General features: G+C 43.5%; 1 protein-coding gene across 1 annotated transcript; it reads left to right on the forward strand.

Moving 5' to 3' along the window:
• Positions 1-18,570: 18,570 nt before the first annotated feature.
• LOC137360168 (scavenger receptor cysteine-rich type 1 protein M130-like) lies at positions 18,571-55,936 on the forward strand. The gene is made up of 18 exons (XM_068025717.1): positions 18,571-18,684; positions 19,369-19,553; positions 20,209-20,237; positions 21,290-21,604; positions 27,739-28,053; positions 35,672-35,986; positions 38,678-38,984; positions 43,720-43,753; positions 44,176-44,260; positions 44,540-44,608; positions 46,311-46,352; positions 46,749-46,859; positions 47,481-47,638; positions 48,778-48,952; positions 52,628-52,738; positions 54,469-54,600; positions 54,949-55,105; positions 55,373-55,936. The coding sequence occupies exons 1-18, from the start codon at positions 18,571-18,573 to the stop codon at positions 55,374-55,376; spliced, it is 2,658 nt and encodes an 885-aa protein (XP_067881818.1). The 3' UTR covers positions 55,377-55,936.
• The last annotated feature ends 16,153 nt before the right edge of the window (positions 55,937-72,089 follow it).

The raw sequence follows: 72,089 nt of genomic DNA on the forward strand, positions 1-72,089 counted from the left end.
CAAGGCACATGTCAGGAGTATGATGGATTACTCTCCACTTGCCTGGATGGGTGCTGTACCAACAACACACAAGAAGCTCGACACCTTCCAGGAAAGCAGCCCGTTTGATTGGCACCCCATTCATAACCTTCAACATTCACTCCCTTCACAACCAACACACAGTGGATGCACAAGAACAAGGTACACTGCGGCAACACACCAAGTACATACCAAAGCCGCCACCCTTACTACCTAGAAGAACAAGGGCAGAAGATGTACTTGAACACCAGCACCTTAAAATTCCCCTCCAAGCCACTCACCATCCGAACTTAAAACAATACCGTCGTTCCTTCATTGTCGCTGGATTAAAACTCTGGCACACAATTCCTTACTGCACTGTGGGTGTACCTACACCCCATGGCCTGCAGCAGTTAAAGAAGGTAACTCACACCATCTCAAATACAATCAAGGATGGTCAATAAATGCTGGTCTAACCAAGGATGCCCACTCCCCATAAATGAATAGTAATTTTAAAAATCTCTCCTGCCCTCTGTTCTATCACACATATTAATTTTATCTCTTCTTGCCGCCTTCTTTCCACTTTGAAAAAAAACTATTACATTTTTAACCTTTTCCACTTCTAACAAAAGGTCACAGACCGGAACTGCTAACTCTGTCTCCACAGATGCTGTCAGATCTGCTGAGCATTTCCAGCACTTTCTTATTTAAGGTCAGTGTTTATTGGGCTGCCTGAGTGTTACATTATTAACAGGGATCCCAGAAAATGACATTGTTGGCACAGAGATCCTCACATTTCTGCTTTCATACTGCATTCTCTTAAGTATTTGAGAAATTCTGAGGAGATCTTGCATGTGTAACATAATTTATATAGTTTCTTTGCTGAGTATCAGTGCTGACTGCAATTTCCTTGGTTAGTGTGACCATTTTCAGCATGTTAATGTGTAAGTGCCACTGTATGCAGGATTGATCAGCTCCTCACAGATACAAGAGATTGACCCAAATATCTTCAATCTCCATCATTCTGTGCGTTTGCTTCAGGTTTCTCTGACAGCCGGTTGCTGTCAACATCCATGTCTCATTCTGAAATTGTCAGTCTGTGATCTCTGTAAAACACACCTCAGGGGGACAAGTCTATCAGATTGGGAAAGACTGGAGACAGCTGCAGAAACCAAAGAGTGTGTGGCAGTGTGATGGGGCGCATTACCTGGTTTCAAATCATTTCTGTCTGGATTGATAATACAGTTTGTGGAATTCTTTTATTCAATGTCCATTTCGGGAGAGTCTTTGTTTCATTCTTTGTGCAATCCAGGGAATTAATCATTTGAAGGTTTTCTACCTGTTATAACTTTACAGTGGCAGCTCAGCTGTGTTCATTTATTGATCTGTTTTCGTTCTTCAGACTCTTTTCATTACCCAGATCTACTTTCACTCCCAGAGAAATCAGGCTGGCATTAAATTTTATTTATTGGGGTGCAGTGGACAGTTTATTTTGAAGCAACTTTCAATCTTCAGATCCCCTCTTTGAATTGAATCACAGCAAATTAACTACTGACATTGACACAGGCTGCATTTCCAGTGATCGGATCACAGAGAGTTAACGCTTTACATTAAAACAGGCTCAATCCTCCTGATTGTATTTGATTATTAACAGTAGTCCTGCTTCATTAACCTATACAGGAAACGGCCTTAACATCTCATGGCGTCTTCTATTTTAAATTAAAACCACAGCGAGAATTGATGCGTTGGTGTATCTGACTTTACTGATTGAATTGGACTCAGAGTGATTTATCATGGCCTGTTGATATTGTGTGTTATTCATTCGGAAATTGTACACAGATTAAAGCAATTATGTACTCTTTGTGATAAGAGATACTTTTATTTGCAGACACTCAGCTGTCAAATATTTCCAGTGAATTAATGATATTGCCCAGACATCCCCCGATACATTGTCCTTCTGGATTTTAGCAACGTAAGTTCAAATTCCAAGCTGAAACATCCTGCTGCAGTATTGATATTACAGAGCAGCAGGCAAGAAAAACAGAAGCACTGAAATCACCACAACGCCAGGTGCTTCCTCTCAGTAGAACTGAAAAACACACAGTGACTGTTCTGAGGCTCTGCAGACTGTGAGCTGCTTTTCACATATTTCGGTATTGGAAAGCCTTTCTTGACTCCAAGTGATCACCTTCCAGAAAACAGACTCCTTTTTTGAGGGAACACATCACATCCCTCCCTGTCTCGTTCAACGATGGTGAAAATTCACAACTTATGATGACCAGTCAGTGTCTCTGTGTGATCTGGGTTTTTCACAGTCTTAATGAGTGAACACATTTCCTCAAATATTTGGCAGGTTTCCCGATAAAGCTGCACAGTCCTTATATGGAGTGCAGCAGTTTTGAGAGGAATGGCTCAGATACACTCTGCTGTTCTGCAGTGGGCAAATACAGCAAGAGTGATTGTTGTATTGCTGGTAATAGTGGTAATAGTAATCGAGGTGACTGCCCTCGGTATCAAGGCAATATTGGACCAAGAGTGTGCCTAAGGAGATTACTTTCCTGATCCTATCATATTCTCTTTTCTCAGCCTCTCCAAAGTTATTGATCTATTGTGTGTATGTTTTTACATTCAATTGCAACCTCACCCCATTTCCCCATGATATCATCTTCCTTAAAAAGTCAAAATACTGAGGATGCTGAAAATCTAAAATATGAACAGAAGATGTTGGAAATACTTAGTCGGCATTTTGAGAAAGGGACCGAGACTTAACCTTCCCCGCTGGAGAATTTTCTTCAGAACTGGAAAATGTTGTGCTGCAACAGTGTTTCAGTGAGCACAGAGGCTGGGAAAAGGGGAATGGAGGAAGTAGATAAAGAGAGAAACTGTGATGGGGTGGAAGGCATCAGTGATTAAATGAAGAGCTGAATCATTCCCAGAACCTGCTGTCAAAAATAAATGGGGGCAGTAGTTCCCACGTGATTTTATTTTTGAAGTTGATGCTGAGTCAGGAAAATTGAAACAGTGTAGGAGGCTGAGTACAGAGGGGCCAGCTGGGAGTGGGACAGGGAATTATAATGGCAAGTGAACGGAAGCTAAGGGACTTAATGACTGCTCAGCAAAGCCATTGCAGAATGTATGCTTCATCTCCACGGTTTCGAGGACAATTGTTAAGAATTAATACATTGATGAAATAAAGTAAAGTACAAGTAAATCACTGTTTGTGGGCCTGACGGTTGAAAGAGAGGAGGTGAAAGGGCAGGTAATGCATCTCCAACACCTGCATGGGAAGGTGACATTGGAAGAGTAGTGGGTATTTCGAGTGATGGAAGAGTGGGTCAAGCTGTACCTTCAGAATGCTGAAAATGGAGAGGAGGATGCCTGGTGGTAGCATTGTGGTGAAGTTGGCAGAAGTGATGGAGGATATTTCATTGAATGTGGAATTGGTGGAGTGAAAGTTGAGGGTAAGGGCAACTTCATTGTGGTTAAAGAAGGATGGAAGGAATGATAGTGTAACTGGAATGGAAAGGTTCAAAGGCCCTTTCAGCCACGGTGGCAAGGAGCTAAAACACATTCTTTCAGTGCAGCAGCTTTTTCGGGAGCAGCGTGTGAGCGAGTGAGCAGCTGGGAAAGTCCGTTTGAAAGTAAATTTAATTTCCTTTTGTTTTTCGGTGGAGGCCAGGGGGCTGCTGGGTAAGTAAAACACTATATATTTGGGCGGTTTAAAATAACTTTTCTTTCAGTGCAGCAGCTTTTTCGGGAGCAGCGTGTGAGCGAGTGAGCAGCTGGGAAAGTCCGTTTGAAAGTAAATTTAATTTCCTTTTGTTTTTCGGCGGAGGCCAGGGGGCTGCTGGGTAAGTAAAACACTATATATTTGGGCGGTTTAAAATAACTTTCCTTTCAGTGCAGCAGCTTTTTCGGGAGCAGCGTGTGAGCGAGTGAGCAGCTGGGAAAGTCCGTTTGAAAGTAAATTTAATTTCCTTTTGTTTTTCGGCGGAGGCCAGGGGGCTTCTGGGTAAGTAAAACACTATATATTTGGGCGGTTTAAAATAACTTTCCTTTCAGTGCAGCAGCTTTTTCGGGAGCAGCGTGTGAGCGAGTGAGCAGCTGGGAAAGTCCGTTTGAAAGTAAATTTAATTTCCTTTTGTTTTTCGGCGGAGGCCAGGGGGCTGCTGGGTAAGTAAAACACTATATATTTGGGCGGTTTAAAATAACTTTCCTTTCAGTGCAGCAGCTTTTTCGGGAGCAGCGTGTGAGCGAGTGAGCAGCTGGGAAAGTCCGTTTGAAAGTAAATTTAATTTCCTTTTGTTTTTCGGCGGAGGCCAGGGGGCTGCTGGGTAAGTAAAACACTATATATTTGGGCGGTTTAAAATAACTTTCCTTTCAGTGCAGCAGCTTTTTCGGGAGCAGCGTGTGAGCGAGTGAGCAGCTGGGAAAGTCCGTTTGAAAGTAAATTTAATTTCCTTTTGTTTTTCGGCGGAGGCCAGGGGGCTTCTGGGTAAGTAAAACACTATATATTTGGGCGGTTTAAAATAACTTTCCTTTCAGTGCAGCAGCTTTTTCGGGAGCAGCGTGTGAGCGAGTGAGCAGCTGGGAAAGTCCGTTTGAAAGTAAATTTAATTTCCTTTTGTTTTTCGGCGGAGGCCAGGGGGCTGCTGGGTAAGTAAAACACTATATATTTGGGCGGTTTAAAATAACTTTCCTTTCAGTGCAGCAGCTTTTTCGGGAGCAGCGTGTGAGCGAGTGAGCAGCTGGGAAAGTCCGTTTGAAAGTAAATTTAATTTCCTTTTGTTTTTCGGCGGAGGCCAGGGGGCTGCTGGGTAAGTAAAACACTATATATTTGGGCGGTTTAAAATAACTTTCCTTTCAGTGCAGCAGCTTTTTCGGGAGCAGCGTGTGAGCGAGTGAGCAGCTGGGAAAGTCCGTTTGAAAGTAAATTTAATTTCCTTTTGTTTTTCGGCGGAGGCCAGGGGGCTGCTGGGTAAGTAAAACACTATATATTTGGGCGGTTTCTGAACCCGAGACACCACACTTGTAGTGTCTCCCACCCGCCCTCCTCCTCTAACCAAAAAAAAGGACTCGGTGGGGTGTTTATAAGGTAAGGCTTTTTCGATTTCTCTGGTTTTATAGTGATTGGTAAAAACTTTTTGTTCCTTTTTCATTTAACTAAGTTTAAACTTAAGATTAAAAATGGCAGGAGATCTCAGACCCGTATCATGCTCCTCTTGCTCAATGTGGGAGCTCAGGGACATGGCTGATGACCCTGACTCCTTCACGTGCAGGAAGTGTGTCCAGCTGCAGCTCTTGTTAGACCGCATGACGGCTCTCGAGCTGCGGATTGACTCACTTTGGAGCATGCGCGATGCTGAGGAGGTCGTGGATAGCACGTTTAGTGAATTGGTCACACCGCAGATTAGGATTGCTGAGGGAGAAAGGGAATGGGTGACCAAAAGGCAGAGAAAGAGCAGGAAGGCAGCGCAGGAGTCCCCTGCGGTCATCTCCCTCCAAAACAAGTATACCGTTTTGGATACTGTTGAGGGAGATGGCTCACCAGGGGAAGGCAGCAGTAGCCAGGTCCATGGCACCGTGGCTGGCTCTGCTGCTCAGAAGGGCGGGAAAAAGAGTGGAAGGGCTATAGTCGTAGGGGATTCGATTGTAAGGGGAGTAGATAGGCGGTTCTGTGGTCGAAAACGAGGCTCCCGAATGGTATGTTGCCTCCCAGGTGCACGGGTCAGGGACGTCTCAGATCGGCTGCAGAACATTCTAAAGGGGGAGGGTGAACAGCCAGTTGTCATTGTGCACATAGGCACTAATGATATAGGTAAAAAACGGGATGAGGTCCTACATTCAGAGTTTAGGGAGTTAGGAGCCAAGTTAAAAAGTAGGACCTCAAAGGTAGTAATCTCAGGATTACTACCAGTGCCACGTGATAGTCAGAGCAAAAATGAAAGAATAGTCAGGATGAATGCGTGGCTTGAGAGATGGTGCAGGAAGGAGGGGTTCAGATTTTTGGGACATTGGGACCGGTTCTGGGGGAGGTGGGAGTATTACAAATTGGACGGTCTACACCTGGGCCGGACTGGAACCAATGTCCTTGGAGGTGCTTTTGCTAACGCTGTTGGGGAGGGTTTAAACTAATGTGGCAGGGGGATGGGAACCAATTGAGGTCAGTTGACAGTAAGGAGGTAGTAACAAAAGCCTGTAAGGAACTAGATAATGAAGTCAGTGTGACTAAGGGCAAGAGCAGGCAGGGAGCAGATGATGAATATAAAGGGACTGGTGGTCTGAGGTGCATTTGTTTTAATGCAAGAAGTGTAGTAGGTAAGGCAGATGAACTTAGGGCTTGGATTAGTACCTGGGAGTATGATGTTATTGCTATTACTGAGACTTGGTTGAGGGAAGGGCATGATTGGCAACTAAATATCCCAGGATATCGATGCTTCAGGCGGGATAGAGGGGGAGGTAAAAGGGGTGGAGGAGTTGCATTACTGGTCAAAGAGGATATCACAGCTGTGCTGAAGGAGGGCACTATGGAGGACTCGAGCAGTGAGGCAATATGGACAGAACTCAGAAATAGGAAGGGTGCGGTAACAATGTTGGGGCTGTACTACAGGCCTCCCAACAGCGAGCGTGAGATAGAGGTACAAATATGTAAACAGATTATGGAAAGATGTAGGAGCAACAGGGTGGTGGTGATAGGAGATTTTAATTTTCCCAACATTGACTGGGATTCGCTTCGTGTTAGAGGTCCAGATGGAGCAGAATTTGTAAGGAGCATCCAGGAGGGTTTTCTAGAGCAGTATGTAAATAGTCCAACTCGGGAAGGGGCCATACTGGACCTGGTGTTGGGGAATGAGCCCGGCCAGGTTGTTGAAGTTTCAGTCGGGGACTACTTTGGGAATAGTGATCACAATTCCGTAAGCTTTAAAATACTCATGGACAAAGACGAGAGTGGTCCAAAAGGGAGAGTGCTAAATTGGGGGAAGGCCAACTACACCAAAATTCGGCAGGAGCTGGGAAATGTAGATTGGGAGCAGCTGTTTGAAGGTAAATCCACATGTGATATGTGGGAGGCTTTTAAAGAGAGGTTGATTAGCGTGCAGGAGAGACATGTTCCTGTGAAAATGAGGGATAGAAATGGCAAGATTAGGGAACCATGGATGACAGGTGAAATTGTGAGACTAGCTAAGAGGAAAAAGGAAGCATACATAAGGTCTAGGCAGCTGATGAAAGACGAAGCTTTGAAAGAATATCGGGAATGTAGGACCAATCTGAAACGAGGAATTAAGAGGGCTAAAAGGGGTCATGAAATATCTTTAGCAAACAGGGTTAAGGAAAATCCCAAAGCCTTTTATTCATATATAAGGAGCAAGAGGGTAACTAGAGAAAGGATTGGCCCACTAAAGGACAAAGGAGGAATGTTATGCTTGGACTCAGAGAAAATGGGTGAGATTCTAAACGAGTACTTTGCATCGGTATTCACCGAGGAGAGGGACATGACGGATGTTGAGGTTAGGAACAGATGTTTGATTACTCTAGGTCAAGTCGACATAAGGAGGGAGGAAGTGTTGGGTATTCTAAAGGGCATTAAGGTGGACAAGTCCCCAGGTCCGGATGGGATCTATCCCAGGTTACTGAGGGAAGCGAGAGAGGAAATAGCTGGGGCCTTAACAGATATCTTTGCAGCATCCTTAAACACGGGTGAGGTCCCGGAGGACTGGAGAATTGCTAATGTTGTCCCCTTGTTTAAGAAGGGTGGCAGGGATAATCCAGGTAATTATAGACCGGTGAGCCTGACGTCAGTGGTAGGGAAGCTGCTGGAGAAGATACTGAGGGATAGGATCTATTCCCATTTGGAAGAAAATGGGCTCATCAGTGATAGGCAACATGGTTTTGTGCAGGGAAGGTCATGTCTTACCAACTTAATAGAATTCTTTGAGGAAGTGACAAAGTTGATTGATGAGGGAAGGGCTGTCGATGTCATATACATGGACTTCAGTAAGGCGTTTGATAAGGTTCCCCATGGCAGGCTGATGGAGAAAGTGAAGGCGCTTGGGGTCCAAGGTGTACTAGCTAGATGGATAAAGATCTGGCTGGGCAACAGGAGACAGAGAGTAGCAGTAGAAGGGAGTTTCTCAAAATGGAGACGTGTGACCAGTGGTGTTCCACAGGGATCCGTGCTGGGACCACTGTTGTTTGTGATATACATTAATGATTTGGAGGAAAGTATAGGTGGACTGATTAGCAAATTTGCAGACGACACTAAGATTGGTGGAGTAGCAGATAGTGAAGGGGACTGTCAGAGAATACAGCAGAATATAGATAGATTGGAGAGTTGGGCAGAGAAATGGCAGATGGAGTTCAATCAGGGCAAATGCGAGGTGATGCATTTTGGAAGATCCAATTCAAGAGTGAACTATACAGTAAATGGAAAAGTCCTGGGGAAAATTGATGTCCAGAGAGATTTGGGTGTTCAGGTCCACTGTTCCCTGAAGGTGGCAACGCAGGTAAATAGAGTGGTCAAGAAGGCATACGGCATGCTTTCCTTCATCGGACGGGGCATTGAGTACAAGAGTTGGCAGGTCATGTTACAGTTGTATAAGACTTTGTTTCGGCCACATTTGGAATACTGCGTACAGTTCTGGTCGCCACATTATCAAAAGGATGTGGATGCTTTGCAGAGGGTGCAGAGGAGGTTCACCAGGATGTTGCCTGGTATGGAGGGCGCTAGCTATGAAGAGAGGTTGAGCAGATTAGGATTATTTTCATTAGAAAGACGGAGGTTGAGGGGGGACCTGATTGAGGTGTACAAAATCATGAGAGGTATAGACAGGGTGGATAGCAAGAGGCTTTTTCCCAGAGTGGGGGTTTCAATTACTAGAGGACACGAGTTCAAAGTGAAAGGGGAAAAGTTTAGGGGGGATATGCGTGGAAAGTTCTTTACGCAGAGGGTGGTGGGCACCTGGAACGCATTGCCAGCGGAGGTGGTAGCTGCGGGCACGATGGAGTCTTTTAAGATGTATCTAGATAGATACATGAATGGGCAGGAAGAAAAGAGATACAGAACCTTAGAAAATAGGCGACATGTTTAGAGAGAGGATCTGGATCGGCGCAGGCTTGGAGGGCCGAAGGGCCTGTTCCTGTGCTGTAATTATCTTTGTTCTTTGTTTGTTCTTTATTTCTAAATGGAGAAGAATAATTCTGTTTGCTTTATAATGCCCGATACATTTCATGTAAGATGTCCTTCTGATACAGGCCTGGGCTGTTATTTGGTCAGTCACATTCGCACCACACACATGCCAGTCAATTACCTTGTTCAACAGGACAGATTCCAACCACCTCTTCTCGAAATAAAACGACGTTACCATCGTCGAATACCACAACATGATCATCCTGGGGTTTACAATTGACCAGACACTTGACAAGACCAGGTATTTAAATACTGTGGCTACAGGAGTAGGTCAAATGCTCGGACCACTACAGACAACAACTCATCTACTGGCTCCATATACACCATATACAAAGCACAAATCAGGAGCTTGTAGAATACTTCCCACTTGCCTGCAGAGTGCAGCTTCAACTATTTATAACAATTAGTTGCAGTTCCATGGAAAACATGCGGTGACTGCACTGCTCTCGGCCCGCTCACTAATATCAAGCTGCACCTTTCAGTCTCACCAGAAACAGATAGAATTCTGCTCATCGAATATCAATCCCAGTATTTATGAGGAATGAAGGACTATTTCATTGTTACATATAGTTACCACAATCGTTTATATTTTAAATAAACTGCTGTTCTAATGTGTGAACTGACATGTTGCCACTCCAGATCTATCCAAATGCAATTGTCCATCCAGCTGAGGCGTAGCTGGAATAGATCACTAGAGGGATGGGGACGGACTCGCATCAGGAATCGACTGTCTGGAGTGGTTATGGATCTCACATTCTCCTTTCTGCCTCGGAGAAGTCAATTTAAAATGTAAGCGTCGCTCCACGATGAACCATTACTGGGAAAGGCGTTAACTGGGATTAACTGCAGGCAATGGGAGTCAGAGGGAAAAATCTCCACTTGTGGGAATCATACCTCGCACAAAGGAAGAGGGTTGTGGGTGTTGGAGGTCAATCATCTCAGTCTCAAGGCATCTGTGCAGGGGTTCCTCAGGGTAGTGTCGTCGGACCAACCATCTTTAGCTGTTTCATCAATGACCTTCCCTCCATAAGGTCAGAAGTCGGTATGTTTGCAACAGAAAAACTATATACTGGGGGATTCGACACGTGAATCATCTATTCACTAATCCATTCAGAAAATGAGGTGTTAAATAGTTTAGTGTTTATTATACACCCCCAAAAGTGAGCACTAGATTATGGAGTTATTCTGTCAGGGAAGTTAAGAAAAACATAAAAATGGTTGCACCTTCAATTACAATAATATAGTCTGGGACAGACCATAGTAATGGAGAAGGTGTAAAACAAGACCTACAATTTCTTCTTTATGTCGTGCCCTTACATAGTTAAAATATCCAAGTCATATTATCAAACACAATCTGATAGCGAGCAGCATTGACAGATATGATGGCAGGTGACCAAATGCCTGGTCAAGGTGGTAAGTTTTAAGCAGCACCTTAAAGAAGGAAAAAGATATAGTGAGGCAGAGGTTTATGGAGGGAATTCCAGAATTTAGGATCTTGGTAGATGAAAACATGAACACCAGCGGTGGAGCGTTCAAATTTGGGAATGCTCAAGATTCCAGAATTCAAGGAGCACAAATATCTCATAGGGCTGAAAGAGATTACAGAGATAGGGTGGGAAGAGCTCATGGCGAGATTAGAAAATAAGCGTGAGAATTTCAATATTGTTCAGGTGAATAACCAGAAGCTAATGGGAGTGCAACGGTGATGGGTGAACGGGACCTGGAGTGAGTTGTGCGTTAGCCGCAGAGGTTTGGATGTCCTCAGGTTAACTGAGGATGCAAAGATGGAGGCTGGCCAGGACGAGCATTGGAATAGTCAAGTCAAGAGGTGAAGATGGGGAATTAAATGCTGCACTCTCTGGATGAAAAATGAATTGTCACTTAAGGGAAAAGAGAAAGAAGAAATTCATTACAAATCCCATTTCAAGAATATAATCTAAAACCAGATAGAAAGCATAGTGTACAGGGAGAATTGGAAAAGAATACAAGAAGGACAAAGGGAGAGCATAGAAAAGATTAGCAGCTACAAATCTTGTAAAACATGTAAAAGTAAAAGGCATAGTAAAAGGAACGGTGGGGCGGATTATGGAGAAACAAGTAAATATTCCTGTCGAGGCAGAGGGCATGACTGTGGTACTGAATAAGTAATTTGCAACTGCCTTCACAAAAGTAGAGGCTGAAATTAATGCCGCAATCGAGTGGAGGGAAGCAGAGATATTGCATAGGATAAAATAGATGGGAAGGCGTTGCTAAACAGTTTATCACTAAATGTCTGCAGCAGCCCCGTTCCAGATGGGAAGCATCCTAGGTGGATAAAGGAAGCTGGGTTAGAGATAAGATCAGCTCTGACCACAATATTTCAATCCTCCTTGTTTATCGCACTGGGGCCAGAGGACTTGAATTTGGTAACTGATAGACTCCTTTTCAAAACGAGAGGAGAGGGTGAGCCTTGTGACTACAAGCTGATCTATCTGACGATAGTGAAGGTTGAGAGATCGACTAGAGGCCCCCATCAAGGACAAAATTAATTCTCACTTGCAGAAGCATGGGGTAAGATGAGAAAACCATCTCGGATTTGTTGAAGGCCAATTGCGTACAACTAACCTGAATGAGTTGTTTTATCAAATAAGAGACTGAAGTGGGCCTTGTGTATGTGGGCATTCAATGTTGACGAAGTACCTCATAACAGACTTATTCAGACAATAGAAATGCATATTATTAAAGGGACGATGTCAGCTCGAGCAGTCGATTGGCGAAGAGATAGGAGGCAGAGAACAGTGGTGAATGGATGCTCTTCTGACAGCCGAGCGTGGCAGTTGCTCGGGGGTTGGTTTTCAGACTACTGTTTTTTCTTTCTACATGCAAATTACTTAGACTTGGGGTTAGAATGAATAATTTTGACATTTGTGGATGGTGAAAAACATGGCTCTGTAGTAAATCGTGAATATTATAATAGCATACTTCAGAGTAGACAGTCTGCTGAAATGGGCAAATCAACGGTAGATGCAACTTATTGTGGTCAAGTCAGAAGTGAAGTTCATTGGGAAAATATCATGTCAGTATAGTATAAATGGTACCATTTTCAGGGGATGCTGGAACAGAGGGACCCGGGAAATGCAAGTCCATACATCTTTGAGGATTGCAGGGCAAGTGGAGAAGCTGATTAAAAAAGTGTATGGGATACTTGATTTGAAAATGGGGTAATTGAATTCAAACATAAAGGGCATCAAACTAATCCTTTACTAATCAATTGTTATGACTCAGCTGGCGCCCTGTGTGCAATTCTGGGCATGAATATCTTGGATGAATTTCAAGGCCCTGGAAAGGGTACAGAGGAGGATTAGCAAGAAGTAACCACTGGTGAGGGAATTCATTTACATGGATAGAATGCAGGAGTTTGTTTTTTTCTTATTGGCGCAGAGAAAGTTCAGTGGGATAGAAACATAGAAAATAGGAGCAGCAGTAGCCCATTCGGCCCTTCGAAACTGCTGTACCATTCATTCTGATCATGGCTGATCATTCAACTCAGTAACCTGCTGTCGCTTTCACCCCATATCCTTTGATCCCTTTAGACCCAAGAGCTGTATCTAACTCCTTCTTGAAAACATGCAATGTTTTGGCCTCAACTGCTTTCTGTGGTCTCGAATTTCACAGGCTCACCACTCTCTGGGTGAAGATATTTCTCCCTATCTCGGTCCAGAAAGGTTTATCCTGTATCCTTAGACAATGACCCCTGATTCTGGACTCCCCCACCATCGGGACCATCCTTCCTGCATCTACCCTGTCAAGTCCTGATTGAATTTAGTAGGCTTCTATGACAACGCCCACCCCCCCGGCTCACTCTTCTGTACTCCAGAAAATATAGTCCTAACCGACTCAATCTCTCCTCATACGTCAATCCCGCCATTCCAGATCTAACAGAACTCAAAATAATGAGGAGTTATGATGGAGTAAGCATGTGGAAATTATTTCCTCTCATGAATACGTTTGTCATCAGAGATCATGGCCAGGATTTTACTGGCCCCCAGAGGCATGATTGGAAGCCAGGAGGGGTGGGGAGGGGACAAGGAGAAAAGCGGTGGCTGGCAGGGGATATGGCAGGATGGAGATCCCAACGCATCCCCCTCGTCCAGTGATCCTGGGGGCAGGATAGACCGACAACAGCCTTCTCGCCCAGTGGCACATTGACGATCTTAAGTGGCCTATTATGGGATAATTATGGGATCATTCCACCGCCGCTGGGATCTTACCAGCAGCGAGGTCCTCCACCACATGGAGAGGACACCTTGTAAAACGAAGCACTCACCCTGTGGCCGTGCGGGTGGGGTGGGGCGCTGCCTCATTCCTGGGTATTTTGTTGCCCACAGAGCACCTCCACCAGGAACCAGTTCATTCCCGGGACCTCCCTCCACCTGCACCACCAGAATACCGCCTTAATCTCTCACCGGGGCCTAACGGACTGTAACTGGTGACCCCGCTTCACCTACCTCTTCTCTGGGCTTCCAGCGCTGCGCCTGGGGGCCGAGGAGTTCGATAGAACCGGCAGAATAACTGGAGGGGGAATGAAGAGACATTATTTTACACAGAGGCTTGTTAAGATCTGGAAAGCACGACCTGAAATAGTGATGAAATCAGATTCCTGAGGAATTTTTAAAGACAATTCAACAAGTGTTTGCAGTGGAATAATTTGCAGGGTTACCAGAAAATGCTACATATGTGACAATAAATTAGACAGCTCTTTAAAAACGACTCTGACTAAAGTAGGCGAATGGCCTTTCCTGTGCATCTTTGATTCGATGATCTGGGCGCCAGATCAGTGATTCATTTACTTTTCACACTGTCACATGTCATTATCCCCGCAGGATAGGCTGGTAGTTGGAACCTGGGTTCATTTTATCCATTAATGGTCACATTTCATCTCATTGGTGTATTTTACCAGACTGTAATTCACGGTTCACACAAGTCAAAATCGATTGGGTATTTGGAAGGAAACATCGGTTTCTGTAGAAACTTCTGTCAAAGAATTAATTTCCACAACAGTCAGAGTTTCAGAAGTTGCTGGAAGGAGCTCTTAGTCTTTGAGAATAGCGTTCGGTTAATGTTCTGTTCACATCGCTGTACCCGGCACCAGAATGATGCTGCTGTCCTTCCTCACCCTGTCTCTACTGCAGCTTTTGAACTGTGAGTTACGGATTATTGAATGCATTATGTTATTTACTGATACACTGATTATTATTACAAGATATGTATTATTAATCTAATTATCATCTTTAATACAGAACCCATTCAGGAGATGTAGAAAGTAAATAATGCTTTATGCATTTTTATATTCTTGTGTAGAGTGCAATGAAATATCGGAACTTGTTTATTGCCTTCTACCTGCCGCTCGTACAGACAGAGCAGACTGGAGTTGAAAATCAAATGGGTCGATTTAAGCAGGGTCTGTTGGAAAAAGAGCCACTTCGCTGTTACAATAGAATCTGTCAGTATCTGGGATCAGTTTACAGAAAACGCATCTATTTTATTTACAGTTGTCATTCTTTGGGATGATATGAAATGGATACTGAAAGGTTTATACAATTTGTAGAAGTTTCATTTGACACACATTTGGGATTGATTGTTTCCATTTTAAGTTCTATCAACAACAAATAGGAATAAACCTCCATATATATAAAAATGACTTGCGTTTATGTAGCGCATTTCACGACGTCAGGACGTCCCAAAGAGCTTTGCTGTCAATTAAGTACTGTTCTGTAGTGTTGTCCATACTGTAATGTAGGAAACGTGGCAGGCAAGTTGCACAGAGCAAGCTCCGACAAACATCAATGTGATAATGGCCAGAATACCTTTAGTGTGTGTGTGTGATGTTGATTGAGGGATCAACATTCCTCAGAGCACTAGGGATAATTCCCCTGCCCTTTCTCCAAATACTGCATCTGAAAGAGCTGACGGGGCCTCAGTTTAACTTCTCCTCCGATGGAAAGCATCTTGGACAGTGCAGCACACCCTCAGTACTGCACTGGAGTGGCAGCCCACATTTTGTGCTCAAGTCTCTGGAATTAGACTTGCACCCACCATCTCCTGACTCAGAGGCGAGAGTGCTAACAATTGAGTTATTGCTGACAGTAATATTGTATTGGTGACAGTAAACAAGTTTGGAATATTCTACATCTCATTAACGGGTATTTTAAATTCCCAGTTGAATTTGTGTTGGGCACAAACACCAAGGCAGTTTGTTTTATTACCCGCCCCCCCCCCCCCCACTCCCCCCGCCGTCCCGCACTGCGTTTTTTACACTGACACAGCCAGCTGGAATTTAAATTCTAATCTGATTATTTAAAGCGAGACTGTTAGAAGTAGAGCGCCGTCTTTGTTTGAAGAGAATGAATATGAGTCTGTGTGTAAGTTATCTCACTGAGTGTCGAGCACCAGTCAAAACTGCTTCTACGGCTGACATGAACCGCCACACACATTTCTGTCACAGATATTTTTCAATACAAATGTTGTCTGCTCTTCTAGTGATACAGTTCATGAGACAAAATATTTTAAAATAGTTTGTTCAGTTTTGAAGTGTAATATTCAATCTATAATTCCTCTCAAATGTAGATGGAACCAAAATTTGTCAATTTGTTTTCATTGTTAGTATAATTATCAAGTGCACTCTGCAAAAAATGGTGTTACTGAAAGTTCCTGAATCGTTGGGGAATTTGCTCTGTCTTATTGATCAGTTAGTGATGATCTTCAAAATTAGTATCTTTTACATTAAATTCATTATTATATATCCTCCATTTGTATGTACAGTACCTAAAGATAGTTCAGTATTCCCAATCACATATTTTTACACAGTGTCATGTAGTGTGCAATGAGTTCCTGATAATGTTCTTTATTATTGCTCCAACGGCTCATGCTTGTTGCATATTTGTTGTTTTATTCCATTGATGATTCAGTCTGTTTCTCACTATTTACCGTGTGTGTTTGGTTACATTCATTAATCTCTGTCCATTGAAACTTTATTGGTTTACTGACAGGAAAACTTAGTCCGAGTGCTATCCAATACTTTATGTATTTAGCGAATTATACTTCCGTGAATATTAACTAATTGGAGAGTAAAATCCTGTTTTGTGGATTATTTAAAAAAAAATTATTCAAGCCACTGAAAAGATAAAAAAAATGAAGTGCACATGACTCCCTGTATCCTTTTCTCCAATCGCTAGTTGCTCCGAATGATTTTTAAAAAGCAGGCATGCTTTATGACAAATAAACAATGTTTCATTGCTGTCATATGAAGCGAATATTGAAATAGTTTATATCATTTGTGGAATTCGCATTGAATACGGATCTTGGGCTGTTGGCTTGATTTTACATTCTATCAATATTAAATACAGAACAATTATATATTCTTTCTCTATCAGAAATCATTGTTTTTATAATATCATACATCTGATTAACACGTCTTCTCAATTCCCTGGTGGGACATGTGCGAAACTTTGATTTAAATCCAAAATTGAAAACAAATAACGTGGCAATTTATTTTATGTGGTCCTCTGCGGCTATTGTACCGACACGACAGACTGGAGTTGAAATTCTCAGCAGATTATATAAACAAAGCAATCGAGCAGCAGAATGTGATCAGAGTGAGAATAGAAGGTCTCGGGGTTTGGGGTCTGGGGTCCATGGTAACACAGAGATTATAGAACAGCAGTCAAAGCTAAATCTACTGCTGACTGAACCCACAAGGGCATTTCTGTTCCAGGTATTTCACATTAGAAGTGCTGTCTGACACTATATGATACACTGAGTGGAACTGAAATAATTTAAATAAGTTTGTTCCACGTTAGAGTGTTGTACATGATCTATAAATATTGTATAATATATTAACTAGAGACAGAACCAATATTACTTGAATTAGCATCAGTTATTACTGTAATTGTGAAGTGCCTGTCCAAAAGATAATGTTAGTGAATATTCCAAAATCTGCGGAAGATTTTACATTTATTATTGTTTACTTAATGATGACCTTGAAACTTTCGAACTTTGTATTATAAATTCTCAACTTATTTCACATATTCGTATGTACAGTGTCAAATAATGATTAGTGTGACAAAGTCTCCTTCCACATGCTCCTTTTTTGTAAAGCATCGTGAATTGTTTAATGAGATATCATGAATAGTCTCCTTCCACCTGCTCGATATTTTTGCAGAGTTTTTCGGTCGATGATTCGATTCAGTTTCTCACTGTTTCCAGTGCGGGTTTGGTTACATTTGTTAATGTCTATCGACAACAAATGCAGGTTCACGACAGGGAAAGACTCCCTAAATGTTATTACATACTTCCGTGATGAATTTTCTTTTGGTTTTGTAAAAGGGATTGTGTTGTAAAATCCTGATCTTGAAAGTAATTTAAGAATATTTTCTGCAAGCCACAGAACAGAAGGAAAGTATGAAATGCATCTGACTCCCTGAATTTTTGTTTTTAGCAATCCGCACCAGATCAAAATCAATTTATAGGAAAGTGCATATTTATTTTAATTTGTCATTTATTGAGATCGTATAAAGTGAATATTGAAACAGTTTCCTTAATTTATAAATTTGTCATTAAATACATTTTGTCCTGTTTGATTTCAAATAGGGAAATGTTATCCATTTTTGTCGTTGACAGCAAAAATTGAACTAATATTTGTCATCTGATTAACATTTAATTGCATTTCCAGAGGAGATATGAGTTAAATTTAGTTTTAGTACCAAAATTGAATATAAACACCGTAAGAGTCGGTTTTATGTTGTTTCCTAAGACTCTAGTACAGACGCAGCAGACTGGAATTAAAGTTCTAATCAGGCGTTGAAAACGGAGACTCCTGGAAGTAAAAAGTAGTCAGTGTTGCAATCGAGTTTATGGGAGTCAGAACTGCAGAATACCGGGATCTCCATCCAGTCGACTCATCCCACATTGAGATTTCTGTCCACGGAATTTCTCAGTGAAGTGCCGTGTCATACAGAGAATTAGATTAAATATTGTGTACAGCATTTGGAATATTCAGAAAGGACAATAAATATTGTATACTATATTAATTGGAGGTGGAATCCAACATTGGTTCATTTGTACTGATTATCAATAGAGTTATCAATTACACCCTCCAGAAATGATGCTACTGGTTTCAGGGGGATTCGGTGTGTGAACAGTTTTATTTGGTCACCGACAATCTTCAAAACTATCACTTTTTATAATAAATCATGCTTTCTGTTTCATACATTTATGTGCACGGTGTTGTGTAATAATTAGTATTTCTCAATCTATTTCTACATGATTCATACATTTGATGTAGTTTTCAACATCCAGACGTGTTTCGGCATCTCTTTCCACATGTCCCATACTTTTTGTATCGTGCGATGCGGTGTTTAATGAAAGATCTGGAGTTTTTTCCCAATCTCTGGGGAAAGGTGGGAAAGTGGAGATGGGGCAATAGATCAGCCATGATCTTATTGAACGGCGGAGTCGTCTGGGTAGGAAGTATGGCCTAACCCTACTCCTATTAAATTCTATAATGTCCTTCCACAAGTCCCATACTCTGGTCAACTTGTGGAACAAATCCTGAATTCTTTTCCATATTTAAAATTAACAGACAGTGCCCAGAACAATTTGTCTCAGTTCTGTAAATGTTTGATGCGTGTTTGGTTATTTATAACAATGGTATCATTTCTTCAGGCACTAGCTCATGTGTTATGGAGATAGATTGTTAAAAATTACTGATAATGCTATTGACGCACAGAATCCGGATTGCTTTGCTTGTGGTTGTCAGCTGCAATAACTGTAGTTCTATCAATTCATTTGCTTCTGAAATCTAAAAGAGTTCGCTTAATTGCGAATGTTGTTCAAGTTGGACCTAAAAAAGATGGATATAATCATTTTGATTCTTGACCCACCGAGTAAACTGCCGTGAGAAATATGCACTTATAAACTCTCTGCATTGACTGTATTTTGTAACCCCTAAACCACCCCTATCCTTGGTTTTTTAACTCATTCAAGAGTTTCAATTCTGGGCTTTGAATATCCCACGTTTGTCCCGTTTCAGTTCACCTCCTTTGAATTTATTGTTATTTCTAGTTAATATTTCTCTATTACTCTTTGTGGTAACATGGTGCGATAGCAAGTTAACATAAGTATAACATGTATAAATAACTTAACAGTGTTGCACCAAACCCATTAGTCTAAATATCAGGAAGTTAACCGTGCGACCACTGAAATCTGAGGTGCTGGGAAGTGGGAGTCGCTGTAGGTCAGTAAGAGCAGGGGAAATGGGTGACCGGGAAAGTCCGCACCAGGATAACAGCAACAGCAGAAACTTTGAAAGTTACCAGTGGAAGATTATGCAGTAAATTAAAAGGCATTGAAATTTACCACAGGATGAGAAAATCTTTAATTGAATTTAAATGTTCCCATTCCTTCTCGAACTTTCGATCGTAATGCTGAATTCACTGAGAGTGCCATCACCAGTGGGTTTAAAGGCGGCTACGTCACCATCCTCTTCTCAGGACACCTACACACGGGTCAGAGCACCATCAGCACAAATTTACAGGGCGATGGGGAAAGGCAGTGGGACTAATTAGACAGCTCTGACAAAGAGACAGCATAGGCACCATGGGCCGAATGGCGTCCCTCTGTTCTGTTTCATTGTAAGATTCTAGAAGGGAGAGGACCATCACCACCGCCTTCTCAGAGCACCTTCACACTGGGAATACATGGAGCCCACCTACCATCACCACAAGGAGACAGTGTATCCGGGTGTCAGTGTGTGTATATGTGAAAACATTTCTGGATACATTTTGGCCCATTACCAATATTAATTTTTTGCAGAAATTGTATTTTTTGTGTTAAGAAATGAAATCACAGATCCCGGTATAATTTCTTCTGCAAAGCGAAAGGAATAATGACCCTGCAGTTAGTTGTATTTGTCTCTTTTCTTTCTGACATTGTCATTCCTTTCTTGTCCCAGTGAACTCTAATTGTTAACTTCTCATTTCAGGCAGACCTGGGAACAGTCAGGTTGACCCGTCAGGTAATCGCCCATTATTTTCACACGACCTGCTATCTCTTTGCTCTAATCCAACCCATTAAATATTAAGCTTGGACGACAATCTCTGTACTATTTTTGATCACGGATTAACCCGCTGCCCGGTTGCTAGCCAGAAAGGGAGTGTGTCCCTCATAATGTTAGCAAAGGTCTTTAATTCTAGCTGAGAGATGACTGCTGCCTTCATGTGGAGGGACAATAACTGAGGGTCTCTGAAGAGCAGAGTGTGAAGGATCCGCTCCACTCACACAGTTACCTATCTGAGAGATCACTGCTATCTTCATGTGGAGGGACAATAACTGAGGGTCTCTGAAGAGCAGAGTGTGAAGGGTCAGCTCCACAGACACTGTTACCTAGCTGAGAGATGAATGCTCTCTTCATGTCGAGGGGCACTAACTGAGGGTGTCTGAAGAGCAGAGTGTGAATTATCAGCTCCACTGACACTGTTACCGGTCCAAAGGTCCACCTCACCAATCTGCTCTGATCTCCAGATCACATCACCATCCAGCCCTGTCTTTATTGGCTATGGTGGGTGAGGGTGCAATTTCCTCTGCTCTTTCCAGGTGCTGGGATCTCACTGTGTTCGTCCATTCAGTACTGAGCACGTAAACATGTGATCATACCAACCACGCCCATCTCCCCACTTCTGCAGGTTAAATATATTATGAGCTTGTCCCTATTCAGATCCCATTGGAGCCTCTGTGTTGGTGGGAATATCTCGCTGCCGCCCGGTTCCCTGCTGGTTTGCACTGTTTATTAGTAATTCCCTTTCATTTTTCTTCATGTGTAATATTTACTCCGGGTTTTATTAGGGTCCAGGGTGCAGACCGATGTTCCTATCAATTCATGCCCAGTGAATAGGGAGGGTCCGTTCGCTGGGAACCTGTGGGTTTAACACACCATGACCGCTTGAAGATATTTCTGATATTTTACCTAGACGGTGAAGCTGAGACTGGTGAATGGGGAGGGTCCGTGCGCTGGGAACCTGTGGGTTTAACACACTATAACCTCTTGGTGATATTTCTGATATTTTACAGAGACAGTGAAGCTGAGACTGGTGAATGGGGGCAGTCGGTGCGCTGGGAGAGTGGAGATTCACTACAGGGGACAATGGGGGACTGTGTATGGATCGTACTGGGACCTGCCGGACGAAGCTGTTGTGTGTCGGGAGCTGGGCTGCGGGACCGCGGTCTCTGCACCGGGCTGGGCTCACTTTGGGGAAGGGACCGGACCCGTTGTGACGGCTGATGTAGCGTGCAGCGGAACCGAGGCCGCTCTGCGGGACTGTGAATCATATCAATGGGATCACTATTCCTTGTCGCACTCCGATGATGCCGGCGTCATCTGCTCAGGTAAAAATCTTTCTCAGTTTCTCATCTGCCGCCGCAGCTGATAGAATCTGTGAAGAAGCGAAAATAAAACAATCCGGGTCGGTCCGTACCTGGAAAATCAGATGATAATAATTCCAGTAATCTCTGGTTAAAATTATCATTAATATTAGGTTCACTGTTCAAACTTATATCATTAGTAATATATTTAGTAAACATTCTCCACCGGGAGCAGTAAATACCTGATACTCAGCACATTTGCAATACAGACAGAGCACTTTCCATTGAGATTTTCCCTAAAGCTGCAGTGAATGAGCTGAACAGCAGGAAATTTCGCAATCTTAATCCAACTATCCATTCATCAACCCAGCAGCCGCTACCGGGCATGTACTGTCAGCCCAGCTGTCCACCTGCAATGATCGCTTGGCCTCAGATCTGATATATTACACAGATTGTGAAGCTGAGACTGGGGAGCAGGGGAGGGAGGCAGATTTCTCAGCCTTGGGGAGCCAAAGTATCACAAAGAGGAAACGGCTCTCTCAGATCCCACCGCTGCGTGCGCATTGCCATTTACATTTTGGCAAATATTAAGAAAGTGAAATGCACAGAATATTAAACAAAAGAGCTAAGATAGTTCAGGAAGCAGTAGCAACGATTAAACTCAGCACCGTTGAACTATTGGAAGAAAAGCGAGTAGGGCGACACAGTGGTACAGTGGTTAGCACCGCGGCCTCAGAGCTCCAGCGACCCGGGTTGAATTCTGGGTACTGCCTGTGTGGAGTTTGCAAGTTCTCCCTGTGTCTGCGTGGGTTTTCTCCGGGTGCTCCGGTTTCCTCCCACAAGCCAAAAGACTTGCTGATTGATAGGTAAATTGGCCAGTATAAATTGTCACTAGTATAGGTAGGTGGTAGGGAAATATAGGGACAGGTGGGGATGTTTGGTAGGAATATGGGATTAGTGTAGGATTAGTATAAATGGGTGGTTGATGTTCGGCACAGACTCGGTGGGCAGAAGGGCCTGTTTCACTGCAGTATCTCTAATCAAATCTAATCTTTTCCTGTAATCCTGACCAGTTACTATAAGGAGGATAGTGATAGACTTCAAGAGGACAAAGAGAGGCTGGTGAAATGGGCGGATAGGTGGCAGATGCAATTTCATGCAGAGAAGTGTGAACTGATACATTCTGGTTGGAACACGGAGGAGAGGCGATATCACAGAATCACTGAACTGCTAAAGAGCGGAAGGGGGTTATTCGGCCCATCATGTCTGTATGGGCTCTTTGAAAGAGACATTCACTCAGTTCCATTCCCCTCTCTCCATAAGTCTGTACAATCTTCCTTTTCATAGAACTGTCTAATTCTCTTTTGAATGCTTCAACTGAACATGTCTCCGCCGCGTTCTCGGGTAAACATTCCAGATCTGAAACACTCGCTGCATGAAAAAGATTTTCCTCATGTCACTTTTACTTCTTTTACCAAATGCTTTGAATCGATGCCCTCTCCTTCTCGATCCTTTCACCAGTGGAAACAGTTCCCACCCTGTAAGTGGGATCTTTCTGAGCATTTTCCTCTTGTGATACCCACAATTACTGCGGACCCATTATTACGGCTCCACGAGGCTGAGAAACCTCCCTCCCTCCCCTGCTCCCCAGTCTCACCTTCACAATCTGTGTACTATATCAGATTTGAGGCCAAGCGATCATTGCAGATGGACAGCCGGGCTGACAGTACATGCCCGGTAGCGGCTGCTGGGTTGACGAATGGAGAGTTGGCTTGAGATTGTGACATTTCCATGGAGTAGATAGAGACCCTCATGATTTGGAATACCTCAATCAAATCAACTCTCCGCCTTCTCTTCTCCAAGGTAAACAGACATAACTTCTCCAATCTAGCTTCAAAACTGAAATTCCTCAATCCCTGGAACCATCCTCATGAAACGTCTCCATACGCTCTCCAATGCCCTCACATCTTTCCCCAAGTGCGGAGCCCAGATCTGAACCCAATACTCCAGCTGAGGCCGAACTAGTGTCTTATATAAGTTCAACAAAACTTCCTTACTCTTGTACTCCATGCACCTATTAATAAAGCCCAGGACACTGAACGCCTTATTAAACGCTCGCTCAACTTGCCACCTTCAATGACTTATGCACTATTCAACCAAGGCCCCTCTACTCCTGCAACCCCTTTCGAATTGAGCCCTTCATTTTATAATTTATCTCCATGTTCTTCCTACCAAAATGAATCACTTCATATTTCTCTGCATTGAACTTCATCCGCCACCTGCCTGCTCATTCCACTAACTTGTCAATGTCCTTTTGAAGATCCGCACTATCCTCCTCACAGTTCACAATGCTTCCAAAATTTGTGTCATCTGCAAACTTTGAAATTGTGTCCTGTACACTATATAGATTGGGAACCGAATATTGAAGGATACATGGCATTTAGGAAAGACAGGAAGCTAGGAATAGGTAGAGGGGTCGCTCTGTTAAATAATGATGGTATTAGCGCAATAGTGAGGGATGAACTAAGTTCAGCAGACCAGGATGTGGAAGCCGTTTAGGTAGAGATGAAAATTCATAAAGGCAAGAAGTCACTTGTCAAAAGTGGTGTACAGACCACTAACCTTAACCACACTGTGGGACGGAGTATAAAGGGATAAATAATGGAAGCTTGTCCGAAAGGTACACCGATAATTATGGGGGGATTTTCACCTACATATAGCTCGAAAAAGCAGATGGCCGAAGTCGCCGAGATAAGGCGTACATAGAGTATTTTCGGGATAATTTCTTGGAATAATACGCTGCGGTGCCAACCAGAGAGCAGGCAATCCTAGACCTGGTATTGTGCCACGAGACACCAATAATTAATGACCTCATAGTTAAGGCGCCCCTGGGATGCAGCGATCATGATATGATTGAATTTTACATTCAGTTTGAGGGAGATAAGAGTGGGTCCATGACTAGTACTTTAAATAATGGCAATTATGAGGGCATGAACGCAGAGCCAGCTAAAGTGAACTGGCAAATCAGGTTAAGGGATAATAGAGATGCAGTGGGAGATATTTAGGGGAATATTTCAGAATATACAGAGTAGATACAATTCAATGAGAAAGAAACATTCCAAGAGTGGGACCGCAATCTGTGGTTAAGTAAAACAGTTGAAGGTCGTATCAAACTTAAAGAAAAAGCCTATAATTGCACAAAAATGGGAGGCAGGTCAGATGATTGGACAGAATATATACAAAAAAGCAAATAACGACTAAAAGATTGATAAGGAAGGTAACATTAGAGTACCAGAGAAGGCTAGATAGAAATATAATGACAGATAGTAAGGGTTTATATAGATATTGTTCAAAAAAGAAAAGAGTTAACCAAGTGAGCGTTGATCCTGTAAAAAATAAGTCTGGGGAATTAATTATGGGTAATAAGGAGATGGCAGGTGAATTGAACAGATATTTTGCATCGGTCTTCAATATTGAGGGTAAAGGTAACATCCCAGTATTAGCTGTAAGTCAGGAAATGGAAGGGAGGAAAGAACTCAAAAAAGTTACAATCACCAGGGAAATGGTACTGAGCAAATTGTTGGAACTGCGAGCTGACAGGTCCCCGGGTCCTGATGGACTTCATCCTAAGGTGTTAAAAGAAGTAGCTAGTGAGATAGTTGAGGCGTTAATTTAAATTTTCCAACATTCCCTGGATTCGGGGTAGGTTCTTTTAGTTTGGAAAATAGCAAATTCAAAGCCTTTATTCAGAAAGGAAGGGATTATATAAAGCAGGAAACTACAGGCCAATTACTTTAACATTTGTCTTGGGAAAATGTTACAAACTATTATTAAAGATGTTATAGCAGGGCATTTAGATGAATTCAAGGTCATCGGGCAGAGTCAACATATTTTTGTGAAAGGGAAATCACGTTTAAGCAAGTGATTGGAGTTCTTTGAGGGAGTTGCAAGTGCTGTGGATAAAGGGAAAACGCTCGATATATTGTACTTAGATTTCCAGAAGGCATTGATAAGGTGCCATATCAAAGGTTATTGCAGAAAATAAAATCTCATGGTGTAGTGGGTGACATATTGGCATGGATAGAAGATTGGGTAGCTAACAGGAAGCAGAGAGTAGGCATAAATAGCTCATTGTCTGGTTTGCAAGATGTAACGAGTGGTGTGCCACAGGGATCTGTGCTGGGACATCACATTTTCACAATTTATATCAATGACTTGGAGGAAGGGACCGAAGGTATGGTTGCTTAATTTGCTAATGACACAAAGATAGGTAAGAATGTAACTTGTGAAGAGGACATAAGGAGTCTGCAAACGGATATAGATAGGTTATGTGAGTGGGCAAAGACCTGTCAAATGGAGTTTCATGTGGGAAAGTGTGAAATTGTCCATAGTGGCAGCAAGAATAGAAGAGAAGCATATTATCTAAATGGTGAGAGATTGCAGAGCTCTGAGATGCAGAGGGATCTGCGTGTCCCAGTGTATGAATCTCAAAATATTAGTATGCAGGTACAGCACGTAATTAAGAAAGCTAGTCGAATGTTATCATTTATCGTGAGTGGAATTGAATACAAAAGTAGGGAGGCTATGCTTCAGCTATACAGGTTATTGCTGAGACCACATCTGGAGTATTGTGTACAGTACTGGTCTCCTTATTTAAGGAATGATGTAAATGCCTTGGAGGCAGGACAGTGAAGGTTTACATGAGGAATAAGTTATTTACACAGCGAGTGGTTAGGATCTTCTGGAATGTTCTACCTGCGAGTCTGATGGAGACAGATTCAATTGTGGCTTTCAATATGGAATTGGACAAGCACCTGAAGAGAAAATCTTTGCATGTCTATGTAGAAAGGGCAGAAGCATAGGACTAGTGAGGTGCTCTTACAGATATCCAGCATGGACACAACGGGCTGAATGGCCTCCTTCTGTGTTGTAAACATTCTATGATTATATGCTGACTGCTGCAGCTTGTTAGTCGCAAACTGTCTGTCCAGTTTTTAAACTTAAAACTGTGAATGTGGTTGCAGGGTAATTAATTGCATACGAAGGGCTTTGAAGGGTGATCAAGACAGACTGTAGCAAACTGGCTACAAAACAGTCAACAAATTGTGGGTTAAAGGTAGTTATTCAGACTGACAAAAGTTGAGAAGTATTGTGTGACAATTCATGTCAATGGGTTAGCGCTGTACAAATGCGTTCTATTGTTTGGTCCATTCCGAAGATTACGGCACACAACATTAAGAAGCGGCTGAGCACGCAGCACAAAGCAAAAGTTAAAGGCCTGATAACACTCCAGCTGTAGTGCTGAAGATCAGTGCTCTAAAACTAGCGACAACTCTAGCCAAGCTGATCCAGTACAGTTACAGCAGTTACAGCACTAGGATTCAACTGATATGGTGTGAAGTTGCTCAGTTGCACACTGCCTAGAAAAGTAGGGAAACACTGACTGGTTAGTACCCAATCAACCTCCTCCCAATCAACACCAAATCTTTCCTTGTGCTGGGTGTGACTCCCCTTTCAACGTATCTCTCTTTAATAAAACTCATTTTTTTTTGTATTTTCCAGAGCTTTGTTAACCTGTATTGCTATTTTATTGATTTTTATATCTGCACCCCTGAGTCCCATTGCTCCGCGACACAATTTAGATTATCATTGTCCAAGGAGTATGGGTTCTCAGTCTTCCTACCCAAATGTGTAAGTGCACATTTATCTGCATGAAAATTCATTTACAATTTCGTTAACATGAAGTATTTTTCTCACAATCTGCCTTTGTATTAACTATTGCTCCAAGTCAATGTCATTAGTGAATATTACAATTGTACGTCCTTTTTCTGAGTCGAAATCATTTATGTTAAATATGAACAACAGTACTCCCAGCACCAGTTCTTGTCACACAATACTTCTTGCCCAGTTCTAACTGCTGATACAGTGACGGCGACTGGGTAAGTTATAAATAAATAAAGGCACATTTTAAAGATTATAGTCCTGTCACATTATAAGCAGTAGTGATACAGGAAACCCAGCATCATCAGTTTTGAACAGAATCTGAGAACGGCTCGTGCCAGATCTGTGATTAATCAGATGCGTATTGAAATAAAAATCTATGTATTATTGTGATTATTAACGTATTATGCTAATTATGATATAATATGCTTATTAAGATCACAGATATCCTCGACTAACATCCGGAGACTCCCCATGCTCAGGCAGACTGGAGATCCAGTACGGTGAAAACTGGGGAACAGTGTGTGACCTTGACTGGGATTTGAAAGACGCCAATGTGGTCTGTAGTCTGCTTCAGTGTGGAGTCGCCGTGTCGGTGCCAAGATATGCTCATTTTGGAGAGGGCATTGGGCTCGTACGGTCTGATATCTTTGACTGCACTGGAAATGAGACCAGTTTATTGGACTGCCGTCTTTTTCAAGGAAATCAGCAGGAGTGCAGCCACAGGAACGATGCCAGTGTGATCTGTTCCGGTGAGTACAGACTTACTGAAAAGCAGACAACTCCCTGCTTAACATGTGGAAAACTGAGGAAGGTGGCATTCCCATGTTTCTGTCTGAAAGGTTCATATCTAAACTAGTCATTATAGTTTATTATTACTGCTAAAGGTCTGGTGTAACGTGGTACAAAATACCCACAATTACTGGTAAACAAGATGGTTCTGAATCTTAACATTTATTTTGCAAGAAGCAGAATTTTCGCAAGTTTGTTTACCACTGCACCGAATGTATATTTAGAATTGAATATTGGCTGCAACAGTTGGGAGTTGACTAAATGAATATGCACTGGCCTATTTCGATACTTTAATTTGAACACCATGAATGATCCGACATTACAATAGCCTTCTGATCCTCCCTGCCCACGTTAGTATTCTTATCATACAGTACTGAAGCAGGCCCTTCGGCCCACCGACTGTCTGTCGACCAACAAGCACCCATTTCTACTGATCCTACATTACCTACCACTCTCCTTGCCCCTTCCCACAGTCGGGTTAATTTACAATGGTCAATTTACTTTCGACCTGCAAGTCTTTCACTGTGAGATGAAACCAGAGCACGCGGCAGAACCCCACGCATTCACAGGGAGAACATGCAAACTCCGCACAGACAGCACCCAGAACTGAACCCAGGTCACTGGAGCTGTGATGCAAACCACTGCTCCACTGTGCCCACGTTAACACTAACTGAACGGCAGGGTATAAAAGCACGGCTGTACTCCAGCACTGCTCAGTGCAATCAGGCCAGAATTGAAAGATTACAAAGTTATTTTATAGAAAGTGTGTATTTTACCCGCTAAATATGACAGGATCGGACACATATCCACATTATCAGTACAGAGCTTTCAGTTGCACTAGCCTGTTCGATCATTCAGTTAGATCATACCTGATATGTTCTTCAAGTCTCTTTACCTGGCTTTGAACCAGATTCCTTGATACACCGAGCTTAAAAAAATCTATCAATATTAGTCTTGAAAATTTAGATTAGATGTAACATCCACAGCTCTTTACTTTGGACGTTGTTAGGGAAAGTTCCAGATTGCCGCTGTTTTTATAGAAAAATGTGTTTCCTAATTGTTCTTTGAGGCCCAACTATCTTCTGGTGCTTCGTCAGTTACCTTCCCACCATCAAAATGTCAGAAGTTGGGCTTTTTGCTGAGAATTGCATGGTCTTTAGTTCCATTCACAATTCCTTGGATTAAGAAACAGTTCATGCCCAATTACATCAAGAATCCGGACATTATTTAGACTTGGGCTGATAGGTAGAAAGTAACACACTCACCACCTCCGTGTCTGTTAATGACTATTTCCAACAAGAGAGACAATATCATCTCCCCTAGCTATTATAATCAGTGAATTCACTACCACCATCAAATCCTACTGGGTGTTGTCAGTGACAAGAAACTGAACTAGACCATTCACAATAATGTAGTGGCGAGTGGAGCAGGTCAGATGATCGGCATTCTGTGGCAAGTAGCTCACCTGCAGAATTCCCAAAGACTTTCCAGCAGCTGGAAGACATAGGCTGGGAATGTGAAAGGACATGACTCTTATAAATTTCAGGGAACCCAGCCACAGTTTGTGTAATCCTTCTTCATAATGAGGGGAGGCAATGGTGTGGTGCTAATGTCACTGGACTAGCAATCCAGAGTCCCAGGCTAATTCTGGGGACGCTGGTTCAATTCCCACCATCGCAGCTCGTGGAATTTAAATTCAGTTAATAAATCTGGAATTAAAAACTAGTCTCAGTAATGGTAACCATAAAACCATTGTCGATTGTTATTTAAAAAAATCTTGTTTCGTCATATCCTAAGGGGATGAAATCTGCCATTGTTACCTGGTCTGGCCGACATGTGACCAGAGACCTACAGCAATGCTGTTGACTCTTAACTGTCCTCTTACATAGCCTAACAAGTCACCCAGTTGTGAAAGGTAACGATGCATGAGCAATGAATGCTGGCCTTGCCGGCGACACCCACATCAAATGAATGAATAAAAAACAGAAACATTTGAAGCCAAGGAATCATTCTCGCATCTTTTATGCTGCACACTCTCCTTGGTCAACATATCCTTCCCAAAGCATATTGCCCATAGCTTAACATTACACCAGATGGGGCCTGACCAGTTTTTTTTTAGCTGCAGCATCATTTCTTCACCCTTGTATTCCATTCCTCTAGACATAAATCCCAGTATTCCATTGGCTGCTTTGATTTTCGTTCCTGTACTTTCCCATGACCCTGAAGTCTATTTTCCCTGTGCTGCATCCGGCTTTTCACCATGTAGAAAATACTGTAATCTGTTTAAGTCCAAATTGGACACCTCACGCTCACCAATATTGAAATAGTTTTACACAGTCACGGAATCTTTTTTTTTGTAAAGTTATGCTTAAAATATGCATGATTACAATATGGCTGATATTTTATTTCAATGGCAATATTGAGTATGTCAATTATATGTGGCTTTCTATCCAGTCATCTAAATCATTAATAAATATGGTGAATAGTTGAGGTTCCTGTGGGACGGCGCCATCACATCCTGCCAGTTAGATGATCTGCCCATTATCCCTGCTGTCTATCTCCTGCCACTAAACAAACGTCCGAAGCAGGTCAATAATTTCCCTAAATTCTATGAGCTTCAAGTTTAGCCAACAATCAGTTACAAGAGATTTTGCTGAGTGCTTTCTGGAAGTTCATCTGAATAACATCCATTCAGGTTCCCCTGTTCTCTACTTTAGTTACCTCCACAAAATATTTGATCAGGTTCATCAAGCATGATCTACCTTTTACAAATCCACGCTGGCTCTCTCTGATTGGCTGTCACTTTTCAAGGTGATCAGACACTCCATCTTCAAATGTACACTCTAGTAATTTCCTGACAACTGCTGTTAGGCTAACCAATCTATAATTGCCTTGGTTCTCTCGCTAACCTTTCTTTAAATAGCAGTGTGACAATTGCAATTTTCTAATTACTGATCCAGCAGTTTGCTCTCAATCATTAACAAAGGGACGGAAGGTGTTGTTTACAGCGCTATCAAGCAGTACTTACCAATAAACTACTCACTGATGCTCAGTTTGGGTTTGTCGGACCCCTCAGCTTCAGACCACATCACACCCTTTGTACAAACATGTATGATAAAGCTGCATTCCAGATGACAGTGACTGCCCTCAATGTCAGGGCAGCATTTGTCCGACTGCGGCAACAAAGAACCTTAATAAAAGTTGTGTGCATGTAAATACTGATGCAACGAAATTATGCATAATTCCTGCCATTTCCTTATTTTCATTTATAATATCACAACTGTCATTGTAATGAGACCACATTGCTTTTAATGACAATATATTTCTGAAGTTATTGTAAAAGTTTTGGAGCTCTTGCGAACTGTTTTGTCATCCTTTGCTATTCTTTGTATCTCTGCCATTCACGAAGATCTGTGCATTTTTCTTTTTGCATTTTTGCATGTTTTTGGTCTCTTTTATACTTATGATGTTCTTGTGTCGTGCACGCCAGTCCATAATAGATGAGGTTGAGTTTGGAATTGGACCATTCAATGCGGTGGTCATTGAGTTGAGCTTCCTTGATGGCAGGCTTGTGCCGTTCACTGCGTCAAGGAAGCTATGGAGATCGATAAACACAAGACCTTCCCCCTAACAGTGACCTGTTCCTCGGTGAATATCAGGGTTTCCCTCCTCGAGAAACGCACAAGCACCTGCTGTGCAGCCAACAAACCACGACCAGAACAGTAGCATGGATTGACTTGCCACGATGCACAATAACTGACGAATCAGCAGCAAGAATAATGGCATATACTGACCTCTCATGGAATATAATTAACTGACCAAGAAAAAACAGAACAAGAACATGTAATAACCTATCAGTAGTAAGATCCTGCCCACATTCCCGTTCTGCACTGCATATAAACAGACTGCTTCCACCAATTACAATTATTTCTCCAGACAATGGGCAGAGTACATGGCCCAAAACGTCGTGGTCTGTCAGTATTTCTAACAACTGCTTTTTCAAGAAAGCAACTGCTGTTCTCAGCGCAAAGGCACGTGATGTAAAACCGTAAAATGGTCTGACTCAAATGTTGAATATTTTAGTTTTCTATTTCCCTGTAGCACCTAGATATGCTACATTTACAACTGTGCTCTACCCCCTCACCCCGCCCCCCACCAGCCTCCCCTCACCCATTTACTAGTTTAAGGTTCCTGTAACAACCCTATTTATCCTTTATTCTGGGACCCTGATCCCAACCCGATTCAGGTGCTTCACATTCCAACAGAATAGTTCTTTAATATCCCAGTACAGGTGCCAGGGTCCTTTGAAAGGTAAAACCTCTTTCCAACATCATAACCTTCAAGCACGTGTTCATCTCCCTGATCGTTTATTTTTCCTATGCCAATGTGCAAGCGGCTTGTATAATAATCCAGATATTATAATCCTTGAGATCTTCTTTTATATTTCAGCTCCTGGTACTCTCCGAAAAGAACCTCTTGCCTACTCTTTGCAATGTTGTTTATGCCTAATTGGTCCACAACGACTGGATATTTCCACCCCAATCTTGCATTCTGATTTGAGATAACCCTCACTTCGCACAAGTTGGGAAAATACTGTGTGGGACTCTTAATGCCCTAATTATTGAATCACTTAAAAGTATCACATTATGCACCACTCCTCCTCCTTTTGAACAGCTTCCTATTCGAAGGTATCACGGTCAACATTGTGGCTGTCCTTCTAACAGTCTTCATCCTGATCTTCACAAATAGACAGCACTTTGTTCCTGTTCACTTCTGTATATCCTCGTTCTCCATTACATCTGGATTTCAAATCTGTACACTATAAGCTGCAACAACCTCATTCTGATCCTGCAGCTCTCGTCAAGGTGTGACTGAAATCTGCAGCAAACTGTCAAATACTCTTCTTGCTATCATATGTGTTGGTGTTTTTCCAATTCCCACAACAGCTCTATGACCCTGAGCCAGAGAGGTTCCAGGTTGAGATATCTACTACAGACAAGTTCCCTCGGTTCAGTTCCATTATCTACAAATTCCAATATCCAGAAAAAAACCTGCTCTGCCAGAACTTAGTCTGTCTTTATTTTAGAGGTAAAATTATTTGTCGATGCATTTTAGCTTTAACACTATTTTACTGGTTAGCTAACGCCGAAACACTAAGCACTCATCAATTAACATAGTCCGTATTTACAACTTACCCACGCCCTCTCACACTCTGACCTGACAATTGCTTCACTGAGTGAGTTTGTCCCTCTATTTGCTAGGTGTCTGTCTCTCAGCCCCTTCCAATAGGCTGTGCTACTGCTGGCTGTGGCGCTCTTTTAAACCGGTTGCTCTAGTCACTGACTCCAGTTTAACAGACAAAACAGAACACCTCCATCCGAACGCTCACCCTCTACTACCTAGAAGGACGAGGACAGCAGATGCATGGGAACACCATCTGCATGTTCTCCTCCGAAGCACACACCATCCTAATTTGGAACTATATAACTGGTCCTTCACTGTCGCTGGGTCAAATCCTGGAAGTCCCTTGCTAACAGTACTGTGAGTGTACTGAAAGCGCATGCACTGCAGTGGTACAAGAAGGCGGCTCACCACCATCTTTGCAAGGGCAGTTCGGGATTGGTAATAAATGCTGTCCGAGCCCGAAATTCCCACCCCCTGTGAAAGAATAAAAAATACCTCCTTTTACCCCTCTGCACCGAATTCTTACTCTGAGCAAACTCTAACTTCCCACTATGTTCATAATGTATTCAGTTAACATTGCAATCTTTGTTTACACTCTGCCTTACCAGAAGTCTAAATATAGAATCATAGAAAATAGGAGTAGGCGTAGGCCAGACAGCCCTTTGGAGCCTGCTCCGCCATTCAAAAAAAGTAATGGCCTATCATCTAATTCAGTACTCTGTTCCCGTTTTTCCCCATATCACTTGATTCTTTTTGTATTAAGAAAGATATCTATCTCCTTCTTGAATATATTTAGAGATCTGTCATCCACTGCCTTCTGTGGTAGAGAATTCCACAGGTTCACCACCTTCTGAGTGAAGACATTTCTCCTCATCTCGGTTCTAAATAGCATACTCCATATCCGGAGACTGTGACCCGTGGTTTTGGACTCTCCAGCCATCGGGAACATCCTCCCTGCATGTAGCCTGTAGCATGTAGTACTGTTCGAGTTTTATAGGTTTCTCTGAGATCCTCTCTCATTCTTCTAAACTCTAGTGAATATAGTCCGAGTCGATCCAATCTCTCTTCATACGTGAATCCTGCCATCCCAGGAATTAGCCTTGTAAATCTACTTTGCACACTCTTAATGGCAAGGGCATCCTTCCTCAGATAAGGAGACCAAAACTGCACACAATGCTCTAGGTGTGGTCTCACCAAAGCCCTGTACAGGTGCAGTAACATCTTGCTCCTTTACTCAAATCATCTTGCAATGACGTCCAATATTATATGCTTTTTGAGGCACATTCGAGATACAACAGTCCAGACAGTTTCCAGCTGACAGTAATTACCCGAGTTCGCACAATCACAGCTGATTGACAGCTTACTGCTAACCTGACTTACCCTGTTAACTGCGAACAATGAACTGCCTTGCAGTTTGGTTTTTAATTCCAAGCGAATTGCTAAATGTTACGGCTAGATTTAAGTCTTAGCCACTAATTACCAAATTCCAAACTTCCCACTCTGCTGACAACACATGCAGCTAAAGGTACAGTCTATGCTTGCACACTTTGCCTAAACTCTACCTTACTGCATTGCAGAAGAACATTCCCCATGCAGGCAATTGCAGTTCAAGAGGACGGTCCTGACACCGGTTTCAAGGGCAAATAGAGTTGAGCAATAACTGCCACCTCTGCCAGAGATGTCCACATCCGCATAAAGAAAAGCAGCTCCGAAATGGGCTTGTTTTGTATTTGTTCTCCAGATCTTCTATCGCTCATCTATCAAACCCCTTAACCATTTTAAACACATCAACTAGATAAGCTGTAATCCTTCTAAACTAAATCTATTACAAACAAAGTTTATGCAACTTATCTTCATAATGTACCGTTTAAAGCATTGTTGCCATTCTAGTGACACTGTCCTGAACAACCTCCACAGCCAATGGTTTTGTGAAGTGCCGTGCCCAAACGTGACAACAGATACAACTGAATCATCACATCCTTCATCGTTTACATTCCAAAATCCAAGAGATAAAGACCAACAATCGATTAGCGTTTGCAAGAAGAGCTGTTAATTTTTGAGTGTTCAGCCAACTTCTTAAAGAGGTCCTGTAGTAATTATTGTGATGAAATACACAGACCTGAAACATAACTCTCTTGCTCTCTCCACAGATGCTGCTAGCCCTGCTCAGTATTTCCAATATTTTCTGTTTTATTTCAGGTTTCCAACATCTGCAGTATTTTGCTTTTGTGTTGCTGTGGTAATTCTAATTGTTTTTTGATAGATAATTTGTGTAAAGTATGGATAGATAATCGTGTACATAAGATTCAACTTTTATACCCATTTTCTATTTTGCTGTTTCTATGCAGAGGATGATTTATAAATTATTTGGATTTGGATTCGTTTCCAATACAGGGAAACATGGACCTCGATTGGTTGATGGGACGAACAGATGCTCTGGCCGGGTGGAGGTGCTGCATGGAGACCAGTGGGGGACGCTGAGTGACATGTACTTTGATCTGGAAGACGCCAACGTGGTCTGTGAGCACTTGCAGTGTGGGACAGTAACCTCAATCCCGGGAGGAGCTCACTTTGGGAAGGGAGCCGGTCCAGTGTGGAAGGAAAGTTACAGGTGTCGGCGGAATGAGACGCGATTGTGGGATTGTCCTGTTTCATCCTGGGAACAGTTTAGCTGCTCCCATGAAAATGATGCCAGTGTCATCTGTACGGGTGAGTCATCTCAGTCAATTGAACTGAAATACACCAACTGTTCTGCTGTCAAGCATCATTAACTATTTCCACAGGTCGCTGATTCACTAGTTTTGCTGATCCCATGCTTCCTTCGACTCTAAGATTCTGAGATGTGTTTGTCGGTTTATTGGTCTGAATTAAATTACAAATGAATCAAAGAGCTTCACTCCAGTAAACATTGAATACATACAATGTCTCGTGATTAGTACTTATCGCTCATATAATATCTCTTTTGTGGTAAATCTAGGGCATTATTCAAGGGCTATAGAATCAGCAATTTGCTCCCAGGACCACTGCCATAGAATGGAAATTTTGCTCGAGCATTGAAACTGTTATCAATGTTGGCCGTTCAAATATGAATTATCATGGAATTCTCTGCAAAGATCAGCTGTGCAATAGAAAAAACTGTGAACTTGTTTCCAACTAAATAGCATGAGATAAATTTTAATTTCCATTCCATTAAGGGCAATAAAATGATAGTGAGTGAAGTAACTCGTTATTTCACCAATATGCCATGTCTTTGATTATTTCACAAACTTGATGTAAATTACAATTCTCCCAGTTATCCCTCAACCAGCGCCCTCTTATAACAGATTATCTGCTCAGTTAACTGATCGCTGTCCGTTTGACATTGCTCAACGCAAATTGCTCCCACGTTTCACAATTTAAAATATAGGTAATAAAAACAGTAAGTGCTGAAAATACTCAGAAGTTCTGGCAGCATCTGCGGTGCAAGAAACAGAATCAACCTTACAGTTTGCAGATCTTTCATCAGAACTTAGAGATTTAACAGTTTTTAAAGAAAGGGGAAAGCAAGGAAAGAACGAAAGGAACAATCTGTGATATGGTGGAAGGCAGGAAGAATTAAATGGTAAATGGGACAATGCAAGGCAGAAAGAGATAGGAATGGGCCAAGTGAAAAACACATTTCGAGAGGAGCTGCAAATTGGAAGGCAAGACATCGTCCAAAAAAGGGGAGGGAATCTTTCCTGAAATTGCTGAATTCAGTGTTCATTCCAAAAGCCTGTAAAGAGTCTAGTGGAAAGAGGAAGTGCTGTTTCTCAAACTTATGTTAATCTTCATTGGAACTGTGTCGGAGAAAGAGGAGAGAGATGTCAGAGTGGGAGCAGAATAAATAATGAAAAGGACAGGCAACTGGAAGCTAAAGGTAAAGCTTGCAGACTGAACAAAGGTGTTGTGCAAAGTAAGCACTCAATTATGTTTGGTGTCCCAATGTAAAGCAGACGGTATCATGATCAGTCAATACAGTGAATACAGTATACTAAAGAGAAGGCAGTACAAGAAAATCGCTGTTTCACTTGGAAGCAGTATTTGGCGGCTTGGATGGTGAGAAAGGTGGAGGTAACAGGACAGTGGCTGCACCTCCTGCGCATTCATGGGAAGGTCCTGGGGGAAGGGGTGCTGAGAATGATTGAAGAGTGAATCAGAGTGCCACAGAGCGAATGGTCCCTTCAGAATGTTAAACGTGGAGGGAAGGGGAAGATGTGCTTTGTAGTGGCACCACATTAAAGGTGGTGGAAATGGTGGAAGATGATCTGTTGAATATGGAAGCTGATGGAGTGGAAGATGAGGAGAATCAGAATCCTATCATTATTCCGGGAGGGGGAAAGGGTGAAAGCAGACGTTTGGGGAATGGAATGGACGTGCTTGAGGGCCCTGTCAACCATGGTGGGTGGATGAGGAGGTGAGGAGAGTCCTCGGTTGAGGAAAAAGGAATACATATCTGGAACCACTGGTATGGAAGTTTGCATCACCAGACATTGCAGATGGAGCAAGTGAAAAAATGTGATAGAGTAATTCGAAGAATTGGGGTGTGAGGAAGCATAGACAAGGTAACTGTGAGAGTCACTGGGTTTACTCTTTATATTAGTTAATAACCTATCCCCAGAAGCAGAGACAGAGATGTTGAGGAAGAGAATGGAAGAGTTGAAGATGGACCATGTGAATATAAGGAGGTTTTTTTTTTTAGATTAGAGATACAGCACTGAAACAGGCCCTTCGGCCCACCGAGTCTGTGCCGAACATCAACCACCCATTTATACTAATCCTACACCAATCCCATATTCCTACCAAACATCCCCACCTGTTCCTATATTTTCCTACCACCTACCGATACTAGTGACAATTTATAATGGCCAATTTACCTATCAACCTGCAAGTCTTTTGGCTTGTGGGAGGAAACCGGAGCACCCGGAGAAAACCCACGCAGACACAGGGAGAACTTGCAAACTCCACACAGGCAGTACCCGGAATCGAACTGGGGTCCCTGGAGCTGTGAGGCTGCAGTGCTAACCACTGCGCCACTGTGCCGCCCCAGGTTAAACTGGAAGAAAAGTTGATGATATTTTCAAGTACAGGGCGAGAGCTGGAATATCAGTGCATGTGGACAGGAGGACGGCCTTCAGTCCCTCGGCTATCACCTACAGTTCATTTTACCCTCTGTCCCCAGTTCAGCAACCGTAAGCTACTCGGTACGTCTCTAAAATGTATTTACAGAGAAAAGGTAATGGTGAAAATGATCTTTCAACAAGCCTTCTGAACAATGATGACAGGAATAGTAACCATTAATATTAATGACTTTTCGGGTGGCAGTAAATTCTGAGATATTTTGCTTCAGTTTCACCATTCTCAATCTGTTTCATGTTGTAGATGAAAATTGGTCACTAAGTCTGACTAACGGGGGAAGCTGGTGTGATGGGAGAGTGGAGATTTACTACAATGGCAGCTGGGGGAGATTGCAGGATAGACACTGGACCCTGAATGATGCCAATGTAGTCTGTACACAGCTGGGTTGTGGTGAAGCGACAGCCGCTTATAACTATTCAAAGGACGGAGAGAGTGAAGGACCCATCTGGGTGAATGATGTCCAGTGTGAAGGAAACGAATTGCAGCTCCAGAACTGCATCTTATTCACATTGAATTCGTCTCTCACTGACAGTATGGATGTAGGGGTCCTGTGTTCTGGTAAGCAAATTCTTCACTGCTTTTACAAAAACATAAAAGTGAAATGTCTAATCTGCTGAGAAAAGTGATAATATCGGTTACTTGTTCCTGGGTTTCTCAAAGCAGTAATTTCACTCGAGGAGAGTCGGAGAGGATGGTGGGCGGTCGGGGAGCTGGGGTGGTGTACAGAGAGAGAGGACACGGACACAATTAAACAGCAAGAACGTTTGTATTACAGAAATTTCAATTAACACATACATCACAAGGGGTTTAACAGGAATGTAAACGGAGAGAAAACTGACACAGAGCCAAACAAAGAGATGTTAGAGTGGGTGACGAAATGTTTAGTCAGATGAAAGCAAAATACTGCGGATTCTGGAATTCTGAAACAAAAACAAGAAATGCTGGATTCACTCAGCAGGTCTGGCAGCATCTGTGGCAAGAGAAGCAGAGTTAACGTTTTGGGTCAGTGACCAGAAACGTTAACTCTGCTTCTCCTTTCCACAGATGCCGACAGACCTGCTGAGTGATTCCAGCATTTCTTGTTATTGTTCTTAGTCAGATGGTTGGATTTGAAGAGCCGGAGACACGGAAATATTTCTGGTGGAAATTCAGATCTGGGGGTTAGATGGTTAAAGGCAAAACTGAAAGTTGTGGGCAATTGAAGTGGGTGAAGTGCAACAAGCTGTATTCAGAAAAAAGCAGAGCTCCTGAAATGATTCAGGCTGGAGATGGTTATACTGATGCAGGGGGAGAGCATGAAGGTGTCTGAACATGAAGATCATATTTGGAAACTCTGGGTATTGATCGCAGGGAAACCAGTAGATCGTCGAGTGCCATGGCGTTCCTGAGAGGGGCTTCATGTAGGGAAGGCAACAAAACTTTGGATGAGCTGATGTTTCTGGAGGATGCAAGATGGGTGATCGCCCAGGAGAACATTGAAATATTCGATTCTGCAGGCAACAAAGCATGGGTGAGCATTTCAGCAGCAGATGGGCTGAGGCAGGAAGGGAGGTGAATGATGATAGAGGTGAAAGATAACGGCCTTATGAGAAAGAGAATACGGAATTGGATTCTCAGCTGTGGTATCAAATCCGGCGCCAAGCTTGCAATAAGTTCGACTGTATAGTATATAAGTGGAGGTAGCTGTGTGGGAGTTGGTCTGGTGCTAGTTTCATTAGATTGTGTATAAAAGTAGACAGATGTTTTGGACTAGACACTTTAAAGTTTCATTGTGTGGCATGTTAATGCATGCATGTGTTCTGGGGATGTTGCATTATGCAGAGTGTAGTTTAGTTTTGTTTAGTTTAGAGATACAACACTGAAACAGGCCCTTCGGCCCACCGAGACTGTGCCGACCATCAACCACCCATTTATAATAATCCTGCACTAATCCCATATTCCTACCACATCCCCATCTGTCCCTATATTTCCCTACCACGGCTAGGGGCAATTTATAATGGTCAATTTACCTGCCAACCTGCAAGTCCTTTGGCTTGAGTGTGGGCAGATGTTTTCGGGTTGTTCCAATGAACATTTATTTGCATACGACATGTGGAACTTACAACATATGAGATAGTTAATGATTCAGATTTGATACCGATTGGTTACAGTAAGCATTTTCTTCGGACACTGCGGAAATCAATACATTCCAGCGTTTCACGTCAGAAGTTTACAGTGCTGAATGGTTATTACACACTCAGTCACTGGACAGAGTCGAGTATGTCATCTTGTTCTTCAGTTAGGTAGATGTTAAGCTCCACCCAACATTTATGCCCACCTACAGAAGCCATGTGTCTTCTCCTTGTCTTCTACTTCTGTATCTGATGGGTCACATTGCTGATGTTTATTCTCCAAAGTGCCTGACGCAATTAGTCCAATCATTTTTGTCCAGTCCAGATTAAATACTGGTTTCTGTTCAGCCGGGAGGTCTGCACATCGACAGTTCAATTGCCCGTAGGCGCTTCCTGATCCTGTCCAACATTTTGCAGAGAGATCCTGTTTTCTTCCCTCTTTGGTCCGGTCCAACAGTCATATATTGATAGAATTAGTCGTTTAGTTCATTGATTTTTTACAGACAATCGCAATTGCTAATGTGCCTCACATGTTTCGTTTGCTCATTTAACATAATTGCAGCAGTCTGTCTGGACAGACAGGTCTGCATCTTCTCTGTTCAGACATGCGGTTTATGTATCTAAAATTACTCAAATATATTCCTTGTCAAAGACAGAGTCCCATCCTTTCAAAGGTAAGTGATTCTCTTATGCAATTAATATTAAATTGATTTATGATAATGTTAATAATGTTATAATCAACACAACCCTAGAACGTAGTTCCACACGAAGATACTGCATATTGCAAGGCTGATGTTTAAGGGTAGGACTTGTGGACCTTACATTCTCCAATATGAAGTGGAGTAATAAAGTAATCATGAAGTAATAAATAGCATGGATTAAACTGCTGGTCTTGCCAGTGACACCAACATTCCCTGAAATAATTGAAAAACAGAAAGGCACGGTGACATGTGGGGAACTATCTGGTAATATAATCCTGAATGTATCAGTCGCATAAAGCATCATTGGGTCCTCTTCATCTTCACTAAATCCTCCTGTTTGACAAAGATTATCCAGGAAGCCAAAGAAAACGCACAGCAAATATTCTCCATCATAAATCTTCCTCCTGAACCACTCCCCTGCCTCATCCACCCTGAACTCCAAAAATAATTGAGAGGAGCTCATAGACTTTTTGTCACAAAGTTCAAAAACATCCGTTCAGTCACCTCCCTTTCTTCCCCAACCCATCAGGCCTAACTTCCTATCAGTTCCCACCCCCATCCCATACGATCACCCTGAATTCACATTTCTTGTTTCTCTCCTAGAATCCTTCACTCTCTCTCTGAACCTGTGCTGTTGATGGTATCCACATTTTGCTGTCTACACCTTATTTCTATTAAACTACTGAACACAAACATTCCCTTCCTGGGTTCCATATTAGCTGGCAATATTAACGATTCTCTTTCTCTCTCTCTCTCTCTATATTTTCAGGCTCCTCTCCATCAAATCAGCAGTCATCACACCTCTCCTCAGAAAGGAACCATTGACCACCTGTCCATGCAGGTTACTGCCCAGCTCCAACTGATCGTACCTCGCCAAAGTCCTTCAATGTGTTGTCGCCTCCCAAATCCATGCTCATCTTATATGAAGCTGCATGTTTCAATTACGCAAATCAATTTTCTATCCACACCACAGGCCGAAAACAAATGACATCCGAAGTGATTGTGACAAATATAAACGATTCCACCTCCTCTTTCTTGACTTGTCTCAAATTTTTATATGATTGATCATGAAATACTTGTCCAATTCCTCCCCATTAACACACGGCTGGGTGGGACTGCACTCAGCTGGTTCTAGTATTATCTGTACAGTCATGGTCAGAAAGTTGCCAGCAATGGTTTCTCTTCCTGCTTCTGCAAAGTCACCTATAGTGTCACCAGAGGATCGATCCTTTGACACTTCATTACTCATTTACATGCTGCCTTTCAGCGATATCCGCAAACAAAGCCTCAGTTTCCACATGTATCTCACTGTATCCAACTCTACCTCACATTCAACACTCTTGAGCCCTCCAATGCCTGTACACTGTGAGAATTCCAGGCTGACATTCAGTACTGCATCAGCAGAAAATTCCTGCAACTCAGTATTGAAAAGATAGAAACCATCAGTCCCCATCGCATGTTTCCTTGCTGCCAACTCCATTTCTCGCCATGCCAACTGTCTGTCACTCAGCCAGACAGCTTGTAATCTTGGTGTTATATTTGACCCCAGGGTGATCCTCCTATCAAATCTCCATATCCTCATTAACACTGTCTATTTTCACCTCCATGACATCACCCGCATTTGCCCTTATCTCGTCTTGTCGATAGCGTTGTTCCCTCCAGACTCGATGATGCTCATGCAATCCTGGCTGGCTTCACTAGTTACAACCTCTGTAAGCTCCGCTGTCTCGACCATTTGCCACTCAGGCATCTGCCCTCTGCCCACTGACCTACTTTGCCCAGCAACGAGAGGTTTTAAAATTCTCATCCTTGTTTTCAAATCCCTTCCTGGCCTCACAGCTCCTGTCTTTGCAATCGGCTCCAGACTGGCAGCTCCCAGTTCTGGCTTCTTGAGCATTCCTGGTTTTAATTGTGCACCATTGGCGGCCGTGCCTTTATTTGCGAAGGTCACATGCTCTAGAATTACTTGCTTAAATATCCCTGCCTGTCAACCAGTCTTTCCTGCTTTAAGACGTTCCATAAAAACTAACTCTTTGACTTAGCTTTTGGTCATCTGACCTAATATATTTTTCGGTGCTCTGTGTTAAAATGTCTTTGATATCACTCCTGTATCGCGCCTTGGGATGTTTAATTACGTTAATGGCGCTAGATAAATGCAAGTCACTTGTAATTGAAGATGAGGGAAATAGGAGATGGCAGTAAATGTCTGACCAAGATAACAAATTAGGGTAACATACATGGACAAGAAACAGATACAGTTATATAACATGAGTATAAATTAACTGTGAATCGTGTGAGTGATTGCCTGTTTGACACCGTACACAGCGTTCAAAACATTAAAGGGGAACTGGAGATCAGAACTTGTCAAAGCCAGATGTAATAGCATATCTGAAACATTGCCGTTCTTTACATTCTATGTAAGAAGTAAGTGTAAACAGATATTCTGTTGTATAGTTTTATTTACCTGTCACAGGTGCTTTTCACGTTCATTTTTTGAGCTGGTGATGGTAAAATCAGTTGTATTGAGTGATGATGTGAATGTCTATTGAAAGTATAATCCTCATGTACTGTTATCCAACAGACCACGTGCAGTTAAGGCTGTCTGACGGTGGAAGCCCATGTACTGGCCGAGTGGAGATTTATTACAATGGGACTTGGGGCTCAGTTTGTGATGATTCCTGGGATCTGGCGGACGCTGACGTGGTTTGCAAACAGCTGGGTTGTGGAAAGGCATTGGACCTGGCACTTCCTGCATCTTGTGGACCAGGCTCAGGGCCAGTTTGGTTGGATGAACTGACGTGTTCCGGTAACGAATCATTTCTCTGGGAATGTCCCTCAGCATCGTGGGGTCACCACGACTGTTCTCATAAAGAAGATGTGAGGATCATGTGTTCAGGTGAAGGTGCTTCCATGTGCCCATTTTCCGTAGTGTTGTGCACGCGGTTTCACAGGGAAGATATGGCTTCGAATTGCATACAATGGACAGCACGGAATCTGGCCATTCGGACTAACTGGTCAATGTGGTGTTTACGTTGCCCACGAGTATCACCCCACATCATTGCACCTAACCCTCTTTGCATATCCTCCTGCTTCTTTCTGCCTCATGTACCTGTATAGCTTTACCTTAAAGGCATCAGTGCAAATCACCTCAGCAATTGCATGTGTTCGGAATTCAAAATTCAAACCACTCCCTAGGTAAAAAAACAAACCAATTCTCCTGAATTTCTTATTAGATTTATTCGTGATTATCCTATATTTATGATCACTAACTTCGTTCTCTGTCACTTTCGAAGTGATTAGTGCCTCTGTATCCCGAGATCTCTTTGCTGATCGACATCATTTTGACTCTTATTTTGCAAGAAGTACGTGGCCTCTTTATTCTTCCTGTCAACACTGAGCACCTTAGACTTATCTCTATTCAACTTATTTGGCAATTGTATGCCCATTCGGCCCGTTTATTAACGTATTCCCGTATTTTGTCTCTGTCTTTCTTAGTGTTAACTATATCCCCAAATTGCTGTCATCTTAAATTTTGAAATTAAGTCTCCCTTGTCTAAATCCAAATCGCTCATGTAAATGTTGAGCAGCAGTGATCCCAGCCCTGAGGAACACCACTTCCCAACTTCCACCATTCTGGGTTACCACATTGTACCCGGACGGTGTGCTTTGTAGCTGGTTTCCTATCATTCTTCCACTGATCTCTTGACTTCACAGGCTCTGACCTCAGTCATGATCCTTGTCAGAGGCCTTCTGAAAAAAAAACATGCATATTACATCGACTGCATTATCCCTGTTATCTTTCTGTAACTTCTTCAAAGAATTCAATAACGTTGTTTGTCTTTTCTGTTGTGAAATCCGTGTTGATTATTCTTTATTACTTTATGGGCTGTCAGTGTTTTTCTATCGCTTTTCTGAAATAATTACTGGAAATCAGTGAACACAACCGGTGCAGCATGTGTTGAGCTGTGCAGTATGAACATACAACGAGTTATCAATCTAACTATCTGGATATTTCTTGTGTCATTGACAGAGCACAAAGAGCTGCGGCTGGTGAATGGGAAGCATCGCTGTGAGGGGAGAGTGGAAGTGTTCTACAATGGCACCTGGGGAACAGTGTGCTCGGATACACTTGTTGAACGTGTTGCAGAAGTGATCTGTAAACAATTACAGTGCGGTCCTCTCAGTTCGATCGATTATTATGCTCAGTCATTCGGAGAAGGATCCGGACCCATTTGGCTCGATGGGATGGAATGTATTTCACACGAATCGTTCCTTTGGCAATGTCAAACAGAACCGTGGGGTAAACACAACTGTGAACACAGGGAGGATGCTGGTGTTGTTTGTTCAGGTAACACAACAAACCTCTAAATGTGCGAGTGTCATTTCAAACATTGGTGTGTGATACAGTCAGCATGTTTCTCTTCTCAACAGAAGCAAAAGTAACTGAGGAGCAGCCCCACAGATCAAAGGACTGCATTCGAGAATATGATTGTAAACGTGGGCTTTCACCAGGTGCTACTTCCTCTTTATTATACCAACTATCTGACATGTACTACTTTCTTATACTACATCAATAATAACCATTGATTCTCTTTGCCAGATTCTGGACATTGGTTGCGCCTGTTTGGAGGTAACACCAACTGCTCCGGGAGAGTTGAGATATTGTGCAATAACAGCTGGGGCACGGTGTGTGATGATTCCTGGGATCTGGCCGATGCCAATGTTGTCTGCAGACAGCTGGATTGTGGTCACGCTCTTTTGGCCCCAGGAGGAGCTACTTTTTCCCAGGGTGACGGTGTTATCTGGCTGGATGAGGTGAAATGCACTGGAAGCGAATCGTCTCTGGCCGACTGTCCTTCTTCATCGCCGGCTCAGTCTGACTGTGATCACAAGGAAGATGCCAGTGTGATTTGTTCCGCTGAGGGTGGCAGGGTTTGGAGAGTGGGGTTAGGGTGCCTTGTTTTGTTAAATTGACTCATTAGTTCGGAAATTAAGAACAATTTTTATCGTTTAAATGGAAAGTGCTGAAATCCTCCTGAACGTTTTGTACAATATATTCCACAGGACTCGATGTGCCTCCGATTGTTTACCCGTCCTCATCTGCAGGTACTTACCATTATTAGTATTCCAGCTAGCGTTCGGGTTTGAATTAGTTGAATTGGTACTTTTGTCATTTCCTCAAGATACTATAAGCATGTGCTCACTGACTGGAAAAAAATTTTCCTCACCGCATATTTCAAATGGTCCGGTTGAAAATCCGCTAATCCCAGTTTCTGACTGTACCTGAACTGTCCTGTACTGATCAGAAACATGGGGGCACTGTCTCTGTAATTTAGATTGGCTCACACTTTCCTCTGGTGCAATGTGCACCACACATACTGGGGAATGTTCAGCCCAACTCATTGCCCGGAAGCAGTGGATCTAATTATTAAATACTTATATAAATATTTTATCATGCAAGACGGACTGTGTCTGTATTAAAGCTTTCTTGTTGTCATCAAGAACAGGGATATAAAACAACTTCCATCCTAATTGCGGTCTGCTTCGGAGTCCTGCTAATCTGTGTGTTCATCTCGCTGATGGTGGTTATACAGAAAAAGGCAATCAGAAGAGGTGAGGCTCATATCTTACCGCGGATCCAACACAAAATCCCAGATATTGTGTCACATACTGCCAAACTTCTCGTTCATTGCAGCTTTCTATGGACCGTCAAGTGGCCTTGTTAGAAACACATTGTAATTTTTTTTGCTGGTTTTCTCAATTCAACGTGCTCGCAATTAGTGAAAGGTGACATTTAAACTGGAGAGTAATTTCAAGTGTCCACATTCACTGTGAGAGTTCATCACATAATACATGAAACTCTGGAAGAATTTACTTATTGTAACAATGGATCAGGAAATTTGATTGGAATTTCTGGGCTGTGCATTCAGCTATTTATTTGACTGTTAAATCTTCCTTCATCCATTGGGTATCAATTCCAGCCCTTCAGATTCTGGCTCTGGGCATCCAATCTCGAGCTGTCTAACCGGGTCTGCCTGTTATTTTGACAAATGAAATTTGTATAGGACCTTCTGCATTCACCAGCGGTGATTCTACATTCCAAAACAACGCTTCCACTCATATTTCACCCAACTAACACACTCCTGATTTATTATAAGAAATGGGCCTCTTAATAAAAAACACTTTCCATAATAACATAGAGTTCTTATAGAAATAGCTCTCTCTCTTACTCAGAAAGATTTGAAAGCTCGGACAGCTTCGGCCTGTTATCTCTGCCAAGGACCCGACTAGAACAGGCTCTGAAACAAGACAGTCCAAAAGCTGATACGATCAAGCTTTCTAACCTCACTAGACTGGCAGTAGTTTACAAACGAACACAAGCAGCAGATCAGGTCATCGAGTCATAGAGTAATAGAGTTATACAGCACAGAAACTAGCCCTTCAGCCCATTGTGCATGTGCCGGCCATCAAGCACTTATCTATTCTATTCCCATTTTCCAGCACTCGGCCCTTAGCCTTGTATGCTATGGTGTTTCGCGTGCTCATCTAAACACCTTAAATGTTGTGAGGGTTCCTGCCTCCACCATCTCTTCAGGCAGTGTGTTCCAGACTCCACATCCTCTGGGTGAATATTTTTTTCCTCAAATCCCCACTAAACTTCCTGCCCCTTATGTTAAATCCATGTCCCCAGGCAACTGACCCCTCTGCTAAAGGAAAACGTTTCTTCCTATCTATCCTATCAATGCCCTTCGTAATTTAGTAAAGTTCAATCAGGTCTCCCCTCAGCCTTCTCTGCGCTCAAGAATACAACCCTAGCCTATCCAGTCTCTCTACAGAACTGAAATGCTCCAGCCCAGGCAACAGCCTGGTGAATCTCCTCAGCATCCTCTCCCGTGCAATCACATCAATCCTATCGTGTGGTGCCCAGAACTGTACACAGTACTCCAGCTGTGGCCTAACTAGCATTTCATGGAGCTCCATCATAGTCTTCCTGCTCTTATATGCTATGCCTCGGCTAATAAAGGCAAGTATCCCATATGTCCTTCCTCACCACCTTATCTCCCTGTGCTTCTGCCTTCAGTGATCTATGAACAAGTCCACCAAGGTCCCACTGACCTTCTGGACTCCCTAGTGTTCTACCATCCATTGTATATTCCCTTGCCTTGAATGTCCTCCCAAAATGCATCATCTCACACTTCTCAGGATTAAATTCCATTTGCTCGGACCCCATCCATCTTACCAGCACATCTATTTCGTCCTGTAATATAAGGCGTTCCTCCTCACTGTCTACGACATCAGCAATTTTCGTGTTATCTGCAAACTTACTGATCATACCTCCTGTATTTACATCTAAAGGTACAGTGCAAACAGCAAGAGTCTCAGCATCGATTCCTGTAGTACACCACTGGTCACTGGCTTCCACTCGCAAAAACAACTTTTGACCACCACCCTCTGCCTCCTGCCACTAGGCCAATTTTGCATCCACTTTGTCAAATTGCTCTGGATCCCATGGTCTCTTATCTTCAAAAAGGAAACAGTGAGAGCTCAGAGCCAGCATGTTCCCCTAACCTTGAAGAGTAGGACCAACATGTCCAGGAGACCCTGGATGTCAAGGGATTTAGAGGATTGGATAAGGAACAAAAAGGAGTTTAATGGCAGAATCAGTGAGCTGAAAACAGTGGAGGCCCTAGAGGAGTATAGGAAGTGTAGGGGGTATTTAAAAAAGTAATTAGAAGAGCGAAGAGGGGACATGCAAAAACACTGGGGGAGCAAGATGAAGGACAATCCCAAGTCTTTTTGAAGTATATTCAGGGCAAGAGGATAAGATTACCACCGATTAGTGGCCATCAGTGTGTGGAGTCGGAGGATGTAGATTAGGCTTTAAATGATTATTTTTCATCTGTATTCACCATGGAGACGACCCATGTAGGTGTAGAGATCAGGGAATGGGATTGTGATATACTTGAACAAATTATCATTGAAAGGTAGGAAGTATTAGCTGTTTTAGTTGGCTTAAAATGGATAAATCCCCAGACCCAGATGAGATGTGACCCAGGCTGCTATGTGAGATAAGGGAGGAGATAGCAGGGGCTTTGCCACACATTTTCAAATCCTCTCTGGTACAGGAGATGTATCAGAGGACTGAAGGACAGTGAATGTGGTACCATTATTCAAGAAGGGTAGCAGGGATAAACCAGGTAATTACAGGCAGATGAATCTAACATCAGTGGTAGGGAAAGTATTGGGAAAAATTCAGAAGAACAGGATTAATCTCCACTTGGAGAGGCAGGCATTAATCGGGGATAGTAGCATGGCTTTGTCAGGGGAGATCGTTTCTGACAAACTTGATTGAACTTTTCCTCAGTGAACACATTTGTCCCCAGTCTGCTGCAGGTGAGCATATGAGTATGTAGAAAAATAGACGCAAAGACATATACACAAATACGGACAATAAAACTACTCCGCATTCACAATACCTGGCTTTATCTCTTTACTATCACAATCTCTGCCATTTTGGAAGTGTTCGCAGATAATTTACTGTTAAACGCTCATGGGTTGCAACTAAACTTTAATCTCCCCACCATCCACCTGACAGGTTCTGTCACTAGCGGCAAGGGTTCACTGGCTGGTTTGTACCAAGCAATTTATGAAGAGATTGGGAATATTCCACCTGGCAAGGATTCCTATCAGATCCGGCGTTCAGGTCTGTATTTTATATTTCATACCGAATTTTCACTAGACAAATACCCCATTTTAATAGTCAGGTTACTGACTGAAGACTGTCAGAAATCTGCTCACTATCACCATGTGAAGGAGCCCTGTCACAGTGCGAGTGTGTCTTTCTGTGTGTATAGTAAGATGAGCAATGGGTTTGGGAAGATTCCCACCCGCCGCTAATGCTGAAAGAACGTGATTTCTATTTGTTTATAACTATCATGTCATTTCATTCCATTTAAACTAGACCATAAATAATCACTGCTCTCAGAAGGAGATAGTCACATTGACTCAGATTTTATTTTTCTAGGTGACTGGAATTCTGGATCAGAAACACTTTCCCATCGGGAATTCCTTACCTGAAATCGGTGGTTTGCACCAAGAAACTTATTCTAACACCTTGTATTCTGAAGTTTAGCATGAAATCTACAAATTCTGCTTCATGATACTGGGGCAGCAACACCACCATACCGATATAAGTTCTGTCCTGAACTATATTTGCAGGGCGATTTAACCATTGAGATAAATTACTCAGTTTACAACAAAACACACAAAGACGATTTCCCTGGCAGCTAAGATAACGGAGAATCATAAAAGATTCGAGAAGTATATTAAGAGTAAAAGCGTAACTAGGGAGTGAGTCGGTCCCCTTAAGGATCACTGTGGGAATCGATGTGTGGAGACATGGGAAATGGGCGCGGTCTTAAATGAATACTTTAGTTTGTATTTACCGTGCAGAAGGTTATGGAAGCTAGTGAGTTCAAGGGAGAGAACAGATATCCTGGAGCATATCAACATTACAAAGGAGGAGGTGTTGGCGGTTTTGAAGCGCATTAAGGTGGATAAATCTCCAGGGCCTGACCAGGTGTATCCTAGGATGCTATAGGAAGCAAAGGAGGAGATTGCTGGGGCACTGGCAGATATTTTTATGTCATTGTTAGCCACAGGTGAGGTATCGGAAGACTGGAGGATGGCTAACGTTGTGCCTTTATTTAAGAAGGGAAGCAGGGATAAGCCAGCGAACTACAGGCTGGTGAGCCTTACATCATTGGTGGGATTCTGAGAGACAGGATTTACAAGCATTTGGAAAGGCAAGGTTTGATTAGGGATAGTCAGCATGGCTTTGTGCGTGGGAAATCATGTCTCACGTATTTGATTGAGGTTTTTGAGGAGGTGACCAAGAGGATTGACGAGGGCAGGGCGGTGGACGATATCTACATGGACTTTGGCAAGGCCTTTGACAAGGTCCTGCATGGTAGGTTGCTCCTAAAGGTTCAAACACATGGGATCCAGGGAGAGGTAGCCAATTGGATACAATATTGGCATAATGATAGGAGGCAGAGGGTAGTGGTGGAGGGTTGTTTTTCAGATCAGAGGCCGGTTACAACAGGATGTAGATCAACTGGAAAAGTGGGCAAGGGATTGGCAAATTGAATTTAACGCAGACAAGTGCGAAGTGATGCATTTTGGGAAGTTAAACCAGGGCAGGACATATACAGTGAATGGCAGGGCCGTGGGAGTGTTGCTGAGCAGAAAGACCTTTGGGTGCAAGTACATAGTTCCCTGAAAGTGGCAACACAGGTAGACAGGATGGTGAAGAAGGCATATGGCATGCTTGCCTTCATTGGCCGAGCCATTGAGTACAAGATGTGGGACGTCATGTTTCAGTGGTACATAGCGTTGGTTCGGCCGCACTAGGTGTACTGTGTGCAATTCTGGTCGCCAGACTACAGGAAAGATGTGATTAAGCTGCAGAGGGTGCAGAAAAGATTCACAAGGATGTTAGCTGGTTTGGAGGACTTGAGTTAGAAAGAGAGATTGGATAGGCTGGGTCTGTTTTCCCTGGACGAAGGAGGCTGAGAAGGGACATGATAGAGGTATGTTAAATTATGAGACGTATAGATAGGATAGTTAGCCAGAGTCTGTTTCCCATGTTAAGGGTGACTAAAACTAGACGGCATAGATTTAAGGTGAGAGGGAGGAGGTTTAAAGGGGATCAAAGGGGTAAATGTTTCACACAAAGAATAGTGGGTATCTGGAATTAGCTGCCTGAGGAGATGGTGGAGACAGGAAAAGTAGCAACATTTAAGAGACATCTGGACAGGTACTTGAATGAGCAATGCATGTAGGGATATGGAATTAATGCAGGAAGGTGGGATTAGTATAGATATTCGTTATGGTCGACATGGACGCGATGGGCCGAAGGGCCTGTTTCTATGCTGTACGACTCTATGACTTTCAGAACAAATCCGTCATTAGCCTCCTTGCACTCTTTTCTGCCCCATTATCCGGGGTGGGGTTCGGTTTTGGAGCCAACATCGGCCATTTGAGACTCTAAAATGGAAAGAGATGGGGACAGGGTGGAGGGATTCTGTATTAAGAAATTGTGCTAACTGACTATTTTTTCACTGTTGTTTCTGCGCTGATGTCTGAAATCTGAACGACCAGCTGTAGTGTGTATTGTTTTAACTGCTCGCTGTGTGAGCCAACATTATTGGTCCATCCCAAGATGCTCCTGAACCACTGCAGTCCCTGTGATGAATGTTCCACAATCGTGTCAGATACAAAGTCCCAGTACATTGTCATCAGATGATGACGGTTTATTGTTATTTGCTCGAACGTGCCACTCAATCTCTCCAATAACCATCCATGTTTGTGTTTAACAGTTACTGATTCCATTCAGTCCCTCAATCAGATTGAATATTACACCAGTCACAGTTTGGGTGACACGGATCCTGGATCAGAAAATTCTGAAGGGAACTCCTCCAGTATTCAGGGTGGGTACATTTTTACTTGTTATCATCAGGCTTTTTAATCCATCACGCTGTCTGCTATCTAAAATTAACAATGAAATATATCAGAACTTACTTGCTGTAAAATGATGCTGCTGAAGACATGGAGATTTGCTGATTGATTTTAGTTTTAAAAAATGTAGAAATAATTTGGATTTCTACAAAATCATCCCGATTGCACCCAGTAGTATAATGGAATTAAACTTTCAGTTCATGATGTTTTCTGGCACTGTTGTCTGGGCAGTGAAATGTGAAATTTGTGTGCATGTTGGATAGGTGATTCAACGGGATACATGTGACTTTAATACGGGGGACAGAATTTTATTACACATTGGCTGCAGATTGGGAGGGAAATTGCCACTGGATAGCGGTGCAAAGGAAGCTCGACATCTTTACACTGTTAGGTGATATTCCCAGAGTCGGCAGAGCTGGTGGGTGGAGGCTGCACTATAAGGCTCTGGGCAGATAACTGAGCCTATAAAACAGGAAATTCATGGCAATTTTCCGAACTATTCACAAATTAGTGAAAGGCGGGCGACAACAACAGCTTTCAGAGAATCGCCATCTACACGGAGGCGGAAGCTCAGAGGAAGGTCAGTTTTGGCTGTGAAAAGCATTGTGGCACTGGAGGGAGGGCGAGAGATACTGAATCACGTTATTGGCAATCTGGAGGCTGACCGATCTTGGCGATCACAACAGAAGTATTCAGGATGAGCATCCTCTCCGACTTGCAACATATGTATGCAAAGTGAAAAGAGTGGAGGCATTGAGAAATGAGTGCAACAATTTACAATAGATGTCATCCACTCCTGTTTTGAGGTCTCCCATTGTGGAGGAGCATCAGAGATGAAGAGAACTGTAGTCCGCGAGATTTGGGCTGCAGCACCCAGAGAGGGACAAGGATCATGACGCTGGAAGAGAGGGTGGGCGAGCAGGTCTCACAGTAGCACGCAAGCAGCTTCTTGAGTGCAGAAGATGCGACCCATCAGAAAGGGTTTACCATCAGAGTCTCTGCTTCCTGCAAATGTCAGAACAGCAGTGTCACTGAAGATTGTGCCTCTCCAGGGAGGCGGTCACTGAGCTGTGCACTATGATGGAGGAGGATCTGAACCAATGAGTGGGGGCACCCCTTCCCCAAATATATTTTCATCTTTTCTGACATTTGAGGCCGTCAGCTTAATGTTAGGCACTGCACTCACCTTGCCATACTACATCAGGGCATTGATCCTGTTTCTGCACTGAAACCTCTTACATGGGACCACGTCACGGCTGGTTACCTCCTGCTCAATCTCCTGCCATGCCGCCGCCCTCCCCACCTGCCTAGCTGGCCTCCTCCTCCCGTCCCGATGAAAAAGCGCTTCCCTCCTTGCCCTTTCTGTCTGAAGGAGCACTTCCATGGAGGCATGCGAAAACCTGGGCGCCACCCTTGCTCTGGCTGCTGCCATCTGCCAAACATGCAGGTTGCCAGTCTCCCAACCAATGTCCTACTTTGCCGTTCCTTTCAGTCGATTGCAGGCTGCATTTTAAACATAGCATGAGCGATGACTTACCTGTCGTGACACGACAAGTTCCCACCATTCGCCAGCCTCTAATCTCACTGTAGTTGAAGATCACAGTCTACCCTGGCCGGCCCGTGTATACTGACGTCTAATAATATAATTCTAAGCATTCAGTGTTACCATTTATTTTCAGTGAAAATCATTATTTCCTCTCAGGTCTGGTTCCCGCTGATTATGATGACGTTGATATTGGAGCCATTGACACTCAGGATGGGCACGTTTTGCTGGACAGTGGTCCTGATGATCTCTTCACACTGACAAGTGCCGGCGGTGATCTCTCCACTCTTGGTGAGTTAAACTCCCACAGTCACCAGCTGATCCATTTTATCTGCTATCACCCAGCGGTAAAAAAAAAACAACGCGGTGAATGGAGCTGGAAAACATTCAGAGGCCACCAAATTCCAGTCCCCTCTACGTTATTGACACATATATAGATAACCCGCACTGAACCCGCTTTCAGTCCAGTCATTAATCCATAATCTTTGTCTCCACAGTATACAGCTCTCAAACCCGAACTGATCCCGCTTCCAGTCCAATCATGAATCCATCATCTTTCTCTCTCCAGTATACACCTCTCAGACCCGCACCGTTCCCGCTTTCAGTCCAATCACTAATGCATAATTTTTCCCTCCACAGCATACAGCTCTCAGACCCGCACTGATACCGCTTTGCTGGTTCCCTCCAGTCCTGAAAACAATGAGGATGTTCACTGTGACACGTTCACAATAGCAGACATTCCACTAACAATGGGCAGTGACTGTGTGGTTCAACATCTTACATCTCCATCACACCGGTAAGATGAATGCTTTATTATTTGTTCCATGTATTTGTGCTGACACGGCAGTCCCGGCTGTTTCCGATATTAATATGATAATTAATGGTGTTTTCAATGGTCAGTGATTCCAAAGTATCAGAAGAGAACATTTTCTGTACTTACTAAAGATATAGGAGGCTTATTGAAGCAGAAATATTCTGAGGAGATCAGATACGGTATTTGATGTATTTGTTTGATGGGTAACATTGCTGTAAATCTCTCAAGTCGTTTTTGTTGTCTTTTCAGGTAAAAGTCAGCCTCAAATCCTGTGAATGATGTCTGGAGGCGAATCTGTGTTAAATCTGAGGGAATGGCATGAATTTTTCCAACAGTGTGAACATGATGAATGTGCTTTGCTTTACTATATAAACATCACTTTATTTTAATTAACTATCATTTTACTTTGTGTTGAAATAACTAGATTTGGCTTTTCTCCATATTTTGTTTGAAGGTGTGTGTTTTCTGTTTAATTAAAATACACAACAGAATTGATATCGGATCATTTCTCTGTCTATACAAATAGTGAGATATATTACTCCACATTTAATTACCAGCACTGTTACAGAGATGAAAATCATTGCTGATTAATAAAGAGTTTATGTAATGTTCGTTTTGTAACCGATTCACTTTTCCATAGCCTGTTAAAAAAAGGTTCAGAACACGTCAGGTGACAAATAAATTGTCTGTCTCTTTAATCTGCATTTATTGTATCTGCTTCCTCCATCGCCATCTACTCGATGTGGACAAATTACTGCAGTTTATAATGTAAGTGCTGATGTACAATAGGAATAACCTTAAAAATAATTTTTAAAAGCATTTATTCAATGTAGCAGTTGGAATTTGTGCCTTTGTCAATATCAAAAACTCTTTTATGTTTCAAGTGCTAAATAAACACCAATTCCTAGATACAATACAATGTTCTTTTACTGTGCTACACTCTCCCAGAGGATGGCGTCAGAGTAGGAGAATCTGGTCAGAAATCCATGCGTTTTTGCCGTCAATTTTAAACATTTCAGTGAGTTATCAGCAGAGCGCAATTGTTACTCTGTCGGGAGAGCAGCAACACCATGCATTACTCTCCAGAAAATTGTGATTTTTCTGACTCGTTGGCTTACTGAAATACCCGTATCAACCAGCAGATGAAGACCATCATTTGAATTGAAAACGAATCATGCTGGAAATACTTAACAGCTAAGATATCATCTGTGGCGAGAGCTTTGAATGTTAATGTGATTTCTTCAGAAATATATATTAGTCAAAATTTATTACTTTTAGCAAATACAGAACCAGGGAAAAAGGGGGACTTGAGAGAGTAAAATAGTGAAGGTTTGTGTTAAGATGGAGGCAATTGTGATGAAATGAATCCTGCCCCACTTTACTCTTTGTTATCAATGTCCCTGTGATCTGCAACAATTCATTCTCCCCACCCTGACGTTGTCATTAAACCTGCAGACTATGGAATCGCTGTTGATGTTTTCTGAAAAGACCTCTACCTTGGGGAGCCTAAACACGAACTCTCTGACATATCGCTCCACCTCACCCAGACCATGACCACAACACTGTACATCATGTCATCCTTTCCCATACTATCATTGAACTCATTTCCTCTTGAGATCTTCACCCCGTGCCTGTAACCGCGCACAGACCCATCTAAATCCTGCAAACATCCACAAACAAGACTACCTCGATAGACTCAACATTTCAATCTGTTCCTTTCCGATGGAGCTTAACTCTTTCCATTGCACTTTCTCCCCTTGTCTTCTGCTGTCGCCAACCACGATTTTAACTACTCTGGTGTCCTGGCCAGCAATGTTTCCTTTTCGCCATGGACATCCAGTCCAACACTGTAAACAGGACATGTAGACTCCCTCAACTCCATCCCTCCCCAGGCCGTCCAACCACTCTACATTTACATCTCCCACCAAGATGTTCATTCCCTTTAAACTTCTCTTTCTCTCTCCAGAGCATATAATTCTGCTGAAACTCTATCACTCACCAGGAAGATCAATCCCTTTAAAACCCAATCCATTCAAGAAATTCGGATCCCTACTACTCCATCCCTCATCAGGCCGGCCATACCCTCAACACTTCTGTCACTAACCAGGATGTTCAAACCATCGACAAGTTAGCCCATTCAAAATATTCAGTTCTCTACTTTACCATCCCATACCGGGATGTCCAGTCGCTTTACAATCCATCTTCTACCAGGATGTACCTTCCACATACACCAGTATCTCTGACTACGACGTGCAGCCTCTCTGCATCGTTATCACTTGCCCAGCCAACCAGTCCTTTGACACCCTCAACTCCCACCAGCACACGGCATCTTGTTTGGGTGCATTGATGACTATTTCAGTGTAGTTTCCTGACCTAATTCTCAACTGAAAGGAATGAACTTTGAACAAAGAACAAAGAAAATTACAGCACAGGAACAGGCCCTTCGGCCCTCCAAGCCTGCGCCGATCCAGATCCTCTATCATGAACATGTCACCTATTTTCTAAGGGTCTGTATCTCTTTGCTTCCTGCCCATTCATGTATCTGTCTAGATACATCTTAAAAGACGCTGTCGTCCTCGCGTCTATCACCTCCGCTGGCAATACATTCCAGGCACCCACCACCCTCTGCGGAAAGACATTTCCATGCATATGCCCCCTAAACGTTTCCCCTTTCACTTTGAACTCGGGACACCTTGTAATTGAATCCCGCAATCTGTGAAAAAGCTCCTTGCTATCCAACCTGTCTATACCTCTCATGATATTGTACACCTCAATCAGGTCCCCCCTCAACCTCCATCTTTCCAATGAAAATAATCCTAATCTACTCAACATCTCTTCATAGCTAGCGCCCTCCACACCAGGCAACATCCTGGTGAACCTCCTCTGCACCCTCTCCAAAGCATCCACATCCTTTTGGTAATGTGGCGACCAGAACTGCACGCAGTGTTCCAAATGTGGCCGAACCAAAGTCTTATACAACTGTAACATGTCCTGCCAACTCTTGTACTCAATACCCCGTCCGATGAAGGAAAGCATGCCGTATGCCTTCTTGACCACTCTATTGACCTGCGTTGCCACCTTCAGGGAACAATGGACCTGAACATCCAAATCTCTCTGTACATCAATTTTTCCTAGGACTTTTCCATTGACTGTATCGTTCACTCTTGAATTGGATCTTCCAAAATGCATCATCTCGCATTTGCCCTGATTGAACTCCATCTGCCATTCCTCTGCCCAACTCTCCAATCTTTGTATATTCTGCTGTATTCTCTGACAGTCCCCTTCACGATCTGCTACTCCACCAATCTCAGTGTCGTCTGCAAACTTGCTAATCAGACCACCTATACTTTCCTACAAATCATTTATGTATATCACAAACAACAGTGGTCCCAGCACGGATCCCTGTGCAACACCACTGGTCACACGTCTCCATTTTCAGAAACTCCCTTCCACTGCTACCCTCTGTCTCCTGTTGCCCAGCCAGTTCTTTATCCATATTGCTAGTACACCTTGGACCACATGCGCCTTCACTTTCTCCATCAGCCTACCATGGGGAACCTTATCAAACGCCTAACTGAAGTCCATGTATATGACATCTACAGCCCTTCCCGCATCAATCAAATTTGTCACTTCCTCAAAGAATTTTATTAAGTTGGTAAGACATGACCTTCTCGGCACATAACCATGCTGCCTATCACTGATAAGCCCACTTTCTTCCAAATGGGAATAGATCCTATCCCTCCGTATCTTCTCCAGCAGCTTCCCTACCACTGACGTCAGGCTCACCGGTCTATAATTACCTGGATCATCCCTGCTACCCTTCTTAAACAAGGGGACAACATTAGCAATTCTCCAGTCCTCTGGGACCTCACCCGTGTTTAAGGATGCTGCAAAGATATCTGTGAAGGCCCCAGCTATTTCCTCTCTCGCTTCCCTCTGTAACCTGGGATAGATCCCATCCAGACCTAGGGACTTGTCCACCTTAATGCCGTTCAGAATACCCAACACTTCCTCTCTCCTTATGCCGACTTGACCTAGAGTAATCAAACATCTGTCCCTATTCCCAACATCCGTCATGTCCCTCTCCTCGGTGAATACCGATGCAAAGTACTCGTTTAGGAGCTCACCCATTTTCTCTGACACCACGCATAACTTTCCTCCTTTGTCCTTGAGTGGGCCAATCCTTTCTCAGGTTACCCTCTTGCTCCTTTTATGTGAATAAAAGGCTTTGGGATTTTCCTTAACCCTGTTTGCTAAAGATATTTCATGACCCCTTTTAGCCCTCTTAATTCCTCGTTTCAGATTGATCCTACATTCCCGATATTCCTTCAAAGCTTCGTCTTTCTTCAGCCGCCTAGACCTTATGTATGCTTCCTTTTTCCTCTTAGCTGGTCTCACAATTTCACCTGTCATCCATGGTTCCATAATCTTGCCATTTCTATCCCTCATTTTCACAGGAACATGTCTCTCCTGCACGCTAATCAACCCTTCTTGAAAAGCCTCCCACATATCACATGTGGGTTTACCTTCAAACAGCTGCTCCCAATCTACATTCCCCAGCTCCTGCCGAATTTTGGTATAGTTGGCCTTCCCCCAAATTAGCACTCTTCCTTGAGGACCACTCTCATCTTTGTCCATGAGTATTTTAAAACTTACTGAATTGTGATCACTATTCCCAAAGTAGTCCCCTACTGAAACTTCAACCACCTGGCCGGGCTCATTCCCAACCACCAGGTCCAGTATGGCCCCTTCCCGAGTTGGACTATTTACATACTGCTCTAGAAAACCCTCCTGGATGCTCCTTACAAATTCTGCTTCATCTAGACCTCTAACACTAAGTGAATCCCAGTCAATGTTGGGAAAATTAAAATCTCCTATCACCACCACCCTGTTGCTCCTACACCTTTCCATAATCTGTTTACATGTTTGTACCTCTATCTCACGCTCCCTGTTGGGAGGCCTGTAGTACAGCCCCAACTTTGTAAGCGCACCCTTCCTATTTCTGAGTTCTGCCCATTTTGCCTCACTGCTCGAGTCCTCCATAGTGACCTCCTTCAGCACAGCTGTGATATTCTCTTTGACAAGTGATGCAACTCCACCACCCTTTTACCTCCCTCTCTATCCCACCTGAAGCATCGATATACTGTGATATGTAGTTGCCAATCATGCCCTTCCCTCAACCAAGTCTCAGTAATAGCAATAACATCATATTCCCAGGTACTAATCCAAGCCCGAGGTTCATATGCCTTACCTACTACACCTCTTGCATTAAAAAATGCACCTCAGACCACCAGTCCCTTTGCGTTCATCATCTGCTCCCTGCCTGCTTAGTCACACTGACTTCATTGTTCGGGAGCAGAGAGTGCGAGCGAGTGAGCAGCTGGGAAGGTCATTTTCAAAGCAAACTTAATTTCCTTTTGTTTTCGGCGGAGACTAGGGGGCTGCTGGGTAAGTAAAAACCTATATATTTGGGATGTTTAAAATAACTTACCTTTCATTGCAGCAGCTTATTCGGGAAGCAGAGAGTGCGAGGGAGTGAGCAGCTGGGAAGGTCAGTTTCAAAGTAAACTTAATTTCCTTTTGTTTTCGGCAGAGAGCAGGGGGCTGCTGGGTAAGTTAAAACCTATATATTCGGGCTGTTTAGAATAACTTACCTTTCTTTGCAGCAGCTTATTCGGGAGCAGAGAGTGCGAGGGAGTGAGCAGCTGGGAAGGTCAGTTTCAAATTAAACTTAATTTCCTTTTGTTTTCAGCGGACCTCCAGGGGGCTGCTGTGTCAGTAAAAACCTATACATTTGGGCTGTTTAAAATAACTTACCTTTCATTGCAGAAGCTTATTCGGGAGCAGAGAGTGCGAGCGAGTTTGCAGCTGGGAAGGTCAGTTTCAAAGCAAACTTAATTTCCTTTTGTTTTCGGCCGAGACCAGGGGGCTGCTGGGTAAGTAAAACCCTATATATTTGGGCAGCGGCTGAACCCGAGACACTACACTGTAGTGTCTCCCAACCGCCCTCCTCCTCGTACCAAAAAAAAGGAATCGGTGGTGTGTAGATAAGGAAAGGCATTTTCGATTTTTTTTTTTATCGTGTGATTGGTACAAACTTTTCGTTCCTTTTTTATTTAACTAAGTTAAGCTTAAGATTAGAAATGGCAGGAGATCTCAGACCCGTGTCATGCTCCTCTTGCTCAATGTGGGAGCTCAGGGACACGGCTGATGTCCCTGACTCCTTCACGTGCAGGAAGTGTGTCCAGCTGCAGCACTTGTTAAACAGCATGACGGCTCTGGAGCTGGGGGCGGACTCACTTTGGAGCATCCGCGATGCTGAGGTGGTCGTGGATAGCACGTTTAGCGAATTGATCACACCGCAGATTAGGATTGCTGAGGGAGAAAGGGAATGGGTGACCAAAAGGCAGAGAAAGAGCAGGAAGGCAGTGCAGGAGTCCACTGCGGTCATCTCCCTCCAAAACAGGTATACCGTTTTGGATACTGTTGAGGGAGATGGCTCACCAGGGGAAGGCAGCAGTAGCCAGGTTCATGGCACCGTGGCTGGCTCTGCTGATCGGAAGGGCGGGAAGACGAGTGGAAGGGCTATCGTCATAGGTGATTCGATTGTTAGGGGAATAGATAGGCGGTTCTGTGGTCGAAAACGAGACTCCCGAATGGTATGTTGCCTCACAGGTGCACGGGTCAGGGATGTCTCAGATCAGCTGCAGAACATTCTGAAGGGGGAGGGCGAGCAGCCAGTTGTCATTGTGCACATAGGCACCAACGATATATGTAAAAACGGGATGAGGTCCAACCAGCAGAATTTAGGGAGTTAGGAGCCAAGTTAAAAAGTAGGACCTCAGAGGTAGTAATCCCAGGATTGCTACCAGTGCCAAATGATAGTCAGAGTAGAAATGAAAGAATAGTCAGGATGAATGCGTGGCTTTGGAGATGATGCAGGAAGGAGGGGTTCAGTTTTTTGCGACATTGGGACCGGTTCTGAGGGAGGCGGGACTATTACAAATTGGACGGTCTACACCTGGTCCGGACTGGAACCAATGTCCTTGGGGGTGCTTTTGCTACTGCTGTTGGGGAGGGTTTAAACTCATGTGGCAGGGCGATGGGAACCAAATGAGGAGGTCAGTGTACGGTGAGGAGGTAGTAACTAAAGCCTGTAAGGAACTAGATAGAACAAAGAACAAAGAAAATTACAGCACATGAACAGGCCCTTCGGCCCTCCAAGACTGCGCCGATCCAGATCCTCTATCTAAACATGTCGCCTATTTTCTAAGGGTCTGTAACTCTTTACTTCCTGCCCATTCATGTATCTGTCTAGACACAGCTTAAAATACGCCATCGTGCCCGCGTCTACCACCTCCGCTGGCAACGCATTCCAGGCACCCACCACCCTCTGTGCAAAGAACCTTCCACGCACATCACCCCTAAACTTTTCCCCTTTCACTTTGAACTCGTGAACCCCAGTAATTGAATCCCCCACTCTGGCAAAAAGCTCCTTGCTATCCACCCTGTCTATACCTCTCATGATTTTGTACACCTCAATCAGGTCGCCCCTCAACCTCCGGCTTTCTAATGAAGATAATCGTAATCTACACAACCTCTCTTCATAGCTCGCGCCCTCCATACCAGGCAACATCCTGGTGAACCTCCTCTGCACCCTCTCCAAAGCATCCACATCCTTTTGGTGTAGTGTCTCGTGTTCAGAAACGGCCCAAATATATAGCTTTTAACTTACCCAGCAGCCCGCTGGTGGTCCACCGAAAACAAAAGGAAATTAAGTTTACTTTGAAACTGACCTTCCCAGCTGCTCTCGCTCGCACTCTCTGCTCCCGAATAAGCTGCTGCAATGAAAGGTAAGTTATGTAAACATCCCAAATATATTGGGTTTTACTTACCCAGCAGTTCCCTGGTCTCCGCCGAAAACAAAAGGAAATTAAGTTTACTTTGAAACTGAGAATCAAAGCTTTTCACTCGCTCGCACTCTCTGCGCCCGAATAAGCTGCTGCAATGAACGGAAAGTAATTTTCAACAGCCCAAATATATAGGTTTTTACTTACCCAGCAGCCCACTGGTCTCTGCTGAAAACAAAAGGAATTTAAGTTTACTTTGAAACTGACCTTCCCAACAGCTCACTCGCTCGCAGTCTCTGCTCCCGAATAAGCTGCTGCATTGAAAAGGCAGCTTCTAGCTGCCATGCCTACCTTATCTTTACACAACCCATTCCAAATTCGAATCCTCGAATTACTATCTTCATAACTGAGGATAGGCAGGTAGCTCACAATGTCTATCATTCGCCACAAACTCAGAGAACTACCTTGATTATGCACCCCGACTTCCTCCATCATGCTTCGTGTCAGTTCTCTATTGCCTTTTCCAGGTATGTCCGTCTCTGTGACAGCAGTTCCAACGACGCCATCTTCCACATCATCATTTCCGAATTGGCTTCTGTCTTTGCTCGGCTGAAGACTCCCCTTCTTCGGGCACATGACCTGCAATTCCGCCCTCATCCCTTCTCGTCGCCACCAGAGCCATGATCCAGTTCGCCTTGTCCTCACTTTCCACAGCAACACTTACATATTCTACAGTTTTCTACAATTTCTGCGACTTCCTGTGCCATGTGACCACAAAAGGTATCAGTCCCCCCTCTCCTTTAAACAATCCAAAGGCTCTATTCCCTTTGTGAAACCCTAGTTTAGTGTTCTATCTATCCCAGAATCAATCCTCTTCCCACAAAAACATCTCATGCAAGTGTCGGATGAAGCGACACCTGTTCTTTCCCCTCCTCCCTTTTCACAGAGAGTGTGCCGAACATTCTTTCTGAATGAACCAAGCATCTAATTGTACTTTTTCCAACTGAGTTCATGGTACTCATTACTCCCAATGGAGTATAGTCTGCAGAGACCCAACGGCGATTGGATGAGGCTTCAGTGAACACATCAGCTTTCCATGGCACTTTTCAGCCTTAAAAGCGCTCCTGTATTTTTGAATAGCGGGTATTGGTAATGAACAAACAAGTTGAATTGGAGGAAGTGTGGGTTCGTGCTCGGTGTGGGGATCCCCTATTGACTCACGACAGTAGCAGTTACCCTGGGATCAACCTTCCTCTTTCCTATCTCATTGGCAGATATGTGGTCCTCTTTGACAGATATTTCATATTTCCCTCCCACTGCCATGTATCAGCAGCCAGACCTGGAGCCCACACTGAGAGATGGCTCTGCCGTGCCAGTCACTGCACTGTCATTGTGCAGCAGAATTGGAGACCACACCGAAAGCTGACCATGTGGTGCCTGGCATTGCACGGTGAAGCAGCGAATGACATATGAAGTCTGAGAACAAGTGACTAAATATCGGTTGTATTGAAATGCTACTCACACCCCTTCCTCCCACCCCTGCACCAAGTGATTCACGAAGTTGATTCTTCCCCTACATTTTGCTCAAATCTCCACTGCACCAGGACAGAGAAAATCCCTGCAGGAGGCATTCACATGCCAACATACTGTGAAGGCCCTAAATTATTAACAAAACATTTTGCACAAATTGACATGGATAGACGATTGACTCAGACTCCGTTAATAAATTGCACTCAAATTAATATTCATTCATGTACCAAATAATACTGTTTCCTTGAAGGCTGGTATTTTATAATTATAGAGCTGCCCCTTTTAGTTCAGCGTGGTGGACGCTTGCTGCAGTCGTAAAAATGGCACTGCAGATATTTACAACCGGCATTTTCGGCGGTGCGACCGAGAATGGGACTGGCTTCAGGTTGGTGCATCTAGACTAACTTGCTGGTGCCTGCATGGGCATGGGACTAGGGTCTGTCAAGGGCACAGATGCACTTCCCTCTTGAAAGAGGACACTATCTGCAGCTGCTGTAGCGCCAGTCTGAACCCATGGGGCTGCACATCATCAACCAACTGATCTTCATGAGAGAAAACTAAAGGACATCAGTAATCCGACCAAAGCTCCTCTCCAATCAAACCACTAAATCTGTCAACGCTGCTTCTCTACTTTTCGAGGCTGGAAGATAATGTAGAAACCGCAGCCTGAATAGCAGCAGTTTGGGCTTCAATCAAAGCTGGCCTTGGTGGTTACCAGGGCTCTTGAATTGTAAGCCTAATTGCAGCTTCCGTCGAGGACAGCACATTCTCCATAACAGAACACAGGCAACTCGTCCCATGAACAGGAACGTCCAGGTGCCAGTCATAGACTGTTGGCTCCTCCATAGTCTCATCCATGATGTGGACACTCTTTAACTGGTTTCCCACACAACCGTTCTCTGCTGGTAGTATTCCAATTTCCTTTGCGTGAAGACTCAGGCATTGAATTGGTATTCCCCATGCTAGTTTGTGTCAGGGCTCACTCACCACCCTCCTCTCTCCTCTGCTGTACCTTGCAACACTGCCAGTGCTACTCACTTATAATGTGAACTTCACCCTGTACAGACTGTGCTATCTCACCATCAGTCCCATGCATTTTGCTAAATGCCGAACTGGTGCGTGCTGAAGTATGAGGGGTGACTGTTCAGATTGGAATTGCTGGCTTGGTTCTCCTGCTTCTGAACGGCCTCGCCATGCAGAGGATTCTGTCAGCGGAGACAGTAAAAGTGAAATATGAGAACTAGGCAGACTAAGCAACCACATAGCTGTGAGAGTGGAGAGGCACCTACAATTTTCCGCAACTCCCTTAAAGTGATGCACATTTAGGACAAGAAACGAAGAGAACCCATCACAAAACAAATCGATGTCGATGGTTATGTATTTTGTTGCGATGTGTCAGCTTTGGAGACCTGTTCAGTTAATGAGTCACGCAGCATTTTATGAATAGTTTAGATGTATGGTTGGGGTCAGTTTATAAGAACTTGGTCAGTTTGTCCGTTGTAGGTCAATGAAAATATGGGCGGCACAGTGGCGCAGTAGTTAGCACCGCAGCTTCACAGCTCCAGCGACCCGGGTTCAATTCTGGGTACTGCCTGTGTGGAGTTTGCAAGATCTCCCTGTGTCTGCGTGGGTTTTCTCCGGGTGCTCCGGTTTCATCCCACATGCCAAAAGACTTGCAGAGTGATCGGTAAATTGGCCATTATTAATTGCCCCTAGTATAGGTAGTTGGTAAAGAAATATAGGGACAGGTGGGGATGTGGTAGGACTATGGAATTAGTGTCAGATTCGTATAAATTGTGGTTGATGGTCGGCACAGACCCGGTGGGCCGAAGGGCCTGTTTCAGTGCTGTATCTCTAACTAACTACTGACTGTTTATGGTTAGTCACCAGTTGATGTTCTGTGTGCCATTCAATAGATGCCGTGTACATTTATTTTCTTGACCTTGAAACAGTTAAGAAATACTGTATGAATTTAGGGTGTCTCGTGTGAAAACACATATTGCATCAGTTGGAGCCATTAGTGCAGTTTATGGAGGAGGATCTACCAGTGGCGGTAAGCATCATGATATTAAACATAATGTCAAGAAAACCTGCTGTAAAAAGGGGATTTTTTTAAAACTTCATGGATAGGAAACCTACTTTAAACGTTTAATGAAACAGAAGAAGCTGGAATTCGACAGTTAACTTGTTTAGAACGCTGGCAGACAAGATGGTCACCACAATTTGTATTTGAACACCTTGCACATTCCAAGGCCTCAAAGAGGAGACACATGTCTGATGGGCCTGTACACAAAATAATGACTTTGTCTACTGAGTTAATCACAGGAGATTCCTTTCATTAGAAGGCTGCACAGAGCCAGCCTACAACATTAACCTTGAAAGAGCCAATCCTCCAGGTGTAAACGTTAACATCCTGAGGCCTGAGGGACTGAAATTACTAAACTTGAATCCCATTACAATGTTCCAGGCAATACACTGAGGCAGTCATGTGACCGTCGGTCCATCTCTGTGAAAGCTGGGAGTTACCCCTTGGAAAAAGCACACAAGCCATGTGCAGAAGCCATGACGGGTGTCTCTTTCCCTCGCTCCAGAAGACCTCGTGTGGGGCAAGTAAAGCTGTTTGCTGGATGCAAGATAGACTGTGTTCTGGACTCTAATCCAAACACCAATCAACTTATTATCACGCTGTAATTTAGGTGTGTGTTTGCGTGCCTCTGTTTGTTTGTGTGCCTGTGTGCGTGTGTGAATGTGTGGTGTAATTTTTTTCTTAGATCGGATTATTAAGTATAACAAACTCACCTCTTCCTTGTTTAACCTCAAGAAAACCTGTCCAATTGTTTATTTTACGATCACAACAAAGGAAAAATGTAAAACACTCACTGAAGTGATAAATACATCCAGTGTTTAGAAAGGAATAAACCCTGCTGCGGTTAAATAAGAGGAAGGACAAGTGTGGAGTCGTGTGACCCTCATCACCTGATCGTAACAATAACCAATGCACTAATCCGTATTCCAAAGAGACGAGGATATCACTGTGCAAATGTAGCCAGTGCACTGTTTAGTCTTCCCCACCAGAGGTATAAACTGGTATTCACCAAATGAGGTAGATATTACTATATCAATGTAGTCTTTGCGCTCATCGTTGATATATAACTATAATACTGCACTGTCATACCGACAAAAGAATGGAGGTATTACTGTATGAACGCAACAATTGTACTATGCAGTATTCACCAGCAGAGGGAGGCAGTACTTGTTAAATGCACGCATGGCACTGATCAAAATCCACAGGCAGATATGGACAGTATTATATCAATGTAACTATAGCGCTGTGCAGTTTTCAGCAGTGGAATAGTCAAACAAATTATATTCTGGGCTTTGGAACGTTTCAATTCCTGCCTGTGCAATATCTGGCAAGTACACTGTTTGACAAATAAGGTGTTCAGATGAAAGCATGTCACTGACCTTGTATGTTTAGTGACTGTCACAATGTCAGGCGCTTCCTGTCAGTTCAACAGAACAACAAAGCATACAGTGAATGTTCTGAGGCTCTGCAGACTGTGAGCTGCTTTTCACATATTTCGGTAATGGAAATTATTTTTTGATTCTAAATGATCACTATTTATAAAGCACATTCCTGTATGCTTGCAGGGAACACACCACGTCCCACCCCGGACAATTCAACGATGGTGAATTTTTAGACCTTCTGATTACCAGTCAGTGTGTCTTTGTGTTCTGCTTCTCTCGACAGTCTCTCTGAGTGGCCACGTTTCTGCAAAGATTTCACAAGTTACCTTCTAAAGCAACACAGTCCTTATATGGAGTATAGTTGTGCAGCATTTCTGAGAAGAACGGTTCAGAAACACTCTGCCACTCTCCAGTTGGCGAATGCAGCAAAACTGTACAAGAAAATAAGTGATTGCTGTATTTCTGGTAATGTTGGTAATGATAATGGAGGGGACTGCCCTCAACATCAAGGCAGCATTTGACCAAGTGTGTGCCTAAAGAGATCACTTTCCTAATCCCATCATATTCCCCTTTGCCATCCTGATACCATTTTCTTCAGAAAAGTCGAAATACTGCGGATGCTGGTAATCTGAACTGTGAACGGAAAATGTTCGACCTACTTTGTAGGCGAGGCAGCATTTTTAGAAAGAGAAACAGACTTAAACTACCCTGCTGGAGAATTTTCTTCCGAACTGAAAAATGTTGTGCTGCAGCAAAGGTTAGAAGGTTATCGTGGTACATGGAAATGTGCAGTTATCAGTTCACCCATGAACTTATTGAATGGTGGAGCAGGCTCGAAGGGTCGAGTGACCTACTCCTGCTCTTAATTCGTATGCTCGTATGTCTGTATGTTCATATGACACTACCCTGAGGAACTCCTGCAGTGATATATGGGAGCTGAGATGATTGGCCTCCAACAACCACAACCTTCCTCCTTTGTGCTAGGTGTGACTCCAGCCAGCAGAGCGTTTTCCCACAAATTCCCATTGACTTCAGATTTGTTCCGGCTTCTTGATGCCACACTCGGTCAAATGTTGCCTGGATGTCAAGGCTGCCACTTTCAGGATGTCAAGGCAGTCACTTTCAACACATGTCTTGAGTTCAGCTCTTTTGTGCATGTTTGAACCAAGGCTGTAATAATATCAGGAGCTGAATGGCCATGGTAGAACCCAAACTGAGCTCACTGCGCAGGTTATTGCAGAGCAAGTGGCGCTTGAAAGCACTGTCAACGACACCTTCCATCACGTTACTGATGATTGAGAGTAAACCGTTGGGGCGAAGATGGCCTGGATGGACTTGTCCTGCTTTTTGTGTACAGGACATACCTGGACAATGTTTCACATTGCAGGGTAGATGCCAGTGTTGTAGCTATACGGGAACAGCTTGGCTAGGGGTGTGGCAAGATCTGGAGCACAGGGCTTCAGTACATTTGCCGGAATGTTGTCAGGCCCCATAGCCTTTGCAGTATCCAATGCCTTTAGTCGTTTCATGACATCACACGGAGTGAATCGAATTGGCTGAAGACTGGCATCTGTGATGCAAATGACCTCAGGAGGAGGCCGAGATGGATCATCAACTCAGCACGTCTGGCTGAAAATTGTTGCAAATGCTTCAGCCTTATCTTTTGCACTGATTTGCTGGGCTCCCCCCATCATTGAGGATGGGGATATTTGTGCAGCCACCTCCTTCAGATAGTTCTTTAATTGTTCACCACAATTCACGACTGAATGTGGCAGGACTGCGGAGGTTAGATCTGATCCATTGGGTATGGGATGGCTGAGCATTGACTATCACATGCTCCTTATGTAGTTTGGCACGCAGATACTCCTGTATTGTACCGTCACCATGTTGATACCTCATCTTTAGGTATGCTTGATGCTGCTCCTGGCATGCCCTCCTGCACTCTTCATTGAACCAGGGCTGATCTCCCGGCTTGATGGTAATGGTAGAGTGGGAGATATGCCGGGCCATGAGGTTACAGATTGTTGTTGAATACAATTCTGCTGCTGCTGATGACTCAAAGCGCCTCATGGATGCCCAGCTTAGCATTACTATATCTGTTCGAAATGTATCCCATTTAACAATGTGGTAGTGCAACATACCAAGATGAAGGGTTTCCTCAATGTGAAGGCGGGACGTCGTCTCCACAAAGACTGTGCGGTGGTCACTCAGACCAATACTGCCGTGGACAGTTGCACCTGTGGCAGGCATATTGGTGAGGACGAGGCAAGTATGTTTTCCTTCGTGTTGGTTCCCTCACCACCTGCTGCATACCCAGTCAAGCAGTTATGTCCGTTAGCACTCGGCCAGCTCGGTCAGTCGTGGTGATACGGAGTCACTCTCGGTGATGGACATTGAAGTCCTCCACCAGAGTACATTTCGTGCCCTTGCCACCCTCAGTGCTTCCTTTAAGTGGGTTTCAACGTGGAGGAGGACTGAGTCATCAGCTGAGGGAGGGCGGTAGGCTGTAATCAGCAGGAGGTTTCCTTGTCCATGTTTCACCTGATGCTATGAGGCTTCATGGGGTCTGGAGTGTATGTGGAGAACACCCTGGCAGCTCGGCTACTCCCTCATGACCGTATGCCACTGGGACGCCACCTCTGCTGGGTCCGTCCTACCGGACGGTCCAGACATATCCGGGAATGTGATGCAGGTGTCTGGGACATTATCTGTAATATATGTTTCCATGAGTATGACTATGTCAGGCTGTTGCTTAACTAGTCTCTAGGACAGCACTCCTGACTGTGGCACAAGTTCCCAGATTTTAGTGAGGAGGACTTTGCAGGGTTAACAGGCCTCCATTTGTCGTTGTTGCTTCTGGTACCTAGGTGGATGACGGGTCGTGCCGCATTGCCCAGGTATTGATGCATTTACACATTGAGTCACAAATGGTGCTGAATATTGTGCACTCAGCAGTGAGCATCTCCATTTCTGACCGTAGGTTAGAAGGAAGGTGATTGAGGAAGCAGCTGAAGATCGTTGGGCCGAGGACACTAACGTGAAGGAACTCCTGCAGTGATGTCCTGGGACTGAGATCGATGGCCTACAAAAACTACAACCAGCTTCCTTTGTGCTAGGTATGATTCCAGCCAACGTCGGATCTTTGCCTCTGATTTGCATTTATTCTAGTTTTGCTAAGGCTCCTTGATTTCCGACTCGGTCAAAAGCTGCCTCGATGTCAGCTCTTGAGTTCAGCTCTTTTATCCATGTTTGAAGTAAGGCTGTATTGAGGTCAGGAGCTGATTTGCCCTGGCAGAAACAAAACTGAACTTCACTGAGCACACTACTGCTGAGTGAGTGATGCTTGATAGCTCTGTTGATGGCAGGGGAGGCGTTGGCTTTGTGATAATGACACTGCAATAGTAATCCAGAGGCCCAGGCTATTGCTCTGGGGTCATGAGTTAGAATCCCACCAGGGAAGATAGTGACAATTGAATTCAATTTATAAAATCCGGAATTAAAAAGCTGGTCTCATGGTGCCATTGTTGTGAAAAGGTAATACAAAATTATTAATTGTTGTAAAGGCCATTTGGTTCACTAATGTTCTTTAGGGATGGAAATCTGCCGTCCTTACCTGGTCTGGCCTACATATGACTCCAGACCCACAGAAATGTGGTTGACTCTAAAATGGTCGAGCAAGCCACTCACTGTTAAGGCAATTTTTGACGGGCCATAAATGCTGGCCTTGTCAGCGCCTCCCACATCCCATGACCTAATGAGAACACCTTCCATCACTTTTCTGAGCATTGAGAGTAGTCCGAAACAGTGGGAGCTGGCCAGGTTGGATTTCTACTGCTTTTTGTGGGCACGGTATACTTGGGCAATTTTAGACATTGCTGGGTTGATGCCAGTGTTGTAGCTGTTCTGGAACAGTTTGGCTAGGGGCATGGCAAGCTCCAGAGCACAAGTTTTCAGTACTATTGCTGAAATATTGTCAGGCTTATGGCCTTTGCAGTATCCAGTGCCTTCAGTCGTTTCCTGATATCATTTGGAGTGAATAGCATTGGCGAAAGACTGGCATCTGTCATGTTAGGGATCTCAAGAGGAGGCCGAGATGCATCATCCACTTGGCCGTTCTG

The sequence above is a fragment of the Heterodontus francisci genome, unplaced genomic scaffold (assembly GCF_036365525.1).
Source record: "Heterodontus francisci isolate sHetFra1 unplaced genomic scaffold, sHetFra1.hap1 HAP1_SCAFFOLD_216, whole genome shotgun sequence".
Classification (NCBI taxonomy): Eukaryota; Metazoa; Chordata; class Chondrichthyes; order Heterodontiformes; family Heterodontidae; genus Heterodontus; species Heterodontus francisci.

Bases quoted from the DNA above. Each gene is read 5' to 3' on its own strand.
- LOC137360168 (XM_068025717.1), top strand. From the start codon at position 18,571: ATGCGGTGTTTAATGAAAGATCTGGAGTTTTTTCCCAATCTCTGGGGA. The intron at 35,987-38,677 runs GTGAGTCATCTC...TTCATGTTGTAG, and splicing joins TGCCAGTGTCATCTGTACGG to ATGAAAATTGGTCACTAAGT. The intron at 46,353-46,748 runs GTACTTACCATT...GTTGTCATCAAG, and splicing joins TTACCCGTCCTCATCTGCAG to AACAGGGATATAAAACAACT.